General features: G+C 30.8%; 4 protein-coding genes, 2 long non-coding RNA genes and 1 other non-coding gene across 9 annotated transcripts; 4 read left to right on the top strand and 3 right to left on the bottom strand.

Annotated features, from left to right (window-relative positions):
• Positions 1 to 11735: 11735 nt before the first annotated feature.
• On the top strand, positions 11736 to 14228 carry LOC103500385 (uncharacterized). Of its 2 annotated transcripts, XR_007819950.1 has the most exons (6): positions 11736 to 11814; positions 12097 to 12342; positions 12750 to 12915; positions 13008 to 13074; positions 13649 to 13735; positions 13827 to 14228. It is a non-coding gene; the product is annotated as an uncharacterized LOC103500385 (long non-coding RNA). The 2 variants fall into 2 exon arrangements; XR_007819949.1 differs by having other exon boundaries at positions 12750 to 13074.
• Positions 14229 to 17397: 3169 nt separating this feature from the next.
• On the top strand, positions 17398 to 19584 carry LOC103500311 (transcription factor MYB46-like). Its single transcript, XM_008463572.3, has 2 exons — positions 17398 to 17786; positions 18282 to 19584. Exons 1-2 carry the CDS (start codon positions 17506 to 17508, stop codon positions 18949 to 18951), a joined length of 951 nt encoding a protein of 316 aa, XP_008461794.1. The 5' UTR covers positions 17398 to 17505; the 3' UTR covers positions 18952 to 19584.
• Positions 19585 to 21037: 1453 nt separating this feature from the next.
• TRNAS-GCU (transfer RNA serine (anticodon GCU)) lies at positions 21038 to 21119 on the bottom strand. The gene has a single exon. It is a non-coding gene; the product is annotated as a tRNA-Ser (tRNA).
• A 5775-nt stretch (positions 21120 to 26894) lies between these two features.
• On the top strand, positions 26895 to 30543 carry LOC103500312 (uncharacterized). Its single transcript, XM_008463573.3, has 3 exons — positions 26895 to 27473; positions 28878 to 29063; positions 30085 to 30543. The coding sequence occupies exons 1-3, from the start codon at positions 26910 to 26912 to the stop codon at positions 30367 to 30369; spliced, it is 1035 nt and encodes a 344-aa protein (XP_008461795.2). The 5' UTR covers positions 26895 to 26909; the 3' UTR covers positions 30370 to 30543.
• Positions 30544 to 47480: 16937 nt separating this feature from the next.
• On the top strand, positions 47481 to 55891 carry LOC103500313 (protein DETOXIFICATION 43-like). Its single transcript, XM_008463574.3, has 14 exons — positions 47481 to 47568; positions 51375 to 51565; positions 51724 to 51845; positions 51949 to 52359; positions 52565 to 52752; positions 52885 to 53020; positions 53121 to 53217; positions 53299 to 53399; positions 53558 to 53721; positions 53855 to 53926; positions 54092 to 54208; positions 54403 to 54498; positions 54737 to 54858; positions 55587 to 55891. Exons 2-14 carry the CDS (start codon positions 51489 to 51491, stop codon positions 55639 to 55641), a joined length of 1758 nt encoding a protein of 585 aa, XP_008461796.1. The 5' UTR covers positions 47481 to 47568; positions 51375 to 51488; the 3' UTR covers positions 55642 to 55891.
• On the bottom strand, positions 50759 to 54202 carry LOC127148810 (uncharacterized). Its single transcript, XR_007819948.1, has 4 exons — positions 53789 to 54202; positions 52145 to 53449; positions 51089 to 52062; positions 50759 to 50899 (listed from the first exon to the last, which is right to left on the bottom strand). It is a non-coding gene; the product is annotated as an uncharacterized LOC127148810 (long non-coding RNA).
• Positions 55892 to 58309: 2418 nt separating the features above from the next.
• On the bottom strand, positions 58310 to 62446 carry LOC103500314 (zinc finger CCCH domain-containing protein 30-like). 2 transcript variants are annotated; one of them, XM_008463577.3, is made up of 3 exons: positions 62096 to 62390; positions 61232 to 61350; positions 58310 to 61109 (listed from the first exon to the last, which is right to left on the bottom strand). In XM_008463577.3, the coding sequence occupies exon 3, from the start codon at positions 61097 to 61099 to the stop codon at positions 58922 to 58924; it is 2178 nt and encodes a 725-aa protein (XP_008461799.1). In that variant the 5' UTR covers positions 61100 to 61109; positions 61232 to 61350; positions 62096 to 62390; the 3' UTR covers positions 58310 to 58921. The 2 variants fall into 2 exon arrangements, with proteins under 2 accessions (XP_008461799.1, XP_008461797.1); XM_008463575.3 differs by lacking the exon at positions 61232 to 61350 and having other exon boundaries at positions 62096 to 62446.
• Between the last annotated feature and the right edge of the window lie 9643 nt (positions 62447 to 72089).

Here is a 72089-nt window from a genome sequence, read left to right as displayed (position 1 = left end):
AAAAAGCTTAAAATGAATATATCAAGCTTGACTTAGATGCAGATCAAATGATGGCCATTCTGAGGATGAATTCTCTTTATCCTTCCTTGGTGGAACTACTTATTCTCTTAAAGCATCTATCCATATTCCCGTTAAAACTGGTGTAACCTCTCTAGACTCTTTAGCATTTGATCTTTTCATTCCCAATCCTTCCTTTGTGGCGTTCAGCTAAAAAAAAGGAAGTCCATTAATAGGATAACAAGTTATAAATTACGTATAAATTATGACATATGCTTACATGTTTTAGAATAACCTTCGTTGCTGGTCTATTTTCCTTCATATTTGAAAGCCTATCATTACTCGACATTTTCCCTATAATCTACAAGTTATTGGCAAACAAGATTCTATATTAAGTATGTTATTACCATTTTCGAAATGTTGAACCCAAATTTATACTAGATATGTTATCACATTGGCCATCTGTGGTCTATCTTTAATTTTGCCAAATGCTGGTTGCACATTCTTCAACATTCTTGGGGTTGAATTCAATAAACATCGACTCTGTACATTCTTTAATATTTCTCAGGTATTAGTTAAAGATACCATTCATATACAACAATTCACATCTTTCTAAGGAATTGGTAGTCAAACCACACTTACAGCCATTCACATCCTTATAGGCCACATTTCAGATACACTCTAATTGTTATCTGAATTGTTTAAATACAATAGCCATACATTCATTCAATATTATACATGTCCATTCATTAACTGATATTCATAATGATAAATGTCTCATAGCAACCCATTCAATTATATTCATAATGATAAATGATATTCAATGATAAATGTCTCATAGCAACCCATTCCATGGTATTCATAATGACAATTACCCAAAATAACACTGAATCAACATATACTATATAATTATCATAATTCATTACAAAAAACAGTAGCACCTTGTAGATAACCCAAAAAAACTTTCATATCATCGATTGCCACACACTTCCTAATATGGTTAGCCTACTACCACAGTTAAAGGTACAAATTCAATATAATTTATATTATAGTCATTAAACTAATAGTCACTTAGTATAATAAACATACACACATCCACAACTATACCGTTCTTCTCCTGTGTTCTTTCTTCTTGATCTCGTCATATATAACACTTTCATCGATTGACCGTATCAGCCTGTTTATCTCCTCATCTGTTTCCTCCATGGCCTATTACAAGTATGTAAATATATTAGTCTATAATATCTATTATACACATCTTCAACAGTTTCATTTTTTTTACCTTATGCGGCGAAGAATCTTTATCTCCGGCTGTTGATGGTGTCTCTGATTTTGCCACTTTAAATTGACCACCATCTTTCCCTCTCAAACTTTCTACTCGACTTTCATCCGTCTTTGTCTTCATCGTCATCCCTTTTTCCAAGCACCGTTGGATTGCTTGAATCCAAGTTCAAATCTTCAACATCAACTTCTTCTTGGTCCTCCTCCACCTTGTCAAGGTGCTCTTCAAACGCCCTTGCTCTCTACGCAACAAATACAAACAAGATACACTGTATTTGTTAAGATTTAGATTCATGCACACAGATTATTAAAGTCTACACAATATGCTTAGCATAAATTTATGGGTGTATTGGCCACCCGAATAACTACATTGTTGGCTCCTTATTGCTTCTATTATTCCATTCATCTTTTGCCCTAGTTCTTCAAACCGGTTATTCATTTTCAATTCTACAGATTTAAGAACTCAAGAATACCTTCCACACTTGTCTCCATCCTTTTTTGGCTATTCTCAATCTTCTCTACCATTTTCGTCAGGACATCAATCCCACTTGTAGAGGGCATGCCTCTATTCAGAGAAAAATGGGCTATGTGATCAAAATTCTTGGTCTTTCAAAGCTCATCTTCTGCTTCTTTGAGTATATCTTTTTCTGTCTCGATGAATGGTGCAAAGTATGGTATTCCCACTTCAGTTGGGGTTGCGAGCATGTGGGACACTTTAAGCTATTTCAAAAAGGAACAAAATACTTTATACACAAAACTATTATGAATATACAAACTACTACAAATTACCGGATTTACGTACCGTTGGCGAATCGAAGACTTTCTGTTTTAAGTCCTTCCATTTGGGTTGTGTGTCAGCTGCCCAATTTATAATCCTAAGGACTTCATTGGAAATCCTTGTTGCAAAGAAGTTGGGTGGAGTACCTAATGTTGGGATTACCTCGTAAGCCCAAGCAAGAATGGGAAAAATAAACCCCCCCCCAATCGAAATCCCCGTTTGCCCCTTGCTACAAACGACCCTATTCATGAAGTCCACTAAGAGTTCAAAAGCAACTCTACCCCACGACCCATCAAATACTTCATCATCATCTACCATAACGATATGATCCCACTCTACACTTGGACATTCTGGCTTAGGGATAAAAAAACTCTCGAGAAAGTATAACTTGTTCACATTTTATGTCCTTTATTTTACAGAAGATGATTTCTTTTTTTGGAAAAAAAATTAAAAAATTGAAGGGATGCATGTATATAATTACAGTGTATTTGTGGATTTTCTTACTATTGTATTTAGAAACCTATACTATAAATTAGGTAGGGGCATTTAAGGTATAGTTGTCTCATTTATTACGTGAAAATTAACTGTTTTGCTATTTTGACAATTTAAAAATAAATTTATCATTTATCCAAAGTAAACCTTATATTTTGCTATTCTTCTTGTCGCCCCCAAAAAAAGGTCCTTTCCCGAGTCCAATCTACATAAACAGCCTTAAAATGAGGTCTTTATTACATTCGTATCTTTTAATAAGTTTTCAATTTCTACAAAATTAAACTTAATCAGTTTCAATTTTTTTTATTACTGTTAGTGGTTTTTTTTTAAAATTTATTTTGGGCTTGGCTCATTAATATATATTTAATTTTCTGATTCTCTACCTCATGAACAATTCTATTATTCATGTCCATTAATGATGCTTTTTAAATAAAGAAAACCTTTTAGGACCTTTATATTCTTTATTCTTCCTCTTCCCTCCTCACTATTCTTTCTTCTTCCTCCTCCTTTTTCTCCTTTACTGGTGGTGGTTGCAAATGGGCGGTGGAGGATAGGGCAAAGTTCCTAGTGTTGGGCATAGGTTGAACTTTCCGACATCTTCTTTTATTGGTCATTGATGGGTTCTATACGAGATGAAGATGAAGATGAAGATGAAGAGGGTTTTTAAACACACAATCCAAGGAGTAAGTGTAGATATGTGCACGTTGATATATATAATCGTTTATTTAATACAAACAATGACCGTTGTTGTGGGAAAAGTTGTTGCAGAAAAACTAGTTGTATTTTAAGTAAATATCAAGTATACTTACCTATGTATTTCATACAAACATATACAATGAAATATTTTACATAATATCAATAATCAACGTAAAAACAAAATGATATGAAAGGTTATTTTCTCTCCTCAAATGAAAATGACAAAATTTTATATTAAATGTCTTTTCATTCTCCCATTGAAAATGAGAATGTATTATATTAAATGCACTTTTTCTTCCTCTAATAAATGTATATTTCTCTTGGGATCGTTGAAGAGAAATTTGAAAATAGAAAAATATAATATTAATAGATTAGGATTTCAAAATTCTACATTTGGAAAGAACATAATTATCAAAAACAACTTCCAATAAAAGTGGAAGATTGGGAGTTGGAATACCAAAATATATTATTATATTTTAAAAATATAAAAAAATTTAGTAAAGGAAGAAGAAAAAAAGGAAGGGCTCTTACAAATTTAATAAAATTAGTTTGATAAATTAGGTCTATAGTACACCACTTTTAAATTTGTAAAAATGACAAAATTCAAGTCTAGTCCACATTTGAAAAATAAAAAATTACAAATCTACCAACTAAAATTATCAACATTTTCACGCATCACTTGATGTGTTGTTGATACACTTGTTATGCTTTGTTGATACACTCAATGAATTAAGTAACACTTGATACACATCATTAGTTTGATACACTTGATATGTTGTTGATACATTTGTTAAACTTTGAAAATGCAGTTAATCAATTAAGGATACTTGATGCACTAAGCATGATACATTACATTATTGTTACCCTTAATTAGGTTTAATACACTTAATAAGTTTGATATACTTAATACACTCATGATAAAACATTTTATACTTTCACCGATACACTCGACATATTTAATACACTTGATGCAGTTCATATATATGTTTGATACCCTTGACGTACTGTTGGTATATTTTCTATATCCATCGACACACTCGATCGATTAAAATACACTTAATACACTTGATTTTGATGATACACTTAATATACTTCACTCGTATATTTTGATACATATTATATGTTTGCTACAGTAAGTTACATCATTCATATACTTAATAATATTACATTGATTTGCATAAAATTTGAAAAAAATGGAAATCATGTAGTAAGTATATCAACCAACTAATACATATAATATAAGGACATCACACACTAATATACAAAATTGATACAAAGTGGGAGAAAAAATAATGATTGGGGCCTTAAAAAGTGGGAGAAGAAGTATGAGATGATTAGGACATTAAAAACGAGAGAAGAAATAAGTTATTGAATGGTAGTTTGAGAATAATAAAATATTTAAGATGGAATGTATTTTAAAAAGTGAGAATATTGTCGTGTTTGGAAGTTTGAAGAAAGAACATAGATTTAACAGAAAATGATGGTCGAAAATTTGGATAAAAATGGTAAAAAAAAAAAAAGAAGAAGATAAAATGCTGAAAACGGAAATTGAAAGAACGATAGTATTTGAGAAAAAATATTTTTTTATTATTAGATTAATTTTTTATTATAAATACATATATGATATAGAGGTTAAAAAAAAGAGAAAAAGAAAGTGAAAGATAAAACATTAAAAAAAAGATAATCAATAAAGAGAGAAGAATGTATGAGATAGTTTGTGAATAATAAAAATTTAAAAGTAGAAAATATTTCTAAAATATTTCTAAAATATTTCTAAAATATTTTAGAGATTAAAATTTACTATATTTGCAAAATTTAAAATGCATGTGTCATAATTTCTAAAACCTATTTTCTTAATACTCAGTACAATTTCCTAGAAAAGAAAGTAGTGTGTCTACGTGTCAGATTCGAATCCTCCTGCACTCTGCTACTCTTGTTCCTACTCCATCTCACTTTTTCCATCTTCTCTATCCCTCACACTTATTTCCGGTTTTCCTTTCCAAATATGCTTCTCTTGTTCCTTGCCTTATTTACGCCGGTCAATTGTGGAGGCCTTGTACTTTGTATTCGTGGGTTTAGGATTTACTGAATTTAATTCTGTTTGGTTGCTAGTGGAAAGGGAATCATGATCTTGAGGAGATAATTCTGATTATCCGAACTAGTGTACTGGGAGCGTGTCCGTATGTGGGTGGGTGCTAACATTTCGAAAAGTCGTGGAATTTGTGATGAATTGGTATAATTTGGGGTTCATGTTTAGCAAATTGAAAATGTCATTTTCTTTGCTAAACAAGTTTGACAAGGTGTTTAGAGCTTCTATTTCCAGTTTGCCTCGAAATTGGTCGATGTTGGCGTGAAAACAGATGATTTCTTGACTTTTTCACTGGTTTTGTCTGATTATGGTAATATCACTTCAATAATGTGCTTACTAGGTACAAATTCAATATAATTTATATTATAGTCATTAAACTAATAGTCACTTAGTATAATAAATATACACACATCCACAACTATACAGTTCTTCTCCTGTGTTCTTTCTTCTTGATCTCGTCATATATAACACTTTCATCGATTGACCGTATCAGCCTGTTTATCTCCTCATCTGTTTCCTCCATGGCCTATTACAAGTACGTAAATATATTAGTCTATAATATGTATTATACACATCTTCAACAGTTTCATTTTTTCTTTACTTTACGCGGCGAAGAATCTTTATCTCCGGCTGTTGATGGTGTCTCTGATTTTGCCACTTTAGATTGACCACCATCTTGCCCTCTCGAACTTTGTGCTCGACTTTCATCCGTCTTTGTTTTCATCGCCATCCCTTTTTCCAAACACCGTTGGATTGCTTGAATCCAAGTTCAAATCTTCAACATCAACTTCTTCTTGGTCCTCCTCCACCTTGTCAAGGTGCTCTTCAAACGCCCTTGCTCTCTACGCAACAAATACAAACAAGATACACTGTATTTGTTAAGATTTAGATTCATGCACACAGATTATTAAAGTCTACACAATATGCTTAGCATAAATTTATGGGTGTATTGGCCACCCGAAGAACTACATTGTTGGCTCCTTATTGCTTCTATTATTCCATTCATCTTTTGCCCTAGTTCTTCAAACCGGTTATTCATTTTCAATTCTACAGATTTAAGAAACTCAAGAATACCTTCCACACTTGTCTTCATCCTTTTTTGGCTTACTCAATCTTCTTTACCATTTGGTGAGAATTCTTGGTCTTTTGAAGCTCATCTTCTGCTTCTTTGAGTATATCTTTTTCTGTCTCGATGAATGATGCAAAGTATGACATTTCCACTTCAGTTGGGGTTGCGAGCATGGGGGACAGTTCAAGCTATTTCAAAAAGGAACAAAATACTTTATAAACAAAACTGTTATGAATATACAAACTACTACAAATTACCAGATTTACATACCGTTGGCGAATCGAAGACTTTCTGTTTTAAGTCCTTCCATTTGGGTTGTGTGCTAGCTGCCCAATTTATAATCTTAGGGACTTCATTGGAAATCCTTGTTGCAAAAGAAGTTGGGTGGAGTACCTAATGTTTGGGATTACCTCGTAAGCCCAAGCAAGAATGGAAAAAATAAACCCCCCCCCCCCCCCCATCGAAATCCCCATTTGCCCCTTGTTATAAACGGCCCTATTCATGAAGTCCACTAAGAGTTCAAAAGCAACTCTACCCCACGGCCCATCAAATACTTCATCATCATCTACCATAATGATATGATCCCACTCTACACTTGGACATTCTGGCTTAGGGATAAAAAAACTCTCGAGAAAGTATAATTTGCTCACATTTTATGTCCTTTATTTTACAGAAGATGGTTTCTTTTTTTGGGGGAAAAATTAAAAAATTGAAGGGATGCATGTATATAATTACAGTGTATTTGTGGATTTTCTACTTATTGTATTTAGGAACCTATACTATAAATTAGGTAGGGCATTTAAGGTATAATTGTCTCATTTATTATGTGGAAATTAACTGTTTTGCTATTTTGACAATTTAAAAATAAATTTGTCATTTATCCAAAGTAAACCTTATATTTTTCTATTCTTCTTGTCGCCCCCAAAAAAAGGTCCTTTCCCGAGTCCAATATAATCTACATAAACAGCCTTAAAATGAGGTCTTTATTACATTCGTATCTTTTAATAAAAGTGGAAGATTGGGAGTTGGAATACCAAAATATATTATTATATTTTAAAATATAAAAATTTTGTAAATTTAAATTTAGTAAAGGAAGAAGAAAAAAGGAAGGGCTCTTACAAATTTAATAAAATTAGTTTGATAAATTAGGTCTATAGTACACCACTTTTAAATTTGTAAAAATGACAAAATTCAAGTCTAGTCCACATTTGAAAAATAAAAAATTACAAATCTACCAACTAAAATTATCAACATTTTCACGCATCACTTGATGTGTTGTTGATACACTTGTTATGCTTTGTTGATACACTCAATGAATTAAGTAACACTTGATACACATCATTAGTTTGATACACTTGATATGTTGTTGATACATTTGTTAAACTTTGAAAATGCAGTTAATCAATTAAGGATACTTGATGCACTAAGCATGATACATTACATTATTGTTACCCTTAATTAGGTTTAATACACTTAATAAGTTTGATATACTTAATACACTCATGATAAAACATTTTATACTTTCACCGATACACTCGACATATTTAATACACTTGATGCAGTTCATATATATGTTTGATACCCTTGACGTACTGTTGGTATATTTTCTATATCCATCGACACACTCGATTGATTAAAATACACTTAATACACTTGATTTTGATGATACACTTAATATACTTCACTCGTATATTTTGATACATATTATATGTTTGCTACACTAAGTTACATCATTCATATACTTAATAATATTACATTGATTTGCATAAAATTTAAAAAAAATGGAAATCATGTAGTAATTATATCAACCAACTAATACATATAATATAAGGACATCACAACACTAATATACAAAATTGATACAAAGTGGGAGAAAAAATAATGATTGGGCCTTAAAAAGTGGGAGAAGAAGTATGAGATGATTAGGACATTAAAAACAAGAGAAAAAATAAGTTATTGAATGGTAGTTTGAGAATAATAAAATATTTAAGATGGAATGTATTTTAAAAAGTGAGAATATTGTCGTGTTTGGAAGTTTGAAGAAAGAACTTAGATTTAACAAAAAATGATGGTCGAAAATTTGGATAAAAAATGGTAAAAAAAAAAGAAGAAGATAAAATGCTGAAAACGGAAATTGAAAGAACGATAGTATTTGAGAAAAAATATTTTTTTATTATTAGATTAATTTTTTATTATAAATACAAATATGATATAGAGGTTAAAAAGAAGAGAAAAAGAAAGTGAAAGATAAAACATTAAAAAAAAGATAATCAATAAAGAGAGAAGAATGTATGAGATAGTTTGTGAATAATAAAAATTTAAAAGTAGAAAATATTTCTAAAATATTTCTAAAATATTTTAGAGATTAAAATTTACTATATTTGCAAAATTTAAAATGCATGTGTCATAATTTCTAAAACCTATTTTCTTAATACTCAGTACAGTTTCCTAGAAAAGAAAGTAGTGTGTCTACGTGTCAGATTCGAATCCTCCTGCACTCCGCTACTCTTGTTCCTACTCCATCTCACTTTTTCCATCTTCTCTATCCCTCACACTTATTTCCGGTTTTCCTTTCCAAATATGCTTCTCTTGTTCCTTGCCTTATTTACGCCGGTCAATTGTGGAGGCCTTGTACTTTGTATTCGTGGGTTTAGGATTTACTGAATTTAATTCTGTTTGGTTGCTAGTGGAAAGGGAATCATGATCTTGAGGAGATAATTCTGATTATCCGAGCTAGTGTACTGGGAGCGTGTGCGTATGTGGCTGGGTGCTAACATTTCGAAAAGTCGTGGAATTTGTGATGAATTGGTATAATTTGGGGTTCATGTTTAGCAAATTGAAAATGTCATTTTCTTTGCTAAACAAGTTTTACAAGGTGTTTAGAGCTTCTATTTCAAGTTTCCCTCGAAATTGGTCGATGTTGGCGTGAAAACAGATGATTTCTTGACTTTTTCACTGGTTTTGTCTGATTATTGTAATATCACTTCAATAATGTAACGACCCAACTCCTTATACTGAATCGAAGTCATTACTAATATAGAACAAGTGGTTTAAGTCGAAAATTTTTATTAAAATGCATACGGTTTAGGAAATTTCATTTACAAAATCATAAACAAGGTAGTCATGCAGAAAAAGTGTAAAAGCGTTCTGAAGTCCTACTCGGGCCCTATCTACATAAAACATAGTAAGAAATGAAAAGTACTCAAACTCAAATGCGAAAATCTGAAATAAGAATAAGCGGAAGCGGTAGTCCCTATGGCCCTCCACGGTCTCACTTCGGGTCGCTCGCCAGCTTGCCCTTGCCCTTGCCTCGTCCTCTACCTGAAAACATAAAATGAAGAGAATGAGTATAAAAATACTCAGTAAGGGACCCACTACTAGTCCCACTAGGTGCCTGTTAACTTCCTGTTAGAGTCCTGATAACTGGTACCCAATCTCTGGCACGTTCCCGAACACGTGCAATCATGCGCTCCCGTAGGAACGTAACTCTGGTCTTCGGTGCCCCGGGGGACACCTAGGACAATCGGGATGCGAGGACCCCGTCGAGTCACTCGAGTCATATCTATATCCATGCTAGACTGGTGTCCCGTCGGACCACACAGTCCTCAATAGGTGGTGATCCCGAAGGACACCCATGCAGGTACGACTCTAACAGATTAAGCTAACAGGTACCCTAATTGCAGTATACATACACATGGCATCAGCATATAACATGTCACATAAATCATCTCTACACTCTCTGTCCCGACATTCGTGGTAGCCATAACAGCTCTTGCCACACGTAACAGGCTGTAGTATAACTATATCGTCATTCGCATCATACTAGCATTTATCTCAGACAACGTACTGTCTAATCCTTAACATGAAAAGTCGGGGCATACATGGTCTCATACTCTTAAACATGAAGCTAGTAGTAGAATCTCTTACCTGGAGATTTTCTTGTAGAGTCCTAACCGCGAGGCAGTACGCTTTCCAAGCGACGAGGTCCTAACTGTTTAATATGCCAAGATTCGTAATTAGGTCACCAAAGACTAACGGTTCAAGACTCATTTGAAATGACTTACCCTAGAAGGAGGTTGCAGTGCTCGAGCCCCTACTGAAGAAATCCCGCGCTGCAGCAATTACTTGGTCCAAGACGTCCCTTAAGGAAAATAATTTAATTAAGTCCCAAATTAATTTAATTACGTCCGAGGCATGAAGTCTTACTGGGAAATGCCGCAATAATTAATTAGATTACCAAAGTTTAGGTGGATGGAGCCAAATTAGTCCTGGCGGCTCGGCTGGAAGAAGACAGGACCGGCTCGGCTTGGGCAGACGCGGCTCGGCTCGGTACAGGAACTACGCGTGCGGCTCGGCTTGCAACAGGGGAGACGCGGCTCGGCTACACAGAAGCGCGCGGCGCGGCTTCACACGCGGGCGCGGCTCACGCACGGATGCACGCGGGCGCGGGTCGGGTTCCGGAAGGTGGCGCGCGTCGGTTCGGGTCGCGGGGCGGGTCTTCGGTCGGACCTTTGCGCGCGAGGCTTCGGCTTCCGGATTTCGGGTGGCGCGGCGGCTGCTGGTGGTCCGGCTACCGCGGCTTCGCTCGGCGACGGCTACAGACTGGCGTTTCGGCTGCGCTTGCGTCGGATCGAAGCGGCGCGACTCGGCTGGCTGACGGGTTGGCTGCGGACGCGCGGAGGCGGCTTCGACTCGGCTTCGGCGTGCGAGAGACGGCTGCTCCGACGGACGCTCGGCTGCGCAGATCGGCTTGGACGATTCTCCCGGCGCGGCTGGAAGCTCGGCGACGGCTCGGTTGCGACTGCGGCTCGGCTGCGCTGCTGAACAGAGAGGGGTGCTTGGCGGCTCGGGTTCGCGGCGGCGGCGGCGTGCGGCGGCTAGGGTTTCAATAAGAAATTTTTCCCTTTTTTTTTTTTTCTTTTTCTTTTCCCCTCTTTCTTTCTTTGAAAATTTTTCCTCTTCCTCTTTACGCACGAGTCCCCAGGCCTTTTTTATAAGAAGATTGGCTCCTTTCTTTTCTTTTATTTTTTAAAAAACCCAAAACAACCCCTTCTCTCTCTCTCTCCAAATCTCACCAAAACAACCAACTTTAGTTACTAAGGGCTTCCCCTAATTATTTCCAACAAAATAAAAATACAATAATAAGATAAATGAATAAATGGAAGAAGATACTTATTATCCTAAACAAATGAGGATTCCCAACCTTAATTACTCAAGAAAATCCAAATGGTAAGGTTCTTCCAATAAATCTAAAATTTCCCTAACCACACTTAACATCAATGACAATGGACAAAACCCAAAAGAGATAACAAATTGTTGGGCGTTACAAATAATGTGCTTACTAAGTACAAACTCGATGCAGTTCTCAAGGACTTATAACGCTGCATCGGGAGAAATGAAGGAAAAGTGAAGGTATTTATAACATACCATTACTTATCTTAACTCCTCATAGATATTTTGCTAATAAATTTGTAGAATTACTATCGAATATGTTCTTTAGAACTTAGAGTGCATGTGCAATATATGTTTCTTTTTTTCGAGAAGGAACATTTCATTGAATAAATGAAATAGAGGGAAAATCCCCAAATACCTATAGGTGATTATTGAAGAGATTTCCCATGTGCAATATATGTCTCTTGCTGGCATTCGTTGAAGTTAATTTACAAGCGTGCTTTCTTATCTGATATATTGCAGGTGCCTATTGCTTTGTTTGGAGGGTCTGGAAACTATGCCTCTGCTCTGTATCTAGCTGCGGTAAAAGCTAATTCTTTAGACAAGGTGGAGTCTGAACTTGTTAACCTTATCCAAGCTATTAAGAAAAGCCCCACATTTTCTCAGTTCACAATGGACATGTCAAATTCCAGAGAAAACTAGAGTCAAGGCTATCAATGAAATTTCTGCTTGAAGCTAAATTTTCAGACATTGTAAAGAACTTTTTGGGTAGGTTTGCTCTTCTGTGGTTGTGTGGATGAAAACTGACTTTAGCTTTGGCTCCTTTTATGAGGCACAAATTGTCTATCAATGTCTATTTCTTGCTTTATACTAATTGTCATATTGTCATTGTATTAGTTCATATCCTATATAAGATCCGGCTAAGAGAGGTATGGGGATTTTTTTCTTTCATGATTGAAGAAGTGAGTTTTATATGGCTTTTGAGATATTTGAGATGGTTAATGGGGTTGTTGGTTTTTTTTTTTTTTAATTTCATTGACTCACGCATCTTACATTTTGTTCTAATTGAGGAAGTACTCATGCTGTGCAAATAAAGATACTGGCTATTAAAATGCATTAATTTAAGGAGTCTTTTATGTGTTATTAATTGGATCTTTTACCATTCGAAATTGTAGTTGTCCTGGCTGAGAATGGAAGGCTGAGATATATAGATCGCATAGCAAAGAGAATTTTGGAGTTGACCATGGCTCATAAGGGAGAAGTTAAAGCCATTGTTACAACTGTTATTTAAGCTTCTCTTTCACTGCCCTTTTTGTTTTATTTTGCTTTCTTTTAGTTCAGGTAAAAACCAACTTCTTATCTACCGAGTTCAACGTGCGAAGTGATTGAATATGTTTTGCATTAACTTATGCAAAGTGATATCTGTTTCTAAGGGATGACGGATAACCCATTTAAATTTGGCAACTGATTTGTGGATGTTGTAGGATGCCTTTTATATAAGTAAGTGTGTTTAGAAGCCTTTTCCAATCATTTACTTCTATTTATATTTCTAGCCTATTGATATCAGCAATTTATTGAAAGGTTAATCACAGAAAATACTTGAGAAGTAGAGTTATTGATATTTAAAATTAATTGGGTTTTTATTGAATCAGCACATAGCTCTCGGTGCTTTGTAGTTCTTCGTAGGGTTTTATCTCCTTGACCCTGTTTAACTTTTGGCTTTTGACAATTAATCCTATTTTCTTCCAATGATGTGTGTTTTTCTTAGGTACCATGGTTGAATTCTTAATTTAATTTCAAAAACAAAAATAAGATTTTAATATCTTCTCTCTTAGTTTTCGAATTTTAGCTTGACTTTTTAAACCATTGGTAAATAGTAGATAACAAAGAAAATAATTTGGAAATGGAAATAGAAGTAGTGTCTATATGTTTGATTTTCAAAAACAAAAACAAAAAGCAAAATGGTTAATAAACAAGGCCTTAGGATTTTAGAGTTCTTACCCAACAAATTTAAAATAAAATATTAAATTGTATAAACCGCAACACACATTACAACTGATTTGTGTTTTACCAGCCCATTCCAGCACAAGAAGAGAAAGAATTGAAGGAGACATTGCAAGATATAATTGGACAAGGCAAGAAGGTTAAGCTCGAGCAGAAGGTACTTTGATTGGAATTTTTTTAGGTTTTTCAATTTTATGAATATAGCATGCCTTCTTGAGAAATACAAACACTGCTTTTATATTTGCCAGATCGATCCCAACATCCTTGGTGGTTTAGTTGTAGAATTTGGCGAGAAGGTGTTTGATATGTCCATTAAAACACGGGCACTTCAAATGGAGAGGTTCTTGCGCCAACCTGTAACTCTTGATGGTCTGTGAAAAGGTGTTTAACTTCTGTGGCACCATGTCATCATCTGCGGCTATTCGTCCCTTTGTCATCCATGTTAATGGACAGATATTTCCCTTTTTACCTTGTTATTATGCTGGTATACGACCATCTAGTTGGAAATAAGAGTGTCGGCTTTCTTTGTGAATTATAATCTTGTAAGAGTTACTTGGTTTAAGAATATCTTATTCCCGAGTACTTCGTCATCGATGCAAAGTTTACTTCCAAATAGTGGCAAGTTTTTTGTTTACCAATGTTATTGCAAACTAATGGCTTTATATCGCACTGCCCAATCTTACTATGAGCCTGAAATGTTGTTTGTTGAAGATTCTATTTATCATGAGCTCTCCTAACTTATATGTGATTGCTTCCATTCCTTCTGGAACCACCAATATAATCAACAAATTCAACATATTCTGCAATCTGATGTTACGTCTGAACTCTTCATAAAATTGGAGTAACAAGTGATTATACAACACAATCTCAACAAAAAATGTTGAAACTTGAAATATCTTTACAAGCTTTTGCGTGCGAGTTAATTTCATTTACTTTTCAGTTTGGTCAACTTCATTTACTTTTCAGTTTGGTCAACTTGTGATCCACAACATTTCATAAGTTGTCCACCCGACCAATGTGATTATTTACATTTTAAATGTGGTGTAATGACACATTAATGCCACCATTTTTGACTGACTTGGATACTTCTCTGAGACAATAAACTCGAGTTGTTCTTATTACAACCTTCAGATTCAGAATGTGTGATAGAGAGTAAAATGCAAGCATATTTTTCAAAGAATACAAACTTCTCATCTTAGTTTTCAGCATAAAGATGTATAGTCATGCACTTTGAAATCATGATGCTTTACATTTGGAATGGAGGCTAATGATTTCAATTTTGCCATTTATTTTTCCTTGACCTTTTTTGGATGCTGATGAAGTTCAATGATTTTCTAGTGTGTTAATTTTAGCATTTTTTTGTCCTTTGCCTTCTTCAGATTCACCAAATACCATCTGCTATATATTCCTGGGAGATAAAAAGATGGCATTCTTTTGTTTAACTGATCTGCTTTTTCTTATGATGACAGCATTTCTTTGAGTACTTCAACTTTTCATATCATGATTTTTGGTTGAAAAGCTTTTGTTTAGATATGAATACAGGCTTACAAAAAAGAAAAAAAAATCATCTGCGGTTAAATTCTATTCGTGTCGCTGATGAATGCCATGTGTATTGAGGAACTGGTTGGTTTTCTTATCTTTGTATCCAAGTAGGATGTTGCTTTGTGTTGGATCATAATCATGACTTGGATTTTTCGTACAGCTGTATATAGATAGAATAGAATGCTTTTTTGAACATTTGAGTAGCTTTGGAGTCTACCACTTGCTTTTTTGCTCAGATAAATTATTTAGTCTCTTTCAGGAGAAAAAAAAAACATATATAGGGAAACTCATACTATAATATTTTATTTTCCCTAACAATCTCAGGAATTGACAAGGACCTCCTAAACTGTTTTCTTTGAGACAATGACTGGGAAATGGTGATGGATTTTCCACGATAATTTGGTTGTGCGTATATGAATTTTTCTTCTCCCAAACTTAGACATGCAGGGAGAGGGATTAGGTAGAGGAAGTAATTGCTTAATGACTTTTCTTGACAGAAGATGGCTTTCTTCTTTTTGTTTCTTTTCATTATTATTATTATTAATTTTTATTTGGGCGGATGTTAATGAACCCTGTGTTTTTCTTTTGCAGTGAATAAGTGATTTAGTGGATATCAATGTTTTTCTTAGTAAACTTTGTTCTTGATCGAGTAAGAACGAAATATGATGAATAGGGAAGGGTGATGAATACGTATGGAATACTTGTATAATTCTTATGCACATTCAAAGCAATTGACAGCAATGATGGGTATGTTTTTGGATAAGAATACATAAAAGACCACGTAGACAATCAATTAGGCTTACCTAGATTGCTTGAAATTGTTGTTGGTAATGAAAGAATTTGAGTAACTGTTGCAATTAATGGAGCTAACTATTAGATGGGTCATGTTTTCTCTCTTAATTGATGTAGGAAGCAATATCTGTTCATTTGACTTTAGTATCAAGAATGCTCACAAACTGATTTACCATATTTATTAGACTAAGTTTTTGATTATTGCATTACCCTCTGCACCCACTACAATTATTTAGATCTGTTTGATTGCATTTTTTGCTTTTCTTTTTCCTTCTCTTCTCTTTAAAACAGGGAGAAATAAAGAACAGACCAATATTATAAGATTTTCCTGGGTAGATTAGGAGTGTTGAAGGCCCCACTTCTTGCCGTATGCTTTTATGATCCATCTTCATGGGGAAGTTTCAGCAGCCTCAAGTAAGTTTGACAACGAGAATTTCAAAGTTATCATAAGACATGTTTGGATTGACTTTCTAATTCGAACATTTCTATTTCTTTTCCACTTCGAAGCATTTTTTTAATACTTAGTCGAAAGTTGAATTCAAATAGACCTTAATTTCATCGGAGAATCAAACTAAAGGTACATCCAAACTCTTCAAATACTGTCCGTTACTTCTATAACATGTTTTACGTCAATTAGGGGAAAAGAAAAGTAAAATAATTTGGCTACATTAACTTTTATTCAACTAAAACACAATACATCAGTCCATCTATTTGAACATGTAGATCGGTAAAAGTTGATACGTCGATGATTCCTCTTTTAGTAAAAGCAATTTTCTTCTGAAGATTTACTGATCATATTTTTTCCATAACGGGTAAATCATAAATGGTTTCTAGGATTTGCTGTCATACATTTATTTTGGTGAAGACATGCAATCTGTTTAAACAGTGGCCTCAAATGAAAGGAGATCTCTCTCATGCAAAGAGGATTAAAAATTATTGGACAATCTCCAGTTGAAGGGATCAATTGGAAAGAAGAAAGGAGAAAACATTTATCAAATTGTGGAACACTAAAAAACACATCCCAAAGTACCAAAGTACATTCATGTACTCTCTCTCTCTAGGCTTATTCTTCATAGTCACGTGTCTCTAGAGAGAGAGAGAGAGAGAGATTATTATGTGAAGTGGAAGCAAAACTGTAGTTCTTTGTTATACAGGGACAATGATTACCTTGTGAGTGAAGAAAAATGCAAAAAAAAGACAAGAATTGAGTCAAAGACAAGAAGACCAACCATCCCCTTCTTCTCTTTCTTCCCTCTCTCTCTCTCTCTCTCTCTCTCTCCATAGAGAGACACATACACAAATGGAGGTCCCCCTCCAATCCGTTTTCCACTCCACCTATCAACCAACCAACACAATCTTCTCTCTCTCTCTTAGCACATATTCACAATTCAAACCTATATTCTTCAAGCAACCAAAGCGTCCCCAACCATCTCCATCATCATCACCCTTACCACGCCATGAAGCCTTCTCTTTTTCTCTCTCTTCTCATTTTTCTCTTTACACACACACACATATATATACAATTCTCCATGCAGTGACCAAACCCAGTTGGGGAAAGAAAACCTGAAACATCAGAAAAGATCTGAGATAAGAATGAGGAAGCCGGAGGCAGTTCTTGGGAAAGAGAATGCCGAGAAGAACAAATACCGGAAAGGCCTGTGGTCCCCGGAGGAGGATGAGAAGCTAATGAGGTATATGTTGAACAATGGGCAGGGCTGTTGGAGTGACATTGCTAGGAATGCAGGGCTTCAGAGATGTGGGAAGAGTTGTCGTCTTCGTTGGATTAATTATCTTAGACCTGACCTTAAACGCGGAGCTTTCTCTCCTCAGGAAGAAGAGCTTATTGTCCATTTGCATTCCCTTATTGGCAACAGGTCCTCTCTCTCTCTCCTTAACTCATTTTTCTTGATACCGAATTGAGACTTTCAAATGAGTTTTTTCCTTGGATGAAGAATCATTTCATTCCCTACATTCATGAACCTCTCAAACTTGTTATCATATGTGTTGACCTTAAAAGTCATGGGTTTAATATGATATGATTATTTGCTTTATATGTTTTAAACAGGGCAATAGCATGGATCTATGTCATATTACGTAGAACATACATTTCATTTTTAGGAATAATGTTGTAAAGAAGATATTAAAAATCTAGTTGTTTTTTGTAATGTACATCAAAATGAGCATTAACTTGTTATGCTGTAAACAATTCTTTATTCAAATGGAGTTAAGATTAAGCATATGCATATACATTATAAAATGAAAGACATGTTTGAAGGGACATCCCTTATTTTTATAATGAGTTATATGACATTTGCATTATTTGAATTTGGAGATAAAACGACCTAATCTCCTTTGTAAACAATCAATAGGTGGTCTCAAATCGCATCTCGTTTGCCTGGACGAACCGACAATGAAATAAAGAATTTTTGGAATTCCACATTGAAGAAAAGGTTAAAAAACAACCTCTCTTCCTCTCCATACAACCATGAATCTTCAGATCCTAGATTGGACATGATGTTTGGAGGAATAATGTCAATGCAAGAACATGACATAATGAGTATGAACATGAGCATGGATTCATCGTCGACCTCCTCATCCTCGTCCCAATTACCGTTTTCTGCAACAGGACACAACTCCTTCGACGGTTCATCTATGCCATTTCTTGACAACCACTTTGAAATGGCCTCTATGGCTGGAAACACCAACGGCTTTCTGCAAGCCCCATTGACAGAAATGGGAATGGGAATGAGAATGGAAGAGAGGTTTAGATATGGAAGTTTGGAGGCTCAAAGATCAATGGAACTTGAGAGAGAAGTGCTATGTGTTCCACATGAAGAGATGAACCACCCTCCATTAATGAACAATAGAAGCAGTTTTGATCAGTATTTGGGTACAAATGAGCAAAATTTGAATGTGGAGGAGATGTTTGGAGATATGGGAAGCCATGGACAATTACAAGAAAGCTTGAAGATGGGTAATGAATGGGACTTGGAGAGTTTCATGCAAGATATATCCTCTTCATTTCCTCATTTTCTTTGATTTTTCAACCTTTGCCGCCCTCTAAAATTCTATAAATCTTCATTTATTTTATAATTTTTTTTTGAGGGAAAACAAAAAAACCCACACACACACACACACACACACACACATATATTCTTTATCCCTCTCATTTTCTCCCTCGTCAAAACCCAAAAAGAAAAAGCCTATTTTTCCCCACCCCAAGTTTCATATAAAAGGCTTTTCAAAGCCATTTAGGGAATTTTTGGGGAGCCAGCAATACAAATATAAATATATCTTTTTTCCCTTAAATGATTTCTTATTTGTCAATAAAATTATCCCACAAAGAAAGAAAATAAATAAATAAAAGAATTGTTTTTTGGATGGCCATGGTTGAAGCCCATGAGGGGAATGGGAAATGAAAGAGAAATCTTTTGGTTTTGGTATTTGTCTCTTTGGATCAAAAGCAGAGTTTTAGAGAGAAGGGTAGATTTGGAAGATAAAGTAGTGTTTTTACATGCAAAAAAAGAAGCCTTTTGTTCTACAAATATCCCAACTTGAGAGAGAGATTTTGGTAAGTTTGTGTATCTTCAAGACATGGTCTTTTGTTAGCAGTTAGCACCATCAAATTAATAATAATAGTAGAAGCAGCAAATAAACAATGGTTGGATCATTTGTTGTTCTTTTTTAATCATTTATATGTGTACAAATTCAAACTTAAAACATGCATAAGAGATATTATATTACACATCTCTCCCTTTAATTATTTTAGACAATATTGCTAGTCCTATTCATGTTTTAAATCGACGATTTTTATCTCTTGACCTTTTCTTTGGTGACTAACTTCTAACAATATCAAGTTATGCATACAAATCAATTGGAATGGAAAGAAACACACTATTAATCTAAAAAGAAAAATAATCAAATAATTGATATCTCATGATACGATATCAAGCATAATCATATATGTAGGTTCACTAATTATTTGAATCTTAGATTATTTGGTTTTTTATTATTTAAAGAATTAAGGAGATTTTCGATCATTAATTTTTCAGAAGTTAATGCTTACTATGGTTTGGTTGATAATAATAATTTTTTAGATTTTTTAATTTTTAATGAAGTTTTCAATTATGTTTTTTATTTTTAATTTTTTTTTTGAAGAAACAACTCAAAACCATATAGTTCAAATTCTAAAAGCATTGACAACTTTTTTTTAATGTTATTATTTAAGTTCAACGTAACTTGATTTTTTAAAAAGAGAGTGGACAGTGATAATGGATAACTAAACAAAAAAAGTTATAATTGGAAGTGATATTTATAAGCTGTTGTTAGTCATTCAAAATTCGAACTTTAACCTAAAATTTCAAAGATCAGGATCCCAGGTGTTTTTTTTTTTTTTTTTTTTTTTTTGGTCAAGAGTGATGATAAGCATGCAAAATAATAAAATGGACTTTAACATCCAAAACTTTGGATTGTAATTAGCTTTCTCACATTCAAGCTAAGCCTAATTAATGGAATTTGGTGTGGAAGCTGAATGTGATGTCAAGGGTGAAATTGGCTCTACGAACTTAGTCTTTAGGGTTCTTCCAGGGGATGTTGGAACTTCAACTGCGAGTATTATTATTGGGACGATTCAATGGATCACCTCAAGGGCTCACATCGGGAAGTCGCGACCTGTGGGATGTGTGGAATTATCGAAACCATATTAAATCGTGTGGCTATATGATTTTCCCATGGTGGTGTCTTTCTTAAAAAAATTCATTCGCATACCCAAGGGATTTGGAGTTGGTATTTGTTCTTCTTTCTCCATGATTGTGGAGCTGGATTGCTCAATGATATGTTATTTTTTCTTCACTTAGTTATTATAAAGCTTATTTAACAAATTTAAACAAAACTCATGGAGTGAAAGAAACTTTTGACAAATGAAAATTAAAAATCATCTAATTTGATGTTCCCAGTTCATTTTGAACATATTAAGAATGAATTTAATCATTGAAGATACTAAATCCATTAATTTTCCCCATCTTTTAGAATATAATAAAATGCAACAAAAAGAACTCTGGGAAGGAAGAGATGGAAGTGAGGGTGATGGGGAAAAAAAAAAAGAAAAAGAAAAAGTGTCAAAAATCGTCGCCTGAGAGATTCGAACTCTCGCGGGGAAACCCCATGTACTTAGCAGGCACACGCCTTAACCACTCGGCCAAAGCGACTTTGTTGTTGAAAGGTACATAACACACATAAACGTATATAAGTATATGTGTGTCGTTTAGCTACGTATTTAGTCTATAAATATCAACTTTTAATTGTGTTTCCTACATTCTTAATAATGTTTAATTTTTGCTTCAACTGTCTAACAAATTTAATTCTTTTCAAAAGTAATTTTTAAATTTTATGTTTGATTTTATTTAAAAGTTTGGATACTACACTTATAATTTTGAAAGTTCATAGAACAAAAATATTAAAGTCCATAAGAGTATTTAAAGAAAAAGAATTCATTCACACAGACATAAATAAAATGACTTTTTGGTTTCTATACTTCAATTAATTGACTTGCTGCTTTCTAATTTCCCTAATTGGTAACGATTTAGTTTAAACAAATTTAGTCCCACTATGAAAGTTTTCATTAAAGTTAATTTCTAGTAGCCCAATTGTTTATTTTGTTCTAAATTGTAACTTTGAAACCTAAATTGTTAGCCTCTTTCAAATATCAATGACTACATCTTCACCGACCAATCATTATTAAAAACAAAAAATACAACGAAATAAATTTATTTAAAGAACTTATAAATTATGGGTCTTTTAAAAAATATAACAAAGCGGTAAAATATTTACACTGTATAGGATAATTTCATAAACGAAAAAAGCTCATAAGCCCACCATGAAAAATACAAAAAAAATGTTCCGTTAACCACGCCGTCAACAATGCGCATGTAATATATTTGATACACGATTGTTTAGAATTGACTATAATTTATTTTTTCAATACTATCGTTTAATTTTGTTACATGAGCGTTTAAATTTGTTACATGATCGTTTAATTTTCTTACGTTTAAATTTGGTTATACTATCGTTTATATTTGAACCCAAATCTAAACGATTTTTTTAATTTGGTACACGATATTTGTCTACACGATGATTTATTTTTTTTACACGATCGTTTACTTTTTTTACACAATCGTTTACATTGGCTACTCCAATCTAAATGATTTTATTGACATAATTAGAGTATTTTTAGGAAATATTATATTATTCTTGTATATTCTTTCCTTTAGTGTGTTTTAATATGGTTATATATAGGACTGTAATCTGTCATTATTTATCAATGAATCATCAATGAAATATCGATATTCCATACAATTTAACATGGTATCAGAGCTCTAGGTTTTAATCGATCTCTATTTTCGTGTTCGATCTCTACCTCCGTCTATCGTCAATGACTAGCCATAGACGGAGGTAGACCCAGCAGCCCCAAATGTAAATCTCTCACTTTCACTTTTTGTTTTTACTTAAAAAAAAAAAAAAAATCCGCCCCCACAATTCCCTAAAAATCCATCCGCCGCTAGTCGCTTGCAACCCACGTCCGTTGCCGCCCCCAACTTCAGACGCCGCTGCCGCTGCCTTCAGATCTGCCATTCCTCGCCCGTTCCTTTGCAACCCACGTCAACTGCACGAAGCTTCTCGCATCAGCCGTCGTCGCCGCCCTTCAAATCCGCTCCGCCCCACCTCCGTTCAGATCTCCGATCCAAGCCGTCAACTCCAAGTCGTCGTGGAACAGCCGGAATATCCTCACCACCCTCTTTCCTCTTCAGGATCAAATCCCATTACTTGTTTATGCTTCATGTTTGCATTTAGGGTCTGGCTACTCTCCACTGACGTTCCCTCCTCAACATTATAACACTCCGTCTCTATCTCGATCCTTTTCTTCGCTATCTCGATCTATATATATATATATATTTATTTATTTATTTATTTATTCTGTTTTCAAATCAGTAATTATTTCTCCGACCCAAAAGTTCGGTATGTTCTTCGTAGGTTCTGTTATAGATCGAGGATCTATGTCTCCATCCCATAAGTTCTTCCTTTTGTTCTTCGTGGGATCTATCTCCATCCCAGAAGTTCTTCGTTTTGTTCTTTGTGGGATCTGTCTCCAACCTAGAAGTTCCTTGTGTTTTTCTTCTTCGTGAGTTCTTGATATCCTAGATTTACTGATTTGTTTAGTAAGTTTTTCTAACAAACTCAAGTTTGTGATAACCTTGAGTTTGAGGGAGGATATTGACATAATTAGAGTATTTTTAGGAAATATTATTCTTAGGAAATATTATATTATTCTTGTATATTCTTTCCTTTAGTGTGTTTTAATATGGTTATATATAGGACTGTAATCTGTCATTATTAATCAATGAATCATCAATGAAATATCGATATTCCATACAATTTAACAGATTTTTTTCAAGATTCTTTGTACACGGTCGTTTAGATTTGGTTAATGAAATTTAAACAACGTAAAAAAAGAAGAGGAAAAGAAAAAGAAAAGAAAATTCTTTATACGCGATCTTTTAGATTTTGCTATTTTTTCTAGACTTTTATATTCAGTACACGATCTTGAACAACTAAATAAAAATTTGAAAAAATATATATTTTATATTTGATACACGATCTTGAACAAAAAAAAAAGAAAAAAACGAAAGACGAAAAGAATGAAAAATGATGGAAAAGACGAAAATTGGAAGAAAGAAAAAAAAAACAAAGAAGAAGAAAGACGAATGGGGAAGAAGACAGAAAAAAATATTTAAAAAATGACTAATTTTATAAGTTTTGTTACACAAGCCGTAAATAGTTTGATGTTTTGGTATATTTACGAAAGTTTTTCGATTCAATTATATGATTATATTAAGTTAAAAAAGAAAATGAAAAAGAAAAACCACACTTTACCCTTAAAACATGGAGAACTTTTTATTGGGACCCATATGCCTTCCTCCTATCTTTCCATTTAAGCATATAACTTTTTCGTGGTTTAGGTTTTGGTATGTTAGTTTCTAAGTTTTAAAAATATCATATTAGTCTTTTGTATCTAATACATGTTTTAAACTTTTGATTATTATTTTGTTTTTTTAATGTTTTAAAAGTTATGCCTATTTATACAACTTCCACGTCTAAATTTCTTGTTTGTTTTCTACTTTTTGCCTAGTGTTTGTAAAAATCAAACTGAGTTTTGAAAACTACTATAAAAATAATTTTAAAGATCTGATTTATGTTTCTTAATTTTGGTTAAGAATTTAAATATTTTACTAAAGAAAGATGATAAATTGAAAGGAACTATTTGTCAAAAACTAAAAATAAAAAACTAAATAGTCGTAAAATAGGGTCTAAACTTTTAGTTTTGTATTTAACATATCAATTCTTTTTTAAAGTTGACCGATCAATTAGATACAATTTTTAAAAGTTTGTTAGGTCATAATTGAATTCTTAGCTGATTATTTTTAAAAAAACTATATTTTTAGTTTTCGAAACATTTACGAATGGATTTTGAAAGCATCGTTTAACGTAGATAACAAAATAAAGAAAATTATAGACAAAAATAATTAATACCAACTTTTTAGTTTTGAAAAATTGTTATCACACAAAGTAAACAAAATGATTAATAAAAGAAAGTCCTTAATATATATTATTTTAGGATTTTAATATTTTGGAAAAAAATTAATTTTAAATCAAAAACTTGTTGAGTTCTTTTAATTCTTCCCTAAAATTTTAGTTTCATCAAATTAGAACACTAGGTTAACTTAAAAAACAGTCGGTAATTACAAAAAATGTTAAATTGATCTCCATAAACATGTTGATTTCAATAAAATTAATCTTTTACAAGTTAATTAGTTTTATGAACATACAAATTATTATTAAATAACATTGTGAGTATACTTCTCAATTTAACAATACATCCAATGATAACCCAAAAACGAATTACAATTGAAACACTTTTTAAAGCTTTAAAGTTAAGTTTACAATGATACACATCCCTCAAAGTTTAAGGTGCAATTTGATAATATTAATAATTATGAGTTAAAAGCCCATCAAAGGTATGTACAATTTTCCCTAATTTCGATATAACCAAGTATTCAAGGAAGATTTATAAACAAAATCTTTTTTAAGGATTTCATATTTCTCACGAAATTACAAGTTCAATCCTTCAACTCTTACCATTATATCAATAAGTTTCCAAATTTTAATTAAAAACTTATTAGAACACAAAATTGTAAGTTTTAGAAAAGAAAAATTAATATTTCATTTTGTTTATTTATTTGTATATACAAAATACCACCTTGTTATTTAATGCATACATGATAATGATAATTAACAACAACAATAATAAAGAAATGAGAATCGTAAAAAATATTATTGATAATGATGACTAAATTTAAAGGGAAGAGTAAATGAGAGGGGTAGTTATTAAAGGATGTATAGAATGAATGATTTATAGGGTGAGTGAGTGTAGTGCATATCATAATGTCTTCTTGATGTAAAAGCAAATTAAAGCTATAAATCTTACCCTTATGATCATTACCCTATATACCTCTCTCTCTCTCTCTCTATATATATATATATATATATATTAATTGGGGAATATAATGATGTTTAATGTATTTAAATTATTATTGAAATTAGATATATAAATAGTTTAGAGTTAATGAAAGCATGCTTAGTTTTGTTATCATTCCCTAAGGTGGTGCCATTTTCGGTGTAAAGTAAAACCTTGGGATCCCAAAATTATTATCTCTTTCTTTTTCTTTTTCTTTAAAAGCATTTTTTGTTTTGCACTTGTTTATTCATCATTTTGGGTTCACCTTTCCCCCCTTTTTACCTCACCATCCATTTATTAAAATAAGAAATTATAGCATTTTTTAAAAATATAATAGGATAGAAAATCCAAACTACAAACCTTTTTGTGGCAAACAATGTATACTTACACTTGGTTTTTGGAATTTCACTTCTATTTTAAAAAACATCGATAATATATTATTGTGATTAATTAAAAAATTTATATTTTTAACATGTAAAATTAGACGTAAAATAAATGTATGCTATAGTAAGTATGAAATTGAAGTTATGGTGGAAATTTTTAGATCTTTAAACATTAAAATGCTAATCAAATGGCAAATAAAATCTAATAATATTTTGGTTTAAAGATACTAATTTAAATAATGGTAATTGTAATAATCTAAAAATGATATCTTCATATCATAGCATAAATTTTGGAAAAATACAAAATGATTTTCCACTATTTATAGTTTTTATTTTCAAATCACCATATTCTTTTTGTTCTCATTTTATAATATTGATTTATTTCACTCATACGGATACGGAGGTGTTGATAAAATATATGATAACCTAAGAATATATATATATATATATATAAAGGAGAAAAATGAGTAGAAAATACTAATCTATGTATACAAATAAAATGAAAAATTGCTATTTATGAAATAGTAAAAATTTGTATTTTTAGTGAAGGGAATTAAGCCTCGGATAAAACATCCAACAAAACTAACCAAAATTTTTTTTTTTTTTCAATTCATTTTTAATTCATTCGTCCCCACAACTTTTCCAATACATTAAGAATATAATTTAAAGACGTTGAAACTTGTCATAGAACATGTGGACAGATCTACCTTTCTCTAATATATTATACACAATTACTCGAAAATTGGAGTCAACAAAAGAAGAAGAAAAAAAGCATGTCAGAAGAGGTATATTCAATCCAGTCATGTGTTAAAAAAAATATATATAATATATATAGCTCAACTTATGTAATATTTGTATAGTAATATTAGATTGGACTTATTTTTGTCTAATCTAATCCAATCCAATAACAAATAAATGGTCGAAAAACATATATTTCTTTTTCCAAAAACATATATAAACTTTTTAAAACAAAAATTTAAAACTTTTTTTAACCTCTTTATTGTGAAAAGTTTAAAAGGGCTCCCATTATTTTGTATTTTCCCATGTCAGAGAGAAATCATCTGTCCGCCGCCGTGATGGAGGGTTCCGAAGAGCAAGAAGCCGTTCTCTTCCACTCTTATCCATGTGCTTATTACGTACAAAGCCCCTCCACTCTCTCCCACGCCAACAGCTCCGACATTCGCAACCCTGCCGAGGTCTCCACTTGCCACTCCCCTCTCCCCTCCGACACTTTTCCCAACGCCCATCACCATCACCACCACCGCAACCCGACTCAGGAAGCTTCTCGTTTTACACTCTCCCACTACTCATCCTCCCGTGGCTCAAACCATGGGGCTGGAACCGACAATGGCGAGGCTCGCCTGATCGTCGGTCGTGGTGATGGTCGAGATTGCGAGGAGGAAGAGGAGGACGGGGAGGGAAACGAGGAAGGGTATTATGGGAAGAGAAAAAGGGGTTGTTGGAAGAGGTATTTTACGTATAGGAGTTCGGATTCTAATGCTTGGATTTGTTTGCAATTGAGTTGGAGGGCAATTTTCAGCATGGGAATTGCTTTGCTTGTGTTTTACGTTGTCACTAATCCTCCTTCACCAATCATTTCTGTTAAGGTAATTTTGTTTTTCTTTTTTCTCCAAATTATTGTTTTTTGTTTCTATATATATTTTGAAATTTTCATATTGAAATATATAGTTTCGTATTTGTATTGTATGACTCTAAAATTGTTCCCTCTTTAATTTTGACCATATTTGTATATGTTATGGGAACTTTATATATTACACATTCCTCTCGTTTCATCTCATTTATGATAAAATGTAATTAAACCGTCAGAAAATTGGGACCTAATACGGCAAGTATGTTTTATTTTTAAATACATAATGACTTAATTTTCATATAAAACTTGGTAAGTTTTTTTTAATAAATAAATAAATAAGCTTAGTAAGTTTTTGACAGAAAATTTTAAATAATAATAAGGTTATCTACAAGAGTATTTTCTTTTTCATAACTTCTAAAATGTTAAAGGGTATAGAACCAATTTCTTTTTCTTAAATACAAGATACCAAAATTGAAAATATTAAAATATGTTATAAACTTATTATCTATAATTAATAGCCTACGACTAATATATATATATATATATTTGTAAGAACAACCTTTAAAACATGGAAGTTCTAACTTCTAAAAATGTTAAAATTGAATGTATAATGGTAGAAATTAAAGCTATATATATATAGATAGATATAGATATTATTTAAAGTTAAAATATACTTTAAATTTAGTTTTCTATTTTGATCTTTCAATGTTCCACTTCTGGTCACTCTAATTTCAATAAATCTTCTCTTTAGTATATATAGTTTTAAATAAAATTTAAATTTAGTTCAACAAAATCTAAATTTTTTATTGAAGCTGGTTAAATAATAATAATATATGATGTAAAAAAAGATACTGTGTAGATATATTTTCAGGTGTGAAAATTGTTTGTACCTCCATTCATTATCTGCCATAATAAAGTATGATTTAAGAATGATATGAATTAATTGTGAGGTACTTTCACGAAATAAAATATATGATCAATAAATTATTTGAGGACAATATGTCTCAAGTTATGATTAAAAGTAGTAGGTACTACTATAATACTAAAATTTTCCAAAATCCAACTACATGTATCATATGTCTACACCAATAATAACACAGATAAATAGATATACATGATAAACATCCTTTCAAAATAATTTTGTATTAAAAATAATGATAATTTCAAAGTAGACTTGTTTCTTTAACCATATAAGATTATAAGTTTATTACTGTTTCACTAATAATAGTTTTGCCCTTGAACATTAAAAAGAAAAAAAAAATCAAATATATACTTCATGTAATCTTCACAAGGTTATATTACAAAAAGAAAAAAGTTTTAGTTCCTGAATTTTTGAATTCGAGTGTAATAGATGTTTATATAAATTAAATTTTATGTGTCTAAAATAGAGAAAGGGTATAAATGTGGATGGGATATGCAGGTGGGAGAAATACAAGAGTTTATGTTAGGGGAAGGAGTGGACAAAACAGGGGTTGGGACTAAGATTCTCACATGCAATTGCACAATGGATGTAATTGTGGACAATCATTCTAAGCTTTTTGGCCTTCACATCCTTCCTCCTTCTCTTCATATGTCTTTTGGCCCTCTTCCCATTGCAACTTCACAAGTAAGCTTTCATTATTCTCTATTCTTCTTCTTCTTCTTCTTCTTCTTCTTCTTCTTCTTCTTCTTCTAACACGATACAAGAAATTAAGATTACATAATATTTAAAAATTATCACAAATTATTACAGTTATCTTTACATTCTATAGCACATCCAGTTAAGAATTTAATGACATTTTTACAATTTAATTATAATAATTTATGATCGATAATAACAACATTAGTTACAATTTCAAAATGTTATTGTTGAGTGTGCTATAATAACCGATGACAAGTCAAAGAAATGTCATACGTATATCTTTTTTCTCATCTCTTCATTTTGATCATTTTGTCTAACATATAATCAAATTTGTTGGAAGGAATTCAAAACCAAATCCAAGTGAGAGATTCAATTATTTATAACTTGATAGGATTTTAAGGAGCATAATGGTTTAGTTAATATGAGAATGAATTGTATATAAATTTTTTATTATATAATAACAGCTTAATTAAACAATACATCTATCGCTAAATCATATTATCTCTTGACATTTGAACGTGTCTCGAATTGGGACAAGAGTGTGTAAGTGTGTGGTTAGAAAAACAATTTGAAATAATTTTTTTTTATTATATTAGTTTTGAGCATTGACCATTCAACTTCATATATATATATAATTGGTTCATATATATAATTGGATCGAGTTAGGTTAGCCCAAATCAAAGAATCAACCATCGATCCAAACTACTTGAAGCTTTGGAGGAGGCATAGACTAGCCCGACCTCTTAAGCAGACCCAAAACCCAATTCATGAATCCTGTTTGATGGACAAAATTGAATTGAACATCTCTGTACGTACTTCAATTTATTATTTTGGTTGGGCAAAAATAAATTAAAATGATTATTTTAATAGGTTTATATGGTTTAATTTAGTTTGTAATGAAATGATCAGTAATTATGCTCAACACAGAATACATAGGTAGACAACAGAAGGTGAACAATAATGAATATATATAATTAATTAATTTTGTGAGGGGTTATTGAAATAGGGTCCAAGATTGTATGCTGAGAGTGGAAGGACGAGGTTTGGATTAAGTGTGGGCACAAGCAATAAGGCAATGTATGGTGCGGGGAGGGAGATGGAAGACAAGCTTGATTCTGGGATGGGATTGGAGCTTACAATTCGACTCAATTTCATTTCAAATTATAGGGTTGTTTGGAAATTCATAAGCCCACATTTTCATCGTCATGTCCAATGCTTATTGCTCCTTGGAAAAGCCTACGATAGAAAGCGTCACACTCCATCCTTCAATAGTACTTGCTTCACTTCTTGATGTTCATGTTAACCAACAAATTTTGCTTCTTAAATTTTTTATGAATTTTTCCTTTTTTTTATTGTAAAATACTATAAGTTGTGATACTACCAATTTAGGATTTTTTTTTTTTTTTTTTTTTTTTTGACAAAGGTAATGTATTGCTAAAAAGAGTGATCGACTTCACATTCTATATATGGTCAAAGGTACAAACAACAAAGCACTAAAAACAGTATAACAAACCAATCAAACAGTCAAACCCAAAAATGAAACAAAACCACACATAAACTCAAGGAAAAAAGTAATTCTAAGGAGAATTTTACTTGGTTTTCTACAAGAAAACTCCCCCCAACTACTTAGACTCACATATAAAATCACTGGTCTGAATTTCTAGAATAATCATTGATGGAGATAGAAAGGGGCACAATGGACACATCTATTGTATTCGCCCAAAAAAAATGGTAAATATAATAGCTAGCACATCAAGTACTCTTCAAACCTTATACCTCAACTGATTCCTTCGTTAACATGGCAAACCCAAATGAGATCTTATCCCAATATGATATCCTATGAATACTAACCCACCAAAGGATGTTAGCCCATGTCCCTCTAAATAGCCTTATAAAAATAACACTCTAAAAATAAATGATCCTTCGACTCCACACCAACGTTACATTGAAGATAGTCATTAGGGATATTAAAATAACAGTATTGTCATCACGAGTTTGCAACTGATTTTGAATAGTCAGTCTAATTAAAACATATTCTTACTTCTAATCCTAAAAAAATAATGAGAATCACAAATATTTTTCTTTAGCTATGATCATGTTGTTGGAAGCATTTGATGAACACCCCAAATAAATAATCACCAAATAGAATATTTGATAGAAAACAAAAAATTTTTTGAAAGACTTATTGTGTGTATTCAACTCACATTTGGATAATTTAGATTATAACATTTTAATCCTATTTATAGGATTGTCATGAGAATAACTCATATGGCAATTAAATACAACAAATTAAATCCTACATTTAACTAAGGTGAAACTCTTACTAAATTAACTCTAACATTTTTAACTCACATCCTTCTCTAACTTACATAAATTAACTCACATATAACTTATTTATTTAAAACATGTTTAATTTTTAATATCCTCCCTTAAACATGTTTTTTTTAAACTCCAAGCAAAGTTCTTAAGTTGTTAAACACCTTAACTTTGAGTGGCTTCGTAAAAATATCTGCAATTTGATCTTCAGTCTTCGCATATTCAACTTGAATCTCCTTCCTTGAAATGCAATCTCTGATAAAGTGAAATCTTGTATCAATGTATTTTCTACGATCATGGAACACAGGATTCTTTGCTAAAGCAATTGTTGACTTATTGTCCACATGAATCACAGTTGGATCATCTTGCAAAATTCCAACTGTCTTTAACAAATTTCTTAACCAAACTGCATGACAAACACATGAAGCTGCAGCAACGTATTCTGCCTCACAAGTGGATAATGTCACAATAGGTTGCTTCTTAGAACTCCATGTAAATGCAGTATTGCCAATGAAGAAAACATATCCACTAGTGCTCTTTCGATCATTAGTATCTCCAGCCCAGTCACTATCACAATAGCCTTCAAGCTTGAATTCTTTAGACGAAGAATAAAACAACTCATAGTCAAGCGTACCTTTGAGGTAACGAAGAATTCTCTTTGCCACTTTCAAATGAGTAGTTGTAGGAGATTCCATAAATCGACTCATCAATCCAACGCTGAAAAGAATATCTGGTCGTGTGCAAGTCAAATATCTCAAACTCCCAACCAAACTTTTGAAATATGAAGGATCAACATAATCTCCTTCTTCATGTTTGGACAGTTTGGTCACAGTTTCAATCGGAGTTGCGACAGGCTTAGAATTCATCATATTGAACTTCTCTAGAATTTCTCTAGTATATCGTTCTTGAGAGATGAAAATTCCTTCTTTTGACTGCTTCACTTCAATGCCAAGATAATATGACATTAGCCCTATATTTGTCATTTCAAATTCTTGTGTCATCGCGTTCTTGAGATTTTCAAACATACTTGCACAATTTCCTGTAAAAATTAAGTCATCCATGTACAAACAAACTACCAAAATATCTCCATGACCATTAACCTTAATATAAAGAGAATGTTCATAAGGACACCTCAAATGCCCATTATCAAGGAAATATTTGTTGATTCTGCTATTCCACATTCTTGGTGCTTGTTTCAATCCGTATAATGCCTTCTTCAATTTTAGAACTTTATTCTCTTGGTCTTTCACAGAATAACCAGGAGGTTGTTCTAAGTAGACTTCTTCTTCTAGATATCCATTCAAAAATGTCGATTTGACATCCATCTGAAAGATCTTCCAATTATTTTGTGCAGCAAGAGCAATTAACAACCTTATGGTTTCCAAACGAGCAACGGGAGAAAATACTTCATCATAATCAATGCCTTTTCTTTGAGAATATCCTTTTGCAACTAATCTTGCTTTGTATCTCTCAACTTCTCTCTTTTCATTTCTTTTTATCTTGAACACCCATTTGACACCTACTGCTTTCTTTCCATTTGGAAGAGTAGATAGTTCCCACGTATCATTCTTTTTTATGGCTTTTATCTCTTCATCCATAGCAATCTTCCATTTGTCATTTTGCGAAGCTTCTTCAAAATTCAAAAGTTCACTGTCACCAAATAGATAAAAACAAAGTAAGGTTATTAAAACTTTGACTCAACTCTTCAGTTTCATTATATATGTCTCGTAAGCTTCTCATGCCACAGCCCTTCACTTGAACTTGCAGATGATAAAGATGTGCTTTGTTGTGGAGTGATTGGCGATGTTGGTGGAGAAGCAATGTCACTAGGCTCATCACGATCGTTGGAAAAGAACAAAAATTTGTAATCTTCTGGTTCGTCATTCCAATTCCATAATGCTTATTCATCAAACACAACATCTCTGCTTACAATCGTCTTCTTTGTAACAGGATTATAAAGCTTATAGCCTTTTGAGCTTGCATCACAGCCAACAAAAACATATTTCTCACTTTTATCATCGAGCTTACTACGCTTTTTATTAGGTATATGTGCATAAGCCATGCATCCGAATACTCTCAAATGATCAATGGATGGTTTCTTCTTGTCCATGCTTGTTGAGGAGTTTTGTTCCATAAGCTTCTAGTAGGGGAACGATTTGACAAATACACTGCACACTCAACAGCTTGTGCCCAAAATTCTTTTGGCATCTTCTTGCATTTCAACATGCTTCGAGCCATGTTGAGTATTGTTCGGTTCTTCCTTTCAAAAACACCATTTTGTTGAGGAGAAAATGGAACTGTCATAGGTCGACGAATTCCATTTTCTGTGCAAAAAGTTTTGAATTCATTTGAAGTGAATTCACCTCCCTTGTCTGATCTCAAAGCTTTAATGTAATAACCACTTTCTTTTTCAACAAGAGCTTTAAATCTCTTGAACATGCCAAATACTTCTGATTTCTCCTTGACAAAGTAAACCCAAGTTTTGCGGCTAAAATCATCAATAAATAATAAGAAATAATTATTCTTACCAAAAGAACTTGGTTTGATCGGTCCATAAAGATCCGTGTGAACTAACTCCAGTGGTCTCCTTGCTCTCGAAGATGATTCTTGTGGAAAACTCTTCCTTGATTGTTTGCCATGAAGACAACCTTCACAAAGTTGATCTGGATGTTTGACATATGGCAACCCTTTCACCATGTTCTTCCTGGCTAATAATCTTAAGCCATCAAAGTTCAAATGCCCAAATCTCAAGTGCCAAATCCAATTGGGATCTTTCAAACATGACTTTAAACATTTAGCAACATCAATTTGAATGTTTAGTAAAAACATTCTATTTTTCGTCATTTGCACTTTAGCAATAATTTTGTCATGATTATCTCTTATCAAAAGACTATAATCCTTCATCAAAATATTATAGCCTTTCTCTAAGAGTTGCCCCAAACTCAAAATGTTGTTCTTCATATTAGGCACATAATAAACATTAGAGATAAACTCATGCTTCCCATTCTTCAAATTGATCAAAATTTTACATTTGCCTTTAACTGAATTTTTGTGGCATCACCAAATACGATATCACCACCAACAGATTCATCAAGTTCCACGAACATTGATTTACTTCCACACATGTGATTTCTTGCACCACTATCGAGATACCATGCACTGTTTTCACATGTTTCCGCACCTTTGCATGCTAGAAACAATGAGGAATCACCGCTTTCTTCATCTTTCTCAGCATAATTTGCATTTTCTTCAACTCTATTTCTGCATTCCCAAGAATAATGGCCGAATTTATGACAATTATAACATTCAACCTGGCTTTTATCATACCTCCTGTCATTATTTAATCTTTCCCCACTTGACCTCGAATAATGTTGTCTTCCTCTACCTCTTGATGAATTTGAGTTTGAATTACTCTCATCAAATTTTCTTTGACCGTAGCTTCCTCGACCTCGATCTTTGAAATCACCACGTCCACGATTACCACCACGTCCTCGACCTCGATTTTCTTTTTCTAGTCTGTCTTCCTTGTCTTTTAATTTCAACTTTGACTCGAAAAGTTGCTCAGTCATCTGCTTGTTCTTCTTAAGAAGCTTCTCTTCATGGGCTTGTAAAGAACCCATAAGTTGATCAATGGACATTGTACTCAAACCCTTTGATTTTTCAATAGCTACAACAATGAAATTGAAGTTTTTATCCAATGAGCGAAGTATCTTTTCTACTACTTGCTCATCGCTTATTATCTCACCAAATCTTTTCATTTCATTTACTACTGCTAGCAATCTTGAAGTATAATCTAAAACTGATTCAGACTCCTTCATATGTAGTGATTCATAATCACCTCTAAATTTTTTAAGGCGAACGTTCTTGACTCGATCTACTCCTTTATACGTATTCTCCAAAATTTGTCATGCTTGATATGCAGTAGTTGCCCTAGAAATTTTCTCAAAATTGTTATCATCAATGACTTGATGAATGATGGTGAGAGCCTTTTGATCTTTTTTTTCTTGTATTTTGTAAAGCTTCTCGTTGAGCTTGATTCAAAGCTGCATCACTTTCTGGTTCTTCATATCCATTACTAACAATGTCCCACACATCTTGTGAACCAAGTAGAGCTTTCATTCGAATACACCAACTACACTAATTTTCTTTTGTAAGTCGAGGTACTTGGAAGGGAACTAAATTGTTGTTTGCCATTTGCAAAACCAATTTTTTTGACTCCAAACTCAAGCTCTGATACCACTTTGTTGGAAGCGTTTGATGAATACCTCAAATAAGTAATCACCAAATATAATATTTGATAGAAAACAAAAAACTTTTTGAAAGACTTGTTGTGTGTATTCAACTCGATCACACTTGGATAATTTAGACTACAACATTTAAATCCTATTTATAGGATTGTCATGAAAATAACTCATATCACAATTAAATACAACAAATTAAATCCTACATTTAATTAAGGTGAAACTCTTACTAAATTAACTCTAACATTTTTAACTCACATTCTTCTCTAACTTACATAAATTAACTCACATATAACTTATTTATTTAAAACATGTTTAATTTTCAACGAATGTATCGTAAATTTTGGCTGCCAAATTATTTAATAAGCTAGATTGATAAAACAAAACAATATTCTCTTCCATTAAAAATGGATATATTATTCATTTTACCTAGTAAGAAACAAATAATTACATGAATGAAATAATTGATTACTCACATATTTAACACTTGAGCATAGCTCTAAGCTAGTGGTTGGCGTTTTATTCTTTCAAGCTCCAATCTTCTCTGCTCTCAAATATTATTATTATATTCAAAATTAAAAATAAAAAAAAGAAAAGAAAAACACTCATCTATATCTATATGTGTCTTACTATTCAACAGACAAAAAAGTTGTATATATGTATACACTTATAATTTAACTCTAACATTGCATAAAATATATTTTTTAAAAAATAATTATAAGACGATTGAAAATAACATCTCTCTAATACCATTAGTAGGTCAATTGTCGAAGTTTCTTTCAAATTATTACAATAACGCTTATACTCAAAGTAAACAATATATCATACTATTATGAAGATACACGTCACGAAGTTTGCTCTTTCCAAATCAACGACTTCAAAATGACATTATATCCAAACAACCAAATTTGATTCCCTGTCACTCACCATACATAATATCAAATAACATAAATAAAGTTGTGGTCCAAAAATTTCTAAACTTGGAAAAAATGAACACAAACATATATAAATATAGAAATGAATGGTTAGTAATATATATGAGTAGGGGTCCAGCGCAGTCCCAATAGTACAAAGATCGAAGAGACAGATACCCGAGAAAACAGCAAAATGTTTTATGTTTTTTTAATGATTATTGTGTGTGTTATTGTAGAAAGCAAAAATTAGAGTTAGGGCATTAAGGCCACCATAGCTGTTGGGCGTGGCCATTCACCACTTTGGAAACACCCATCATATAATATGAAATGAAACCACTCAACAAAAGCCCTTCCCCCCCTAGGGTTGTTACGACAATACGCATACGTTTTTCATATTTCTATAATGACATGAGATCGATCATAGTGTTTAATATCTAATTTTTTATTTGGGTTTAATTTGGTTTTTAATAATTCTTGCATATATCAAAAACAAAATGAGTGTAATCACCTAACCACACCATTGAATCACGAGCACAAGAAAAACGTAGAGAATGAGATGGAAAAGAGGAGAGAAATTCTTTTTTTTTTACCTTAGCAAACACTCATTGTAATTGTACTTTTTGTCATGATCGTGGCTTAAATTGTTATTTATGCAATGTTGTTAGTTAATAAGCTCTCTTCATGATATCATATTAGTTAATACGAAAAAATAGAACATCCATAATCATAATAGTTGATCCAACTATAATAAACACAGTTAGTTTTTTTGCCACAATTAAGATTTTAGTTGAAAGAGACAATGCAATCACAACGTACAAAGGTATATATACTGATTTTCAATGTCAGAGTTTTCATGTCAAAACCATCTCCTACAAATTTCCTTAGTGTGTTTAGGGTTCATGATTGGAAACTAGTACTCTAGTGTCCATTTCACTTTCAATATCATTCTGGTTTCTTAGTGATGATCAAGCTCTCATCCATTTTCAAGTCCACCATTTTCATCATCAAGGGGTCCTGTTTGTTATTTCTTTTCCCACCTATGAAAATGTATCACAATCAGAATATAAATACAAAATAAATTTTCGACCCTTACGGAAATATTACATGGTAGGGGATATACACACGACTTTCATTCTCATTCCACATTCCAATTAAGATTTTAAGTTTACAGCCTTTGTCCTCCACATGTTTGAAAGTTATACGAGTAGTAAAAGAAAAAAAAAATTGCATTTAATGAGAGTGATAGTAAATGTGCAAATGAACAGGAAAAAGTTGCCAAGAAAAATGGTATGAGATAGAAGTTAGACATGATAGGTTTAAGGCAAAATAAAGATTAGTTTAGGAGTGGTAAAAAAACACGTTTAATTAATTACATTTTATTGGGATCAAATGTATTTTCTCTGCCTAAAATCATCATGCGTTGGAACACTATAAAAACAACTTTAATTATTTATTTATTTTGGTAGTATTGGAGTAAAACCATTACATTTGAATGAGAAATATCCTAGAAATATTGAGGTATGAGTAGAAAAGGCTATACTGATACTACTACCATGTACTAACATAATCACCTTCTTTTTTGATAGCTTAATCTAAAAATATAATCTTAAATTAAGGAAAGTTTAGCTCTATAAAGTATTTTATGATTGGGTGATCTTTTGATTTTTCTTAGAACATGAATGAATAAATGTAGTTCAAATGATTGATATCGATCTTAAAAAAATAGCATTCACTCTTAGAAGTAGTTCAAGATAACTATCAAGTTATAGGAATATTGTAGAAGAATATTATATGTTAAATATGAATTTGAGAATACTGTGTGACAATCCCAAGCTTGAGTTATTGCACTTTTGAGAAGAAAAAAAATAATAATAAAGGCACTTAAAGTGCTTTGTGAAAGAAAACTGCATAGACAACATTTTTGACCCAAAATATAATTTAATTTGAAGGGTGTAGAACCAAACCATGATAATAAAAATAGTTTTGTTATAAGCACTTCTCTTAGAAGCACTCTGATTGGATATGTTTGGAGCGATATTAAAAATTAATAAATTTAGTCAATTTCTTTGAGTTTAAATTAAATTTATTATGAAATACGATATAATCCTTCAAAATTCAAAATTAGTATTATTTAAATCATTATTGAATAATTCAAAAGATGATTTTGAAAGTAATAAAAAAGATTTGGACTATTTTTGAACCACTTCTCCCAAACAATCACTTCCAATACATAATATTTAATCAGATAAGACATATCTATTCTATTAACTTGTATTTTTGGCCTTTCTAAAAAACACTTTTATAAATCGTAGCACAAAAGATTAAAAAAAAAAAAAAAAAAAAAAAGAGGTAAAAAAAGGAGTGGTTTTGATAATTTTTTAGTCGGAAAAAATCCAACAAAAAGGTAAAAGTAAAAGAAATTAAAGAAGAAAAGAAAGAAAGTAATAAAATTTTACAGTGGATTAATCCTTGTGTCCACAATATTTTATCTTAAAATAAAATGGCCAATAGAATAAATTCGTACCAAATTGATTTAAAATATTAAGGTAATTATGAAACAAAAAATTCTGAGTGCATTTCTTACTCTCATTTTCTATATATTTCAACTCTTCTAATTTATCTTCTAAGATATTTGTGTGAATTGATGGATGTGGAGTTGCTTTTTCTTTTTTTTAAACTTTTTAACTTTTTAAATAAATTATCCAAATATGTTTACTATGAAATTGCTTTTAAATATATTATATTTAAGATATTTTTTAGTACCTCATTTTGTACAACTATATATCTTACTTTTTGGTAGGTAAAATATTCTTAAATAACTTTTTATCCAATTGAAAATAGCTTACTTATTTAAGTGGTTATTTTGAGGTGGGTTACCGACAGATTTATGTAGAGATCAATGGGACATGCACCCCTCACATTATTAATTTTTATATTCTAATATCAATTTTGAAGTGTTAGATTATAATATATATTAAATAATGTCTTATTTTAAATAAAATATAGTTATAGCAGACTACTTGTGTCTCATGCTCTCACATTTTTTGTGTGTGTTTATTGTATAGTAACCCTTATATAAAATTTTTGAATCCGCCATTTGGTTGGTTGGGGTCATGTATACTATTTTTGGTTAGGTATTGTGTTTTTTTTCTTTTTTTTTTTTTTTTTTTGAGAAATTTAAAAAATATTTTGGCACTTTTAATATTTTTTTTAATTTAAAAAAATTATTGTAGAGAATAAAATATTCTATGAATATTTAAATTAATTATGTTATATTTTTTAGAATTTTTTTTTTAAATAATGTGTTTTTTAAAAGTAATGTCAAAAATGGGCCCAAAGGCAAACTATTGATAAAAATAAGGTAATTGGGCGAAGTCGTATACGTCTTACATCCACGATTTCAATATGTGGACCCCACACTAGATATTTTTCCAAATTCCAATTTCCTATTTTCAAAAATATCTTTCCCTATTAAATATCTTTCCAAATTTCAAATTTCAATCTTCAATTTTTTTTAAAAAAATATATATATTAACAAAAACATGTTATTAAATATTTAAATCTCTAAATTCCAATTTTTAAAAATATCTTTCCTTATTAAATATATTTTCAAATTCCAATTTTCTATTTTCAAAAATATCTTTCCAAATTAGATATCTTATTAAATATGTTATTAAAAAAATATAATATCTAATTCTAGAATTATTTCTACCCTACTTTTTTCATTTTAATTCTAAAAAATATTTAAGTCTCCAAATTTCAATTTTTAATTTTAAAAAATATCTTTCCAAATTAAATATCTTACTAAATGTGTTATTAAGAAAAATATATAATATCTAATTCTAAAATTATTCTTGTCATACCCTTTTTTATTTTGATTTTAAAAAAAATTAGATATTTTGTTAATATCGGTGGATTGCAAATATTTGTTTAATATATTTTTTTAATAACATCTTTCGTTAATATATATCTCTTTTAAAAAAACTAGAGATTAGAATTTGAAATTTAGAAAGATATTTTTGAAAATTGGAATTTTGAGATTTAAATACTTAATAACATATTTCAGGAGTATATATCTTTTTTCAAAAAAATTGAAGATTTGGAATTTGAAATTTAGAAAAATATTTAATAAAGAAAGGTATTTTTGAAAATTGAAATTCGAAGATTTGAAAAATATATTAAATACTAAATATATTAATATTAAATATCTTTGAAAAAGAAGAAAGTGTGGGGTCCACGCATCTACGCGGTACACGACTTCGCCCAAATCACTTTATTTTGCCTTTTACCTATTTTTTAGCTTACTTTTAAAAAACACATTATTTAAAGAAAAAAAATTCTACTTTGTAAATATTTTAGGCTTGTTATGTTATATATAAAATTAATGCCTTTTATAGAAACATACAAGTTGTGTCTTTTATTGAATAGAAATTATTGTCACATCGTTTTACAGAATTTGATAAAGACTTTTTAACTTTATATTATCGATAATAGCTAATAATTTTAAGAGTCATATGTATAAAAAGTACGGTGACGAAACTTAGACATTTAAAATTATAATAATTATGAAATGAAAACTAAAGTATGTAACAATTAGAACTATACGTTTAACCTTCTAAATCATAACAATTACAAGAGGTCGGATTTGGGTGTACTACCTTAAGTTTAAGTGATCTTGATATAGCAAATATGAGTTATAAAGATTTGAATCTCCAACTTTTACTTGAAGAAATCACACGTCGGTTACTATTGAGCTATGCTCCATCCATATTTGGTTTGAAAAAATTACTTTCTTACAATTTTATAACTTGTTTCGATTGTTTTTGTTTAATATAATAGAGATGGATAAATTTTTAATACAATCGTAGGGATGAAGAATTGAACGTCTTCGATGTCTATGGAAGAAAATCACTCATAACTGTATGTATATTATCAAAAGATGGTGACAATAACCTAAACAATCTTCCGATATTTCAAATCTAACTTATTTTCATTCTTTAATATATGATATCTTGGAATTGGAAGTCCTTTCACAAGAAAGAATGGAGAGAGGTTGGGTTAATTGATATGTCATAATCCAAATGAGTGGCCTCATGATTTATATATCTTAAGTAATTGCATTGAAAAGTGTTTTTGTCACCCATGGGCACAAAAATATTTTTTGAAAAATAAAATAAAGAAAATCAATTCTTGCAAGCATGTTTTTAACTATACAAGAGTCTTTCTTTTTCTGTTCTTATAAAATTAGAATCATGTGTATTTTAATGGTTAATTTAGAATTAATCTATCGTCTTAAACAATTAATTACATAGAGAAAACAACGTGTACAAATTAATTATAGCTATAAATTTTTAATTTCATCATATTAGATATGGAATTTTATTATTTGTAGAATCAATATTTTAATTATCATTGAATATGTTCTTCCTTTTTTTTTTCTATTTATCTTTTTTAGTGGTTATGACAATTTAATTGATTTGATTATCTAAATGCTTAGTGAAATATTAGACTTATCACTAAAAGAAAAAGGAAAAAAAATTGTTGATTGTTTTCTTCTTCTTTTTTTCAATGCCCACATCTTCTTAAAATAGGGATGGAGTTTTCACATGGCATAAATATCAAATAAGTTTTTTCATTTATCTTCATTTTTTTCCTTTTTTTTTTTTTTTTATTAATTTGTGTCTCTTTACAGTTGCATTTTATAGATTATTGTACTTCAATATTATTTTTATATGTTGCTTTTGTGTATCAGCGAGTGTATTGTATTTCATATCATTTTTCATTAATTTGATATTTTTTATGTTTTCTTTTTTTATTTAGAGAATTACATGTAATATCTTTATGTTAAATTGACTTATATCGTAAATTTATTTTTTAAAAAAAAATATATCTTCAAACGTATTAGTTTATTTAGAAATTGACCTATAGTTATATTTGTATCCGATATATGTATTTGTATTTGTATTCCATACCACAAAACATTTAATTTTCAAATATTAATTATCTTACACATGTAAATGCAGGTAGGATATTTAAATCTTAAATATTTTCTAAAAAAATCTTAAATATTCAATATTTATATCTAAGAAATTATATTTGAGCTTAAGCGAAGATAAATAGAAATGAGTTTAAAATAGTATTTTGATCCAAAAATTTGGATACTTGTTTGATTTTAAGTCAAATACTTTCTAATGTTCAATTTTAATTTGTTTGCTTAAAAAAAATCTTAATTCCCGTTCATTAAAATTATTTTTTAAAATAATTGACTAAATAATGATAATAATAATAATAGTTTGAATATGTTTTCAAAATTTGTTATACTTAGATTAAGATGAACCAAAATGTTAATAGATTTAAAAAATGAAAATAGAAATTATATATACATATATTTTTTTAGTACAATAACTTAGAATTTAGATCATGATTTCTTGTCTTCAGGTATATACAAGTGTTAGCTGCTTATGTTGGCAAAAATAGTAATGATAAAGGAGTAGTAATATAGATTAAATTTAAAATTTACTAAAAATATATAAATAAAATTGGACATTAGAATTAAAAAAATATTTGGAAAAAATTAAAGAAAAGTAAAAGAGTGAGAGTTGTATTAAGGAAATTAAAGAATGAAATTTGATTGAATGAGGACAAAGGAGACATAAATAGGAATTGATGAAGTGGGCTTAATCCCACGCCTTCCCTTCATCACTTCATGAACTTCACTTTGTGGCCGACACTAAGATTTTTTTTTTTTCTTTTTCTTTTTTTTCTTTCTCTAATGGCTTTATTTAAAAAATAAATAAATAAATAAGAGTTGAAGAAGGGCATTTGAAGATATTGATGTTTGATATGATTGATTACTTTCCTTTTTTTTTCTTTCTCTTATGACGTGTTTATCAATTAAAAGAAAATTAAGAAATAAGCCTAAAACTGAAAATTAAAAAAAAAAAAAAAAAATCTAAATACAATCCATCCAAATGGTCATGATATTCTTTTGTTTTTTTGCTATAATTAGAATATTTTTATACATATCCTAAAATAAATTAAAACAGAATAAAATATTATTGTGTACTTAGAATTAGAATTGTTTAAGGTATAGACTACTATTTGTATTTATTTGTATTAGGAGAGACACATATATTAATCTATCCTAAATAAATTGTAATTTTTTATGATAATTTCTTTGTAAATATTTTGATTAATTGATGTTATATTTGGAAAAAGATAAAGATTGTTTTATTTATATAGATATGTTAGGTTGAGCAAAAGAAAACATGAAAATGGTAACAGACCAAATGTGACCTATCAGTTTTGAATGAAGAAACCTAGGCATCACCAAAATGATGTGTACAAACGTTTCTTCTCTCAACTTTCGATTTCGAGCTTGCGTGGCATTATGGAGAATCAATAGAATATATAGGTTTTTGAATAATAATAATAATAATAATAAAAGCTCAAACTTTGTTATTCAAAGGTGATATATATGTATGCTCCTACACACCCTTCTGTAAATTCATGAGACAAATTAGAAGGAATTTAATCACAAGAATAGAGAATAGATTTAGAATGAGAGTCTGAGATCCCCACCATATTTTATTGACAGAATTGGAGTGGCTCACACATTTTATTCTCCTTTTTTATTTATATTTAGTAATTACACCCTCAATTATTAGAATAAATAGAATCCCACGCTTTTTATTCTCATTCTTTGTTTCTTGTTACGTTGAGTAATTAACTATGTCTTTAATTAATATCTCATTTTATGATATTTTACGCCGAGGATTCAAAATTTAGATTTGGTGACGATCACCTTGACATTCCCCGGCATCAAATTTGTTGCCTAATAATATTATCTTTTGCTTGTTTTTAAAGACTTATTAGAATAAAAGTTATTCCCACAAACTAACAAGAATCTTTTCAACATACTTTGTATTCATTCACATGCATCCCTAAGATGATTTCTATAAGGTCACCTAACGTGAGATTGCTCCAAAGTTAAACAATTCTACAATTGAGCCACCAAAAAGAAATGTACACTTTGTTGATATATGCAATGACTTTCAAATTTTTTTAAGCCTTCATTTACCGTGCTTTCATGTTCTTACGATTTTTCTCATTCAAACGTAACATTGCTTTATTCATATTTTCTCCCTACACTCGTAGCATTACATATTTAATAGCTTATTTTATGGTTATTGATAGGTTAAATTTAATAGTCGATATTTTCTACTTGTTGGTTTGAATATTTTTTTTAATCTAACTAAACAAAGGAATAATAACTTTGATTGGAGAAATAAATACTATGTTTCTCAAAATTTCAAAGATAATTAAATTTGGACACTTCAAAAACAAAAGTTTCAAAAGATCACGAAAATTGTTTTCATTTATTTCTATTAAATATTGTGATTCATCTCTAATAATAATAATTATATATATATATATATATATATATATATATATATATATATATAGACATACTGCTATTAGTGATAATCGTACAATTTCCACTAAGAAAATGTTGTTATAAATTAAATATATATTTATTTATTGCAGTGTTCTAGAATATGAAAGTACTTTGTTTTTTGCTTCTTGTACGGTTTGAATAAGCCCATTATGATTGGATAAAAATATGAGAGATACCCCAAAACTCTTCTTTCATTAATTATTCCCATTCTCAAAGTGGACTAATTAATTACACTTTTTTTTTCATTGCTTAAAGTCACTTTATAAACACACTTTTTATTTTTAATTTTATATTTATATCTTTGATTCTCACTAAAACTTTGTCATTAAATTAATGGAACATCTCTATTTTGCTTCTTTTCCTTCTTCACCCTATGTTGCAAATTTGAGCATGAATTCCCATCTTCCTCACTCATGAATAATGTAGTTAGATATATATTAGTTGATTTAGGTTTTTCCCTCTCTTCTTAGAATATATAGATAATAGGTGTCTAAATTGCTCACTCTCATACATAATGGGTCTCATCTTAGCCCAAGGCATGAGCTTCACAACTTATTTGACCCAAAATTCTTGAGTATATATTTCATTCCATCTCGAGTTTTACCATTTTGTTTCAATCGAGTTTGATTCTTCTTTAGTCCTAATTTATCCGCAACAAAACTATAATAATAAGCATATTACTCTTGAACTATCGAAAAAATTTAAAAACAATACAAAACTCCTTAAACTTCTCATTCCTACACGAAATTTAAAGTTCAGTACTCCACATTGGTAAATTAGTTAACCAAAGAAAAAAAAAAAGTAAATTATTAACACTTAAATAATTTAAGGGTTAAGATTAAGGAAATTTAAGAGTAAAATATCATACTTCACATATATATTCTCTGAATGGTCTAGTATTCAAAACTTTATATATGAAAAATCACATATTGATTTTTTTATAATGTTGTCACCTAATCCCATAAAGTTTTTAGAGTGTGGGAAAGCTCTATATAGGAAAAGTTGGAGGTTCAATGTTTTTTTTTTTTTTTTTGTGAAATTTTCTGATCTTAAAAAGTGTCAATATAATTATTATATCTCATTCTTATATGTTACATGCACTTGTGACTTTTGCATTTCTAAAAGATATTAAGAATAGATAAAATACACTACTCTGTAAATATTTTATTGATAAAGATATATTAAATCAAATTAATTTGTCGTATTTGTTGTTTATGATATATATGTTGATAAGATTATAAAGTGCTTTTTTAAGGATTATAAAATGTTAAATTTGCAAGATGTGTGTGACATACTAAAAATATAATTAATGGTGAGGTAAAATATATATTATCTTACCCATTGGGACCTTAGAGATTATGAAAATAAAAAAAATAAAATAAAATTCAAAAAAGTATAAAGTTTTAGATTGGAAATATAGTATTAGTTTGGAATCCTACGTAGCACCCAATTTCGACTTATAGAATTAAGATTAGGTTTATCTACCAAATTGTTACCACTTCATGAATAAATATCTAAATAACATACCCTTAAAGTTGGGAACTTTTTTCATGTTTTTTCTTTTTCTTTTGGGCCTATATGGGTGTGCATATTTTATAATTTGATTTGAGTTTTTTATGTGTATGATGGTGGCTTTCAAATTTTAGACAATTAAGTATATAATCATTCCTTCCAATTTTTATATTGCTTGAACTATTATTATTCTTTCCATTATATTGTCGTATAATATAGTTACATAGAATTTATACACAATTTATTAATATGTTAAATATATATATATAATATATATATATATATATATATATATATATATATATTTAGCCAATAAAAACTTAGTTCGATGCTCGAAGACAAGAGGTTGCGTACGTATAAATCTTCCAACATCTCTATCTGTATAGAGGTTTATTTTATTTCAATTTTATCTTATATTTGAAAATTTTCAATTTAACATCTTAATGTTGATGAATGTTAAATTATGATTCATAAATTTCATCTATCACACTTAATGATTGGATATATGAAAATTAGCATATAAAAAGACTCCAAATGTTTTCTAATTTCTTAGATTTTTTTAGTCAAACCCAAACTTTGAAATCTAAAAAAAAAAAAAAAGTTTCAAAACCCATTTTTTAAAAAAAATTAGTTAATAATTCAAATGTTTGGTTAGAAAATATGAAACATGGTGAATGATATAAATTATAAGACATTGATCATAATTTTAAAAAATAAATGATTACCAAACAAGACTTAAACAATCATCATAGTGGCCTTAAAACATTATTTTTTCGCATAATAATCATCATTATTCACTATTTATTCTTAAAATATGAAAGAGGATGATCCTCTTTGATTGGCATCAATTATCTCTCTCACTCACCAACTCACTCTCTTGGTGGATATAGGTGTGGGAAAGTGGAAATGAAAATGTGTATAAAAAGGGAGGAGTTGTGACAAATAAATTAGAGTGTCAACTAAAAGTTTGGTACAAAGGAAAGAACTACTTGAACTTGTGTTCGCCATTCTCCAACTCTCATTTTGAGAATACAAATACACATGCAAAGGTATATATATATATATATGTTTTCATTTCAATATTCTATTTTTCTAACTTTTAAAATTATATATATATATATATTTGTTGCATGAATTAGGGTTACTACTCGAAGTTTTTTTCGTTTATGTTATTTTTATCATATATAACAACACGAAGAAAGCTTAAAAATTATGTATGTACTTACTTTTTATTCGAAAGATTATAAATTTAAATGTTTTTACATGCAATACTCTTATTATATATTCGTATATATTCGTTTATGAACTCTCGTGTATTTTATTTTATATATTCTAAACTTTCCTATATACCATTGTAGTTGATTGTTCTTTATGTTTTTTATCTATGTATATGATATCTTAAGACACTACATGTGATGCATGCAACTTTTTTCTTTTAGAATTTACCTCATCATTGAATACTATTTGTCCATTTTATTCATTTATTTTAATTTCGTAACCAAAATTTTAGTATTTTTTCTTTAAATTATTTAACGGATTAAATTTATTGTTAAAATATCGATTGATAAATTGATTTGGGTAGAGAGCAATGTTTGTATAAACTATAAGAATTAATCATTAATTACATAACAAAATTAACATTTTAATTTTAATAAATTTTTTCTTCATGAAAATTTATCATTTTCAAAATATATGAAAATGAAGTACTAATCATACTAAATAAGTTTAATAACTAAGATCTCGTTTGATAACTATTTAGTTTTTTTTTTTTTGGTTGAAAATTAAGTTTATAAACTATACAATTTTTTATATGTTGTTATTTAGATTTGTATGATGTTTAAAAGTCCAACCAAGTTCTGAATAGTGATAAAAAAGAAGTGGTTTTAGAAAAAAGAAGTGGTTTGTATTTTTAGAATTTATATAGGAGCTAAATTATTTCTTTAATATTGATGAAAACCATAATTGAAAAATTGGAAGGAAACAACCATATATTTCGAAAACCAAAAACTAACAAAAATGAAATCGTTTACCAAATTGGAACTAATTATAAATTATATTGTTACGATTTTGGAAGCATAAAAATTAAATTAGTATAATAGTTAAGGCCGTACTTCATTACCAATTTGATTTTCAGAAATTCTACATATTTTTTCACACTTCAACTCTTATCCAACTTCACGAAATAAGTTTTACTTTTTTTAGGGTTTAAAACTTGACATGATTTTCAAAAACACCATTGATAGGTACATAGATGACAAAAACAAATAAAACAATAGGTAAAAATAATTGGTTATAAACTCAACTTTTAAAAACTAAAACTTTATTTGGTAATTATTTTGTTTTTTTAAAAAAAAAATAAGCTTTTTTCTCTCAATTTCTTGTAATAATTTATATCCTTTTTTAGTACAAATTAAGGATAGGATATTTGAGCCACAAACCTTTTGATCTTCAACAATGATGTTAGTTAAGTTAAGTATTTTTGTTTTTATTCAAATTTTAACTTGATTTTTTAAATCATGAATAAAAATTAGATGAAATCCAAAAAATTCAAAAGTAAAAAGAGTGTTTATAGACTTAATTTTATATATACACACATACAGAAGAAACAAAACAAATTGAGGTTAAATGGTTGTTTTTTTTGTAAAAGTTCAAACCACAAAAAATGTTCATTGAGAAAATGTTCCCTCAAAAATAAATATTTGGAGTATTAAAACATATATAATAAATTATTCTTATATATTTAAAATTGAAATCAAATTTGACAGAGGTGAATTGAATTTAACCATAGCACCAATGAAGTGAAACTTATCAGAGATAGCAACTAAAAGATTGATTATAACACACATTCCCCAAATTCATTCAAACTACATTGAAATTATACATTTCAAAACTTAGTGCATGCATGGTATTGAAAAACATTGGTTAAAGAGTAGACTGCAAGAAAGAAAAAAAGTATAAATAGAAATAGTATTTATAACTTTAATTTTAAAAACCAAAAGTGGAGTAGTTATGAGGAGACTTTTATTATCACAAAATTAAACTTCCCCTTACACTTTAATTTATTTAGATATGTGTAAGCAGCAAACTTTAATCAAATGAAGGAATAAGAAAATATGTTCATTTGATTTAAATGTGATGATCTCAAGATTGAAATTAGGGAATTCCTCTCTTCAAAGGAATAAAGAATAAAAATATGATCTCAACTCTAATATTCTATTGATAATTCAAACTCCACATTTCATCTTCACAACATGTCAATATTCACTGCATTTATAATAATAATAATAATAATAATAAGATTTTCTTTAATTTTTCTTAACCAATAGATATAATCCTTCTTTCGTCTTTTAAGATTTTTTAAAACCCTTCCAAATCATTCTGAATAAACAAGGGGTTGTTTTTCTCTAGGATTAGAGTAGAGTGGAGTGAGTTATTTTAGGTTTAGTATTATGATAATACTAGGATTATGATTATGATAATAAACACTTCATGTTCTCCTAATCCTAGTATATTTGTGACAATAGTAATACTTTTCTCACTCCCCTTTCTCCTCTTCCTTACACCCCTTCTCTCACCGAGCTTCAAATATTTAACTAGTAAAAGTAGAACAAGTCAAAACGGAAATCCTAGTAGCAACCACCACACCAAAAAAAAGAAAAAAAAAAAAAAAAGCAACGTCGATAAATCTAAAATGCAAACTATTATAATCCCAAAACTATTATAATCGTCATATTATTATAAATCACTCCTCACCCTTCACAACTCCTAAGTTTATCAATTTGTCAATCTCTCTTCATATGAAAGCTCTCTCACTCAAATTTAAAGTTCGATATAAATTTTAGGTAATATTTAAACCTCAAAGTACGCACTTAATCTGAGTTAAAGTTACGTTCACCTTGACAATAGATTATAGCAAGATGTGAATTTTTTGCTATCATAAAAAATTTTGAAACAAAGTTTGGCATCAAAAACTATTTTCTACCATGCCTTCTTTCATGTCATCACTTTCTTAGCATCAAATTTTCACAACCAAAGAATTGGTTTGTTCTGAAGTACATCCTAATTTGAACCACTTATTTCAATTGCTCCTTTGATCAAATCTCTGCAAACAAGATTTCACTTTCTCTCTTTGCATTAGAAACAAACCTCTCTTGAGATTTGAACCATCCCTTTCATTCAAAAACAGGAAATAAATTTTTAGGAATTTTTTACAAATAAATAAATAAATAAAACCACAAGATTACCCATATGTTCTTATTAGAATCCTGCATTTTAAGAAGTAAATCTGGGGTGGAGAAGATGAAACAACTTCTCAACATGTCAGAATTCCCAACATGAGTGAGCAACAGAGGAATTTTCTTACTTTTCAACCCAGTTGTCCTAAAATAAGAATAAAAATATTCCTTTGGTTATGAACATTTTAAGTTGTTACTAGAGCCACAGATTACTGAGGGAGGTCAGATTTTATCCCAAGATTCTAAAGCTTTTGATTGTATATTTGTAACTAATAATAATGAGACCATTTTATTCCAAAGCTCGTACAGCAATATCAGTATATAAAGCACATACCTTTCCATGAGCATGCCACAGATTGCCTTTTCATCTCAATATCTCTCCAATCCTTTCCATAGTATTCACCTTAATGGACATGTTTCTTCTTCGGCACCATGGCGTGTAGATTCCTTAAAGTTGATAAAAAAAAAAAAGGAAAAAAGAAACTGCAGCAATATATTGTTGTATTCACCATCACCATGTGAGCAAGAGAGAGCTTCCATGCGTTTCATCAATTCCTTTGCTTTCTGTCTTGCATGTTTTTCTGTAGTTGTAACTGAAGTTTTGCTTCATAATCACTCAGTCTGCAGATTTCAAATATTGCTTCTCTGTGCACTTAAAGAGACACAGACGAAGTGGCTAGCTGATTGCTATATCAAAAGATCAAGAACTTAGTCAGGAAAAGAAAAACTGAATTATGGAAAATGAGGTTGGTTTAGTGACAAAAAAGAACAAGTGGAAGATGCCTATGAATGTTTTCTTCAAGGATTCAAGGTATATAACTTTGTGCTCCATTTTCTCTTCCTTTGCCCTCCTTGGCTAAATTTGTTTTCACCGCGGCGAGTCTCTACTTTTGCCACGACCTTTTACTTCTTGGATGGCTCTTTGCAGTCTCTATGATTTGTTACTGATTCAAAAAAATATTCTTTCAGACTTGTTTTCAAATGGGATGAACTTGGAAAAGAGATCCTTGGAATTGCATTTCCAGCTGCTCTAGCTGTTGCCGCTGATCCCATTGCTTCTCTTATCGACACCATTTTCGTCGGACATATTGGTATATACTATGCATTTATTGCTTTCTTTTCATTGCAATGTCAAACCAATTTAGTGGTTTGTAATATCATTGACAAAGAACAACTTTAACTTGGTTTCGGCAGGAGCGGTTGAACTTGCGGCTGTTGGAGTGTCTGTTGCAATATTCAATCAAGCTTCAAGGATCACCATATTCCCACTGGTGAGCATAACAACATCATTTGTTGCTGAGGAAGACGCTATTGGAAAAACAGCCATAAAACCAGTTAAATGTGATTTAGAGAAGCATTTGACAGAGAATGGCCAAAAAAGAGAACTTACATCAATCAAGAAGGAAAACATGTTGGAAAATAATCGTTCTGCTTCAGTTACAAGTAATGAACCAAGAAACTCAACACCCCAAAATGGCACCATTCAAGACTTGGAAAAGAATGCATCGGAAGCAAAGTGTAAGGAGCTAGAAAAGAAATTCTCAAACCAAGATGGAACGAAAGAATCTATACTAGAAAATGCAACACTTGAGAATGTTGAAAAAGGTATAAGAATTTTCCTGTTGTAGTTCAAAACAGGGTAATGGTAGTGACATGAACCTTTGACCTTCCAAGAGAGATTGCTAACATTTTCAGCCTCAAGTTGGCAGTAAAAGAAAAGAAAAGGAATCTCTCTGCTTGCAGAAAAATAAACCATGTGATCAATCTAAGTTCCATATTTGAACTAAATTTTGAGGGTTTTCAATGGCAGATTTGAGCACATATAAAGGTCAGCCTCCGGCTGTTTCCACCCCTACAGTCAAGCCGAAAAAGAAAGAGAAGAAGCACATTGCTTCGGCTTCCACAGCACTGATCTTTGGAACAGTTTTGGGCCTCTTGCAAGCTGTATTCCTTGCATTTGGAGCTAAATATCTATTAAATGTAATGGGAGTGAAGCAAGTAAGTTCCATCATCAATAAAAACTACAAATCTAATACCCTTCTGCTTTAGTATCAGAAAATATTGAAAAACAACATAATATGTTTTCATATTGTACTTATTTTTTCTGGTGTTGACAAAATGAATCAATAGAGTTCTCCAATGCTAGCTCCTGCAATGAAATACTTGGTGTTAAGATCGCTTGGTGCTCCTGCCGTTCTCCTCTCTCTAGCCATGCAGGGAATCTTCAGAGGGTTTAAGGACACAAGAACTCCTCTCTATGTCATTGGTAGCTCTAATTTTTATCAGACTTCTTACAGTAAAATTGCTAGCAATTTGCCTCTTTCTCTAATTCTTTTTCTTCATTCTCTTTTTTGGTCTTTATGTAGTTTTGGGGTACACAACAAACATCATTTTGGATCCAATTTTGATATTTGTTTGCCACTTGGGAGTAAGGGGTGCAGCCATTGCACATGTTCTCTCTCAGTAAGTAACATTATAGGTCACGTATTTGAGCTGTTACAATCCATTATTTTCATTCATAACTTGCTATTGTTATTACCTCAGGTACCTAATCGTGTTGGTCCTTGCTTGGAGATTGATGCAAAAAGTTGATCTCTTACCTCCTAGCCTTAGAGATTTGCAGTTTGGTCGGTTTCTCAAAAATGGTAACATTCATCCGCATATGCTCCTCTTCTTCTACAACAGAGATTAGCACCTAAAAACAACAGAATACAAATACAAGAGTTACTTGATGATTTCCATCAGAAGTTATCAGATTCATATCAATATTGGTTTCAACATGGTGGAGCTTTTTTGAATGCAGGTAGTCTGCTGCTGGCAAGAGTTATAGCTGTGACCTTCTGCGTGACGCTTGCTGCATCAATGGCTGCTCGGCTAGGTCCAACGCCAATGGCTGCCTTCCAGACTTGCTTGCAGGTCTGGATGACATCATCCCTCCTCGCTGATGGGCTCGCAGTAGCCGGACAGGTAGTTACGTGAACCTAGAGCGATCATAACTTATTCACTTAAGTTTTGTAGTATAATAATTATTTACCTTAGTCTCTAGTAACGCCAATTCCTCCCAAATTTCTACTTTATGGGTGTTGAATTTTTGGTTCAGGCGATCCTAGCGTGTGCTTTTGCAGAGAAAGATTACGAGAAGACAACGGCTACAGCCACAAGGGTACTACAGGTAAAGAAATTCGAATTACTAGAGTAATATAAATTTGCACATAAGATGTTGGAGGAAATTCCCGGGAGAAGATAAAATCTAAATGGGAAGAAATTAAGAAGAAGAAGAAACATATTAAAATGTAAGTGTAAGTTAAAAGGGATTGGTGGGGCAATGCAAATGCAGATGAGTTTGGTTATGGGGGTTGGACTTGCGGTGATTGTTGCAGCGATTATGTTCTTCGGAGCTGGAATCTTCTCTAGAGATTTAAACGTTCAAGCACTCATCCATCTCGGAGTTCCGGTATTTATACTTTAAACGCTTTGAATTTGGATTTGAATATATCATTTACTTCACATATAATTCTTTTTTTCTCCTTAATTTAGTTTTTATTTTCTCTACATATATCATTACTATAAATGAAAATAAAGGTTTGTTGGTAGATTTTCTTTTAAAACACTTTGGGTAATCACTTATCACATTTGTTTCTCCTTTAGTTTGTGGCTGCCACTCAACCAATGAATTCTTTAGCATTTGTGTTTGATGGAGTAAACTTTGGAGCTTCTGATTTTGCTTACTCTGCCTACTCTTTGGTAACCTCCTTTCTTCCTTTCACATATTTCTTCTTTTAAAGTGCTTTTTACACACTACTCAACACTAATTATACAATCTCTAGGTGTGGTTGGATTAGAAACTTCCTTATATTCTGTCAAAGTAATTAAACAGTTCGGAAGACTAACTTATCACTAGATAATCTACATCGAATCCTTCCATATGTACAACTATTTATTCATTAATTTTGTTTAAAATCCTTCCTCCACATATTTGTAGACTTTGGTTTCAATTGCAACCATCGTCTCTCTATTCCTTCTCTCCAAAAGCTATGGGTTCATTGGAATTTGGACTGCTTTGGCCATCTACATGGCCCTTCGCACTCTTGTTGGTTTCTTCAGGTATTTTTTCTTTTTTATTCTCATTATCTTTCTTTTTCTTTCTTTCTTTTTCTATTCAAAATTATGACTTTTTCCACCTTTCATTTGGCTTTTTAGAAGAAAAATTCGACCAAATACATCTTTTAGGATAATGAAGACATCGTGTGTGCTTCCTTTGACCTTTAAGAACTCAAAACATGAATATATATGATAACTATTTAGAAATTTATTTGATAACAATCGCCCATTTCACGCGTTTTATAATTTATTAGTTTTCTTAATCCTATTTAGTCACTCTACTTTCAAATTTAGTTTCATTTTCATCTTGGGATATTTAAAATGCTTATTTAGAAAGCAAGCTTTGAAAAAATAGTTATAATGGTCCTTGACGTAACTTCAAGTATATGTACTGACGATAAGCATATTAAAAATCATTTTCTTCTTTTGAATTTTCTAACTTGGAATTTTTGTATACAAAAATTGAACTTTAGTATACCAAGAGTAAGTATATAACAACATTATAAAAAAATGCAAATATAGAAAGTTCTATAGTGATAAGACACTGGTGATATGATTTATCATTGATAGACTTTGAGACTTAAATTTTATTATGTTTACAAAGTTTTCTTACTTTTGTTAATAGTTTGGATATGATTGTTATATTTGCAACCGTGCATTTCAAAAATCAAAATTTTTCTTTTCTTGCATGGAATAAAATTGTAAATAATTTAGATGTTGTTAATGTATAGGATGGGAAGTGGAACAGGACCATGGCGTTACCTAAGAGGACCATTGTTGCCCTAATTACATTGGTTTCATCATAAAGAGAAACTTCAATTAGTAAAATCTTACAAGAACGATAATCTTATGGTTGTCATTTCTTTAGTGTCATTAATATTGTTATTGTTATTATTATTTTTGTATTCCTACCTATACTCCAAAGCTGTGGAAAAGCTTCCTTCTAATATGCATATGGTGTTTGTGTAAAGCTATATTTTAAGTTATTTCATAATTAATGAGTACATCAATGAAAGGTTTTGCTTATATGTCAAAACGAGCGTATTTCAACTTACATGTATACTATTTATATTTCAACTTCGGAGTCAGAATTTATTTCTCCTGAAAAAACAAACTAATAAATAATTGGTTCCTGGACTTGAAACTCGTCCAATAAAATTTATTGAGGTAAAGTATAGTAGATGTCTTAACAAGTTTAACTTGTTTATATATACACAAGAGTTTATGGTTGTGTAACATTTTGACAAGTTAATTGTCTTTTATAGAAAATTTATTTTTATTGTTTAAGAAAAATAGAAATAGATATATTTGTCCATATCAAAGTGACAAATAACTTGCAGCTTTTGACATTATAGTTTGTCTAGTCTATAATGATAACAAAAATGCAAAATACAATCAATTATGGTTTGTGTAGTCTATATGGACAACCCTCAAAAGCCACCACCTAGGGGAATTTTGCTCCCTAGGTGAAAAGTATTGCCTCATGCTAAACCTATTTGCAACTCCATTTTTATTACACCCATCTCCCAAAACCACAACCAAACTAAGAATCTCGACTAACACTATTTAATTTTCTCTAGGACGAAGAGCAGAGTTGTGAGGTTGAAAAAAATTTGTGAACTCTTGAATCCTACAGAGTAAAAAACTAATAAGACGTAAAATTAATGCTTTTAATCATAGTCATTGGCCCATAGATGTGATCCCTCCAAATACTTACAATCAAGTTGAATAAGGTTGTATTGATGGGCATGTTTGACCGCAATATGACAATAAGTACAAATAAATATTGAATGGTTACTTGTATGTATGCTAAAGTTCATACACATGGCGAAAAGTTGCAACTTTCGACCTTTCAAGTTCCAAGTTCATTCTATCTCTTGGGTCACTTTAGACGTACAATTTGACTAAGGGTTCCTTGTGACAAAAAAAAAAGATACCCCAAACTTCAAAGTAAAAAGTAGTTGAAATTTTTGAAATTTTTGAGAATGGATTCTTACAAAATGTTTCATTAGCTCCAAATTCATGTCTAGTATACCCTATTCTTGACAAAATTCATAATTCATGAGTCGTAGAGGGAGACCTGTGAAAAGATTGTTGAAGAGCACAACAGAGAGCTTGATCAATTGCTAGAAATCAGTGGGTTACATGGTAAATAAACATATCATCTTACCAAGCCAACAAGGCAAGGACAAGAAACAAGAATGAATCCATTGATGGCGAGGGATATGGCAACCAAGAAAAAGGCATGTTAAAACTCAAAAAAAAAAAAAATGATATACCATCTCAACTCATAATCAATTCAAAAAGAAAATGGAAGTTAAAAAATTTCAAATCTTGAAATCAAACTTAAAATTAAGAATTAAATGTAACATGTCAAAATGAAAACTGACCTAAGGATGAAATAAAAAATATTTTTCAAAACTAAGGTTATCAACACTAATTCAATTCAAGTAATGAGCTTTATTGACCACTTCCTACCAACATTTTACAAAACTAATGCCTTTTGTATTTTAAACTAAAGAAAAGCTAAAGTCTTGTAAATTAAACCAGAAGTTATCATCTTTTTTCTCAAAGAAAATAACCAAAACCAATTTCAAAAAAGGAAATCATAGTAGTAGTTGACCCAAACATATCTAAAAGGGTGTATTTAGTTTATTTTTTAAAATGTTTAATTCTGAAAGGGTGTCCTCTGAAAATTTAAAAATAAAAAAAAATAAAAAAATAAAAAAAATAAAAAAAAAAAGGTTGTTTGACTAACCCCAACAATAGTTTAAAACAAAATATGTTTAGAACAACTTTTATTGTTCATCTAATTAATTCAAATAGACTCTAAAAGGCAATTAAAAGGCAAATACATATAATAGAAAGTTAAAGAATTAGTGAAAGATATTGAAGGAGTAATAAGAAATCGGACAAAGGTAAGAAACAAATTCAAAAAAGAAAGGAAGTAATAGATATATTTATAAAAAATTGTTTTCTATTGCAGCAAAATGAAACTAAGATATAACAAAGATAGCAAAGTGAAAACAAAGAATTAGGGTATTATGTGAGTTAGTACACACTAAAACTACTTTTAAATGGGCCCTACACAAAAGTGAATAAAAATAATATCTCAAAAGGTAAAAAGGTAGTAACCCCCACTTCAAAAGTCTTGGCTACCCACTTCAACCCATGAGACACAAGTAGTTGGACAATTACACCCACAACATTATGAACAAATCAATATCTCTATCTACACACAAATAATAAATAAATAATAATAATAATAATAATAGATATTATTCAATCACTTTCCTTCTTCACATTATTTAAATATGAAACTCCAAATTTGAAGTTTCAATCAAACCAATCAACATCCTTATTTGGGAGAATGCCACTTTCACAGATCCTCCATCCTTTTCCTTTCTCCTAAGAAACAAAATTTCACATCAACAAACACACCACAACCATCAAGTTTTACAATACACCGAATTTTATAATATTAATGATAATTAATAAATAATACAATAGTTATGATAATAATAATAATAATAATAACAAAAAAAAAACTTCAAAATAAAAGTTTTACATCAATGTAAGAGGAAACTCTCAACAAATTGGACAATCTTTTTAGCAATACATATCATCCTCCTCCTCCTCATCCTCTTCCTGAAAGATAATTAACCTCTTCTTTTTGTTTTATATATGGATCGAAAAATTTAAAATAGAAAGAAAAAAGGAAAGAAAAGAAAAAGCTCTTGGTTTCTACAGCTTTTAAATCAAGAAGCCTTTGTTGGAAATGAAATTGCAGAAAAAAGGAGAGAAATATAATGGAACCTGGACACGTTTCCTTTGGCCCAGACAATTGACTGACTTGACTGATGTAAAATAATGAATGGTAAGTAATTGAATGATCTGAACCCTTTCTTCTTCTTCCAACCAACCTTCCTATTCTTCCTCCACATCATCATCATCTTCACTCCTGTTCATACACCCCCCCTTCAGCTTCACCTTACCCAGAAAGAATTTTAGGGTAAAATACCTATCTCAGATGAGTAAAATGAAAATGGCTTTTTTTGTTGTTGTACTACACTACAAGCTGATCAAGCTGCATCTGCTCAAGCCAAGCTCCTATCACAGAATGATCAGTGGATTCTAATTGTGATTTAGAAGTAGTTAGACCCTCACCGGATGCTGCAGTGCCCATCCCAGGCACTGCCAGTTTATCTTTTAGCATCTCAGGTGGGGATTCTTTCACCAGGGATTGAACCCATGATAAGTCAGGCTCCTCCCCGTTATTTCCCATTTCAAAAGATGACGACCTCCGGAGTTGACCCAGTTCATTCTTACCAACCGACCAGTCCACCTTTCCATTGGGGGACCCCCATTTAGGCATAGAATTGACAGGAGATCCGATCAATGAGCTTGGGATGTTAGATCCAAGCTCCCTTGAACTGAGAGTGCGAAGATGTTGCTTTTCACGCTGTACAAAGGCAGAGAACCTAGATCCCATTGGGGACAGTGGCTCAGTGCTCCTCGGTGACATCCTTCCTGGGGATGAAACTCCAAAAGAGGCCTGCAACAAATGATGATCAACATTCTTAGGGGACATAATGCTTGTATTAATAGGTGACAACATGTTCTGCTGCTGCTGCTGGAATTGGTTAAGCATTGTTGATTTGCGGGTGGGTGAAAAGACATTGGCAGCCGGATCAGAGAATCGAGGAGACGAAGAGATCTCAGAAGAAAAAAGCTCTTCAAGGTTGTTAGGGGTTAGTGTTTGGGTCCAGCCAGATCGGCTAACAGACACAGCACTCGGACGAGGCTGAGAGAAACAGTTCATGTCGTTCAAAATTCGTGGCTGATTTTCAAAGTCTGGCAAGGCATTTAAATCCTCCAGAGGCATATCTCTGGCATTCAGAGATGACCTCAACCGGCTGGATTGAAGGTTACTTCCTGGAAGATGAAGGGTCGGAACATTAGGCTGTTGCCAGTTGACAGAAGAGTGAGAAACGCCATTAGATGAGGGTGACATGGATTGAGTAAATGGAGATGGGGATAAAGCAGACATCGATGAGGGAGAACCAGGAAGAAGACCCAATGCAGTGGCCATATCCATTACAGTTGGTGCTGACCCAATTGACCGTGGGGAAGGGACAGCAGATCCAGTGGACACATACAATGGCCTTAGTTCTTCATTGGTGTGAGCAAAGAAGCAAACCCGCCTATTGCAACTGGTACCATCCTTGCACAGACGAGTTCGGTACTGTGCTGGATGTAGCCAACACTCAAACACTCCATGTGCATATTCACACATATCCCCACGCCTACAAGCTCCCTTTCTGAAATCTGGGCAAGGAACACAGCTGTAGTGAAACTTCCTTGGGTCTCTTCTGCGAGCATTCTCCCCCGGGTGGACAAAAGGACACTCAGTCCAATCATGAGAATATGCTCGAGAACAAGGTCTAACCTTGAAAGAGAACATGCGAAACTCGTCAGTTGCATATATGCTGTTCTTAATGTCAGGAAGCGATGGATCAATTGGATATTCTTTTTTCTCCTTTGTAGAGTTTCCAAAACCGTCAGTAAATTTGGGCGAAGAAATAGACTTGGGTGGAGATGGAAATTCATCCTCCAATGATGAAGAAAGTGGTGGTGACTCTGAACTGGGTGTTTTAATTGACAAATGTAAACAGGAGACGTCCATTGATCCATTTGAACTATTATTAAGAAGCTCCTCAAGCTTGAACCTCGTATTCTGTTTCTGCAACTTTGGATGAATAAAAATGACATCAACAGGGCGGTCACCATTAACATCCTTGGAGTTTGGGTCAGCACCAGCAGATAATAGCAAATCAACAATATCAACTGCATTCACAGATCCACTGGAAGTAGCACAGTGAAGAGCAGTGCTCTTGTCTGTGCCAGCTGAGAGATTAACATCAACCTCAGGATATGATAATATAAGCTTCAGAACATCAACACAACCATATGTGGCAGCAACCATCAGGGGAGTCCTATGCTCATGAACAACTTGTTTTGAGCCTTTTTGACGAACATACCAAAGACCAGACTTGTTCAGAGAAAACAAATCAGACTCCATCAAACTTTTGAAGCCTTCAGCATCATTGTCAGAAACAAGCTCCAGTAAACTATAAAAAGAATCCTCACAATCAACTGTTAAAAGATTCATGTCTTTGGGGTTAGGTGATGAGCTTGCCGTTGTAGTCGATGAAGAATTAGATTTTTCTGGACCACCACACATACTCAAATATCTGGAATCCAAGAAGAAGAAAAAAAAACTGTCTTTATACCTTAAATAACATAAATGAAATCAGTGTCAACAAAAAAATAATGAACCCTGTGGAAATAAATATAAACATGATCAAAATCTTACCGGAATGAACATGTAACAAGCTTATACAAGAAATTACTAAGGGATACGCAGTCATCAAAATTGCAACTCTTTCATCAAAAAGCAGCAAATCATAGCAGAAACTCTCTCCACCCAGAGTACTATCCAATTGTGCAACAATTAACAGGAAACACAGGATAAGAATCAACCAAGAGTTGATTACTGGTACCCACAGGAGCTTTAAAAGAATAAGAAGAATCCAAAGTCCATATTCAGACCCATAATATAGGTAAACCACAAGGGACCACACAGAGCAAGCTGTATTTGACATAAGATTCTATATTTCAGTAGTATGCTTAGCCACTATCACAGGAAATGAGAAAAGACAATATTTTTAAGATGAAGGTTCCGATCTAAAGTTTCGAGTTTCAACCTAAAAGCTTCAATCTGTTTTCTTTAAGATCCCAATACACTTTCAATGCAAAAGAAACTACATAAAAACATATCCCAACTTACCCACCACTCCTAAGAATCAACAATCACAACATCTAAACTATAAGAACACAGTCACTAAAAAATCATCCAAATAAAAGATAAACAGAAATGAACATCAAAATCAAAGAAACCCCAAAATTAACAAGGCACATCGGTCAAAAAGTACAACGTAGCTGATATAAACAGATCAGTTAACAACTAATATCCACCTTAATATGACGATCATAAGCAAACAATAGGCTGTGCAACACAACAACAATAAAACATGTCAAAAGTTTCACACATACTGAACTTCGATACAACCCTTCCCAGTTGCATCCAAACCAAATATAAAAATACACATTAAAAAATCAAAGTAATCAAGAATAATCAGCTTCAAGCTGAATCCGAAGTACTAAAACGAAAACTCACAGTTATCTAAAGCAGCAGAAGAAAAGCAGCGAGAGATCTGAGAGAGAGAAGAAAGCGTGGTTCGACAGTGACATTCATCGATCGGAGGAGAAACAAGGGGAAGAAAGAAGCAGTTCAGTTAAGGAAAAGAAGAAGATCGGAGAGGGGAAGGTAAAGGCGTCCATCTCCGGCGCCGGTGGATGAAATAGAGAAGAAGAAGAAGAATTTGGAGATTTTTTTTTTTTCAAAGAGATGGGGAAGAGGAAGAAGAAGAAGAAAGTAACGCCTGAAATTGAAATGAAATGCGGAATGGAAAAAATTTGGGGGAATTTAAATTTAATGTTGGGAGTTGTAAAGAAATGAGGTGAAATGACATTGAAATTAACACGAAATGAAATGCAAATGAAGTGAGGAACTTTATGAGAGGGGGTGACCGGTTGAGGCAGTGAAAGTAGGGTGGGGGTTAGAGGGTAGTGAAGAACAAGTTGTTGACCGGGAGAGGAGGTAGACAGAGGCGCGGAATTGAAGGAGAGTGATTAAGTGGAATGGAATGTGGGGGTTTGGAGTCCGCCAATGGAGTGTGGTCATTTGGTCAATTTTAGTTAAATGGGGGGTCAAATCGAGGAGGTGAAAAGTCGTAGAGAACAGAGGCTCCGAATTTTCAGTTTTTGTAATAAAAGAAAAAGGGAAAAGTCTCTTTCCGACTCTATTTTTAAATTAATCAAATATCAAATATTAAATAATAAAAGTCACTACGAATCCTTTGCAATCAAGTCCTTATGCCTTCTTTTAATCAATATTCTGCCCTTATATTTCCTATAATTCGGTTTTTCTCCTCTCTCTTTTTCTTTTTTCATTTTTGGTATATATTCTTCTTCTTTTTTTTTTTCCTTAAATTGCCCCCTTATCAACTCTTTTGTTTTCTCTTTAATTTCATTAAATAAAATTAAAAACTTTTATTTCCAATTCCACCCTTTCTTTCTAAAAAAAAATCTCAACTTATTCTTCTTATTTTACATTTTCTTCTTTTTTTTCAATATATTTAAACTAATTAGATATCCGTCGAAACAACCAACTAGTTATTATAATTCTAAGTTATTTTAATTAAGTCAATAATTTATGTTTTGAGAATAGTATTTGATGTAACAATTATTATAGTTCACAATAATCTTTGTTCCAAATAGTTAAAAGAATATAAATTTTACAAAATGATCGATTTTTTCTTTTTCTCGCAAGAATGATATAAGGAAAGTTAGATATAAGTTTTTGTTGACATACATTAACGAGATGAGGTGGCTTTTGCTTAAGAATATATATATATATATATATCCACATCCATTTATTCTCTAATATTTTAAGGAAAAAAAATCAATATAATTCTAAATATAGTTGGATTTGTATATAAGATCTTCAATTTAAAGTCCATAATTATATCTTCTCAACTTGGGGGCTTATAAAAGATATATATATTTATATCTATCTATATATATAAAAGAAGAAAAAAACTTTCAACCTAACAACTTAGTCGTATCAATTTTAATTTTAATTTTATAATTTCTTCGATTAAAATATCAAATCCAAGTATATTATATATCAATGTTAACTCCGTAAAAAATTATGCTATATAAAATGTTGGACTGGACAAAAAAAATGCTAAAATCCCTATTTGGTTAAAGAATTATTTTTATTTTCTAACCTATCAAACAATTGACAATTTATTCCTCAATTTAGATTTGTGACAATGTAGTCTTTATTGTACTTTTAAATATGTAATAATTTACTAGTCCTCGTAAAAACTTGTCAACTTTAACATGCAACACTTTGATCTCTATACTTTAAAATTTGTACCGATCTAATATAATATCTATCGTGAAAAATCTTAAATTATTGATTTTTTTATGTGATAATATAATTTAGTTTTTTTAAAATTATAAAGAAATGTAACCCTTCATTAATTAGTTTTAGCACTCTATATATGTATATGTGCATGTATATATATACATATATGTGTGGATATGATATATATACCTGTATATGTACACGAGCACGTTTTTGCTAAATTTTGTTAATGTCATATATTTTATTATCTTTTATTCGGTATTAGTGGTGTGTTAGATTACATTTTTAAGTGTAATTTTAAAAAATTATTTTGAGAAAAATTAGAGTGTTTCGAAGCTACTCAAAATAATTTTTTTTACACGTATTTTAAACAATAAGTTTAAACAAAAATGTGTTTTTCAATATTTTTTTTTCTTTAGTCAATTCAAACAGACCATAAATCTAAATGTTGGATCATCTCCTTTACCATTTTTATGAATATCACAATCAAGGAAATGAATAAAAAGTTTTGAGAAATTGTGGAATTTAAAATTAATGAAATTCAACGTCTACGGTTTAAATTGTCGTAAATAAACTTCAAAATTTTTCATCTTTCGCATCTACATTCTTTTTTAAAAAACTAATTGGAATAATTTTTCTTGGTACTTCAGAGTTAAAATTGACCATTGAGATTATAACTATAAAACTTTAAAATTTTTCATCTTACATCCAAACTATCGGTTTTTATGGGTTTTCTTGAATGAACATCGATATTGTAGGTTATTTTTCAAATGTTATGAAATCTTTCCAAATTTTATGCAAAATCTTAGGTAATTTTTTCGAGTATTCCTCAAAATCACAAATCTTAAAATTGATTTTTCTTTTTCATAAGTATCTTATTTTCCAAATGGATCTTGTGCTTTTTTTGCAAGTTAAAATTTTGGGATAAATGTTAGGTAAGATTTGAGAAAGATATTCGTTTCTGTAGACTCTCCATCACAAAATCCCAAAAAATCAATAGTAAATCAAATCTTTATTTAAATTTCGACGGTCAATCCCATTCAAAAATAACAAAATAACAAAAGAATATATATATATATATATATATATATATATTTGAGTGAATTCAAATAGTCATGAAAGATAAATTTCAAACAAAAATTCCCAATTTTAAGATTTAAAGGAATGAAATTAAAACTTTTTAGGGTCAAAATGATACAAAATGTCAAAGTTTAAGGTAAAAAGTGAATTTGTTTTCATTGATATTTAAGTCTAACTCTATATGGGGAGATTGAATAAACAATAATACTATATATGTCTATATTGTTAATTAATAGAATATTAGAAAGAGTAAATTAAATAATTTAGATTCGATTTGAAAATACTATGGTGGATGTACATTGGTTGTTTTTTTAAAAAAAAAAAAAAGAAAAAGAAAACGAAAACAATCGCTACTAGGATGCATATGTATGCATGCTTGTTGTTTAGAAAAATCTCAAGACAAAAAACAAAAATATCAAACATTGCTCTCAATGTTAATTTGAAATTATAAAAATTGAAGTTTTTGACAAAACAAATGTGAAAAGGGGAAGTTCTCAACGATTTCAGAAACCAAACCGATTTCGATCCATTCGTTTGGTTTTCTAGTAAACATCAGTTTGGATCCTTCTTTGTAAAACTGATTTGTTTTGTTTGGTTGATCTTGATTTAAATATATCTTATTTGGATTAAAAGAAAAATAAAAAGATAAAAGGCAAAATGATTCTCCAAGAGTTCCCTAATATGATCCTTTTAAGTTTACAATTTATTAAACAATAATGATAATGTATAGCAATTTTAAGACTAATAACCAAGTATATATTGATATTTTAAAAAAATTATAAATTCAATAAAATCTATTGATCATAAACTCTATTGACGATAGACTCCTTTAGTGATTTAGTTTATCACGGATATAACTCAAGAACTAGGTTTAAAAAAAAAATGTATACATCTTTCTTAAAAGAGATAAGGATGTCTTACCCAATAAATGATGCTCAATTCATCTCCTTTGCTATTGTTTTATAGCATTGTATATAAAAAATTTATGAATAGAATTAAGATATACATTTTTTACGATATGTGGGGTGAGGGGAACTTTTAACCCTAAGACAACAATAAAAGTTTTATAATAATTGAGATATTTTGCATCAAAATAATTACTTTTGAAGCATCAATACTTAATTAAAAATTATAAGAAAAAAAAAACGGTTTAATATTTCCATTCAATGGTATCATTTATATTCAAGTTTTTGGGACATTATTTGGGACATTTTATTTAAATATAGTAAAGAAGGAAAATATTTAGATATATATGGTTGTTTTGAAAATATTTATTATAATATTGTAGTTTTTAATAGGAACACCCGACCTATATTTTAAATAAAAAACAAACAAAGGTCTGGTCTTCAGACCTGCCTTTATTTAAAAAAAAAAAAAAAAAAACAAGTCTGGTCTTCAAGACAAGACCATACCTTTGGAAAGGACACGTGTAAAATACAAAAAATGTTCCGTCAACAATGGGCGTAATATATTTGGTAATGTGACTTGTACGCGATCATTTAATTATTTGGGTACACGATCGTTTAAATTTGGCTAATCTAAACCATTTTTTTTCAAAATTTGGTATACGATCGTTTAGATTTGGCTACACAATTATTCACATTCGGCAACACGATCATTTAGATTTGGGGTTCCAAATCAATTTTTTTTCAAAATTTAGTACACGATCGTTTAGTTTTTGTTACACGATCGTTTAGATTTAGCTACACAATCATTTAAATTTAAATCCCCATATCTAAACAATTTTTTTTTTCAAAACAATTTGGTATAAACGATTTTTTTTTCAATATTCTTTATACACGATCTTTTAATTTTGGTTACTCTAATGTCTAACCAATTTTTTCAAAATTTTTTATACACCATCTGTGTAAAAAAGAAAAGAAGAAAGACGATTTGGGGTTCCAAATCTTTTTTTTCTTTCAAAATTTAGTATAGGATCGTTTAGATTTCGCTACCCCCAAATCTAAACGATTTTTTTTTTCAAAATTTGGTATAAATGATTTTTTTCCATTTTTAAAAATAAATTTAAAAATACGATCGTAGAAGTATTGTTAGGGATACCTATCGATGGAGAACCTGTTATCAATCAAGTGCATGAAGACTGGATAAATTTATGTCAGATGTTACTTGGTGTGGTCTCACTTGCTAATAGAATAAAGGGATCAAGATTAAATCTCATGTGGTTAGCGTCACAATCTCCAGAACATGATGACGATGCAGAAGAGGAAATCGTGATCAGACATGCAAGAGCATAGATTTTACAATTAATGTGTAACGACCCAACTCTTTATACTAAGCTGAGGTCGTTACTAAAACGGAACAATGACAAGAGACACTTTTTTGAAACGAGGGAAGAATAAATTTTCATTAAAAACGGAATATTAAAACACTGAAACATAAACGCGGAAGCAAAACTGAGTCCCCATATGGCATGTCACGGATCCTTCTCTGTCGCTCGCCAGCTTTCCTCTACCTTTACCTTCGCCTGAAATGTTAAACATAGAAAGAGTGAGTATAAACATATACTCAGTAAGGGACCTACTACTAGTCCCGCTAGGTGTCTGTTAACTTCCCATTAGAGTCCTGAAAATGGTACCCAATCTCTGGCACGTTCCCGAACACGTGCAACATGCGCTCCCGTAGGAACGAAAATAGGAAAAGGAAAAGGAAATAATAATAATAATACTTCTTTATTATTATTATTTTTCTCTCACCAAAATCTACAATAAATATATATTTATTTAAACCATTATTCTCTCTTATAAATATATATCTTTTTCGTCCAATCAAAATCAACCATCTCTCTCTTCATGGATTATTTTCTTTTCCAAATAAATATAATTATATTCCATAATAAAATTAACTACACTTTTCCAAATTATTAATTAAATATATATATCCATACATATATATACTCAATTAATTACAATTCCACCAAAACTAACTTTTCCCTCCAAAATCTCAAATTAACTTAAATCCTCAATTATTTTAATCAATCAAATCTTTTCCAATAAATCACTTATAATTTCCAACATGAATTATCTTAATCCAACCATAACAACTTCACTCCAAAATTAATATTTATCTTTCTGCAGAATAACTAATTATCATCCACAATAATTAATTATTATTTACCTTTCTTCCAAAATAATTAATTATCTTCCACAATAATTAATTATTATTTATCTTTCTCCAAAAATAATTAATTATCTTCCACAATAATTAATTATTATTTATCTTTCTCCAAAAATAATTATCTTTTCCTTAAATAATTATACTTCAACAAATATAATTATCTTTTCCTTTAACATAATAATTATATATATATATTTCCACATATACATATAATTATTAAATCTCCAACAAACTTTCACCCCACAATTTAATTAAATAACGTCCATAATTATTTAATTAAATTCAACTTCAACAACACTAAAAATCCACAACTTTACTTGATTGTCTTAACTTACCATCTAATCAAAAACTTAACAAACACCACATGCCAAAACCTCTAATTAATTAAATATTCATCCAAGAAATATTTAATTAATTTCAATTCCCACCTAAATCAGATAATTCTCATTAAATGAATTCAAAATAACGCCCAATAAATTATCTAAATTTTTGGGGCGTTACATAATGGGTGGAAGTCTATTTTTTGATAAATCAGGTAGTTTTGTGCATCTAATGTTCCTGCCACTATTAGGTAATTTACATGAGGCGGGTCGATACTCGTGGGGTGGAGAGTGTTTGACATGGTTGTATAGACAACTATGCAAAGCATCGAAGCGAGATGTTCCGTTGATACTTCTTCAAATATGAGCTTAGGAACGATTTCCCACAATAGCTCCATAGCTTACACATGCAAATGATCATCTACTACCTGGACGAGCACTTGGTTATTTTATTTTAATTTATATCAAACAATAGTTTAATATTAAATGAGTGATATAATTAAATCAAAGGGAAACTTACACAAATGTAACAAAACACCAAATCTAAACGATCTATACCAAATTTTGAAAAAAATCGTTTAGATTTGGAACCCCAAATCTAAACGATTGTAGACAAATCTAAACGATCTTCTAGCCAAATCTAAACGATCATATACCTAAACGATCATATACCAAAATTTGAAAAAAGATCGTTTAGATTTGGGGTTCCAAATCTAAATGATCGTGTAGCCAAATTTAAACGATCATGCAGCCAAATCTAAATGATCGTGTAACCCAATTAATTAAATGATCGGAATTGTTCTATACAGTGTAAATACTTTAGCGCTTTTTTATATTTTTGAAAATACCCCGAAATCAAAATCTAAAGTTTACTTTATTAATACAATTGGAGAGATCAATTTTGTGTAACTAGATCGGCTACTCATGCAGTTAGTCAGTATAGGTACATGTTCGACCTTCTTCAACGTGATCATGTATTTCGATACTAAAATTTTAATTTCTTTATTCATTAGTAAACATATATTTATTTATTTTTAATGTAATGTGTGATGTTTCAGATTATTTAGGAGCCTTACAAAGATGTGATTGATAATTTGCCAAATTTTTGTAAGAACAATCAAAATATATGGTGGACCATCAGTCCTCTCATATGTTTCCATATTAGTGAGTGACATCATCTCGATAGGGTGTTTAGACAATTCAACCTTAAACAAAATATCCCATCAGTATGCAATACTGAACCACTTCTACATAACATTAACTTGAGAGTTACAGATTGGTCCGACAAGGTTGCACATTTAGTAGTGCGATGGCGATCTCGTAGAAGATTTATGGCAATAGAAGCAACCGTGGGTCATTTGGTATATATTTAAATATTATATAATTACTTAAATTATTTATTCAATTAAATATTTCTATTTCTTTTACAATTTATAGAGATCGAACAACGCAAGACTTCATGATGTAGTAGATGATCCACAAAAAGTCCTTGATATGTGTAATAATAATGAGAGGTAGATGGAGGAGATACATAATATGTACGATCTACCTATTGTACCTCTACCAATTCATAGGGGACATGTTTGAGTGGAAGAAGTTGAACTCGATAAAGTTTACCATAATGTGGAAGAAGTGCCTCCTACGACACAAACACAGAGCCAAACTGGTTATGGTAGTCCGATGACAATGATGCCAACATTTGGAGCAGGATATTGTGATTCTAAGATCGGTACAGGATATTATGATGCAGGGGTCGGTCCATCGTCTTCATACATGGATGTCGGTCCATCAACTTCTTATATGCATGGACACGGACGTGGCTATGGAAAACATAACGAATATCTGTATCATGAAGCACCTGCAGATGTATCAGATCGACAAGAGTACCAACAAGAACCAGAGAACCAAGAGGACCGAGAACAACATAGAGTTCAGGATCGATGTCGACAACCAGCTCGAAATTGACGATGTTCGGGTTGTGGAACACATTGATTTTCTTTTATCAATCAAATAAATGTAATTTGGTTAAAAAATTATTTTAATTTACATTTAATTTTTTAATTACACGTCATTATTAAAAACGATCATCTAATTATTTAATTATTTAGAAATATTCATACAAATTTTAATATTGAAGAGCAATAACAAAATTTAAATTTGTTTGACAAAACTATTAAAATGAATACATAGGGAGACAAGAAATTTAAATTAAAAAAAGTATTAGCAATATCTTGGATTCAACCCAAGACATTGGAGGGAGAGAGAGTCGACCCAATACATTAATGAGAGACTAAAACTACTACATTCTTCTAAATATTTTCAAAACTACAATATATCAATAATTATTTTCCAAAACTACAATATTTATTTAAATTTTTCATTATTTGTTATACAATATATTGAAGCAAATATTAGAATATTGCTAAAATAGGTAGAAAATATCACATTTTATTTGCGATGATTATTATTTGTGTCTACTGTGTAGATACATATATTTATAAATATCTTCAAAAATTTTGTTATTTAAAATAATTTTCTATAATAGGAAAGTATGGATTAAGAAAATAAAAGCTAAAATATTATTTTGGTCAATTTTAGTTTACTATAAATTTTGGGAATAAATACATATATTGTATTTATTTGGTCCATTGCTATTTTTTTCTTTTCATCTACGACATTTGTGTTATAAAATCTTGATTAAAAAAAAGCTATTCACATGATATTGTATTTCTTTACTATTTAAATTTAAGATAATATTTTTTAAAAACAATGCCACAAACATATATAAAAAAAGTGGAAGAACATCAGCATCTCTCTAAAAATACAATAAATTAATTAGCACAATAAATGCAATTAGGTAAGTGCCCATTCACCTAATCCAAAACCATATTTATTTCAACCCAAATATATCTTATTTATACATCCCAACAAAAAACAAATCCATTCAAATTAAACAAAAACCATGGTATTTGAGTTGAATAATGTTTGTAAATATAATAATTAGATTTAAAATATTATTATATATCATTATTTTTATTATTTTTCTAATTTTTTAAAATATTACTATATTAATAAATGATGAGTAATATTAAGAACATACAAACATATGTACATAAAAAACACCTTTCATTAAAAAATAAAGAATTATTTTTGTTTTAAATCCATATTTCATATAAAAAAATGATTTCTTTATGAATAATATTTTTTATACAATTTGAAGGTAATTTACTATCACCTAGGGGTTTGATCCAAATTTTTGTTGTCTTTATTTAAATTCCTCTAAATGATGCAACATAAAGTTGTTCATGAGAAAACACATCTTTTACGAAGATATATTCCAACATTAGGAATTGTTTGTCTTTGTGCTTTGTTAATTATCATTGCAAAACATAAATAAATGGAGAATTAATTGTTTTATCTTGAACTTGAATGGATAGTCATTGTCATTTGGTGGATTTAATGGTATTTATAGAAGAAAAACTTGTTTTACTGCATGATCACTCATGCTATTTCAGCATATATAATATTTTTGTTAAATGATCGACATACCAATCTTATCCCATTACACAATCCATTGAATGAATCCAAATTTCTCAATAATAACGTTGGTAGAAAAAAAAATAAAAAAAAAGCCTTTTTAC

This window comes from Cucumis melo, chromosome 4 (genome assembly GCF_025177605.1).
Source record: "Cucumis melo cultivar AY chromosome 4, USDA_Cmelo_AY_1.0, whole genome shotgun sequence".
NCBI lineage: Eukaryota > Viridiplantae > Streptophyta > Magnoliopsida > Cucurbitales > Cucurbitaceae > Cucumis > Cucumis melo.
The sequence above is the reverse complement of the archived record's forward strand: the minus strand, read 5'-3'. Positions and strand labels throughout refer to the sequence as shown.

Excerpts from the sequence above, each read along its gene's own strand:
- LOC103500311 (XM_008463572.3), top strand. The coding sequence starts at position 17,506 with ATGAGGAAGCCGGAGGCAGTTCTTGGGAAAGAGAATGCCGAGAAGAAC. Across the intron at positions 17,787-18,281 it reads CATTCCCTTATTGGCAACAG|GTGGTCTCAAATCGCATCTC; the intron begins GTCCTCTCTCTC and ends AACAATCAATAG.
- LOC103500312 (XM_008463573.3), top strand. The coding sequence starts at position 26,910 with ATGTCAGAGAGAAATCATCTGTCCGCCGCCGTGATGGAGGGTTCCGAA. Across the intron at positions 27,474-28,877 it reads CACCAATCATTTCTGTTAAG|GTGGGAGAAATACAAGAGTT; the intron begins GTAATTTTGTTT and ends TGGGATATGCAG. Across the intron at positions 29,064-30,084 it reads TTCCCATTGCAACTTCACAA|GGTCCAAGATTGTATGCTGA; the intron begins GTAAGCTTTCAT and ends TTATTGAAATAG.
- LOC103500313 (XM_008463574.3), top strand. The coding sequence starts at position 51,489 with ATGGAAAATGAGGTTGGTTTAGTGACAAAAAAGAACAAGTGGAAGATG. Across the intron at positions 53,218-53,298 it reads ATTGCACATGTTCTCTCTCA|GTACCTAATCGTGTTGGTCC; the intron begins GTAAGTAACATT and ends TTATTACCTCAG. Across the intron at positions 53,722-53,854 it reads GGCTCGCAGTAGCCGGACAG|GCGATCCTAGCGTGTGCTTT; the intron begins GTAGTTACGTGA and ends TTTTTGGTTCAG.
- LOC103500314 (XM_008463575.3), bottom strand. The coding sequence starts at position 61,099 with ATGTGTGGTGGTCCAGAAAAATCTAATTCTTCATCGACTACAACGGCA.